The 72089-nt window shown below is 36.0% G+C and overlaps 1 protein-coding gene across 1 annotated transcript; it reads right to left on the bottom strand.

Annotated features, from left to right (window-relative positions):
• Positions 1-22931: 22931 nt before the first annotated feature.
• UFL1 (UFM1 specific ligase 1) lies at positions 22932-60635 on the bottom strand. The gene is given in 21 exon segments (XM_044002732.1): positions 22932-24130; positions 24132-24169; positions 24374-24554; positions 25896-25921; positions 25923-25982; positions 26340-26420; positions 26631-26761; positions 26840-27006; positions 29179-29296; positions 31348-31470; positions 33327-33447; positions 36562-36741; positions 38519-38694; positions 41572-41718; positions 43080-43138; positions 47191-47321; positions 48585-48699; positions 49548-49645; positions 51059-51087; positions 57804-57949; positions 60421-60635. Coding segments are annotated over 21 exon segments (2382 nt in total). The 5' UTR covers positions 60498-60635; the 3' UTR covers positions 22932-23952.
• Between the last annotated feature and the right edge of the window lie 11454 nt (positions 60636-72089).

Raw genomic sequence — 72089 nt, 5'->3', positions numbered from 1 at the left:
TGCACATACTTGGCATGGATAAATATAGCATGCACTGTACTAAACCTTGAGACTATTTCAGTCCAACATTCTTTAAAAAAAAAAAACTAACTAAAAAAACAAACAAACAAACAAAAACTCCTTTTTGGTTGTATGATAAAGATGGCTGACTGGAAGGCTCTAGTCATCAGATGGTCATACTAAAGTCATTAGCTCAGGGTAAGAATCCAGTCTGGGGCTGCCACTGAGGGAGTATGTCCCCACTGCTCTCTTCCTTCATTTTCTTCACCCTGAGGAAACTCTTGGCATTTGAGCCCAGAGATGATTCATCAAGGCAATTATCTGTTTTGGGGTCCCTACCACAGTGTTGGGAGTCCCTGGGCACATTCTCTGGGGACCCCCAAACTCCACAACTATAGAGTGACATGAGGCAGGGAATAAAGGGGGCAGTTGAAGGAGGAAACCAAATAAACTTGACTTGTCCAAATGTGATTTCATTGTTCTATAGAACTCCTAGGTGCGGAAACTCCCTCTACCAATACAGTTCAGCAGCACCTCTCCAGTTTAATAATCTTAGAGAGCTGACTTTAGCACTGAGAGATTTTGTGACTGGCCCAGGGTCACATGGCCAGCATACGTCAGGAAGAGAACTTGAGCATATGTCTTCCTGGTTTCAACATTATCTCAACTCACTACATGCCATGTCGATTCTGATAGATAAGACAGATATAGACAGACAGACATAGATATGTAGATACATACAGACATGTATGTATATATATATATATATATATATATGTGTGTGTGTGTGTGTGTGTGTATACATATATGTATATATTCTCATTCTAAGTCTAGGATTTTTCTATATAAAGAGATGTGTGTATGTGTATATATAAATATATACAGACATAAAAATATATAGATGTATATATTCTGATTCTAAGTCTAGGGTTTTTCTTATTTTGTTCCACTGTGTGATGCTGTCTGGATTCTAGTTCTATTTTTTTTAAATTATGTGACTACATGCCTGTGATTGTAGTAAAGGAGTGTGGACCCCACATGTGTAGAGAAACCCATGTGTTGTAAGGATATTGTCCTTGTGTGTGGCTTGAAGGGAAGCAGAACGGACATCTCTAGCTTCTGCTCCCTCCCCCTTCTCCAAGGGAGGTTTTTATTCCTAAGAGGAAGCAAGGAGGTTGGGGTTGAAGGCTACCACTCTGCTCAAATAGAAAGGGTACCAGTTTGAAGTCATATCTATCTGCTTCCTTAAACATATTTGTTAAGGGAATATGATTGGATTCCATCTAACTTTTTACTACTCTGTGATTTGGGGAGAAAGAGAACCCCAAGCTCTATAGGCAAGCTTGATCGTTTTCCCATCTAATGCCATTCCACAATGAACGCACATAGCTAATAGCAAACAACTCATTTAACCACATGGTAGCAAAACAGAAATCAGAGAAAGTATTACATAGGAGAATATATACTAGATAATACAGAATGAAGGAGCTCTCCCAATAGGAGTGAGAAAACTCAGTTCAAACAAAAGAAAGTATCCTAGATCTCATCCAAGGGGAAACTCCCCCAAGTTTCCAGAGTTGCAACAGGAATAGGGACACAATGGAGACTGCCTATTCCTCTCATGTCTCCCCAGAGTCTTTTCCTTCAGCAACCTGAAGTGGGGTTGTCCTCTTCCATTTTCTTTCTTATAGCTGGAAGCCGGAAATAACAGAATGAAGAGTCCCCAAAGGGGAACTGACTGAGAACTGAAGCTCTCACCTTTCACCAAATGTCTCACCCCTCTTCACACAGGGCAGGGATTTCATATACACCAAAATAAGGAGAGTCCCATAACACTGGGCTTTGGGATAGGGGTTACATGATATCACCACTTAGCCTCAGTTTTCTCATCTATTAAATTGTCATGACAACTCCTTCCTTCCACACAGTTATTGCAAGGAAAATGCATTATATGCCTCAAAGTAGTGTTCATTATTATGATCAAATAAGCTGTGGTGGTGATGCTTCACTGAGATGTAACTTTGGTGTATTGACAACTTTTAATTAAATGGAATTAAAATGGATTAGAAGCAGTTAGGAAAATTGAATGATTCAGCATGTGGGAATGAAGCAAGGTTTGAATAACAGATTAAATACAAGCAAGACCTCCTGGTGTTCAGTAGAGAAAAGCAATGAAATTTGCCCAGAGTATCTTCCTTTTTCCTCGGTCTGGGAAGTGAGGTGTTTTGTTTTCTTCATGGACTTGTCAGTTGCCTTTTTACCCTGTTTCTCTGTAAAAGTCCCATTGCTTCAATGGGATACGAAGATGACCTGGAGTTCTGGGTGGCTGTGCCCATTGAGCACAATTTCTAGCAGGTTACCAAACTGGAAAGGTTATGAATAAGGTCCCAGTGATAGAATATGTATTCTGTCTGAGGATCAGCCTATCTAAGACTGAAAACATAATCAATAAGCATTTATTAATTACCTACTATATGATGGGCACTGGGCTATGCTCTAGGGATTGAGACAAAAATGAAAGAGATGGGGTGGGGGGAGCCAAGATGGCGGAGAGGAAGCAGCAAACTGCCTGAGCTCTCCTTCTGTTCCCTCAAAAAGAACATTAAATCAAGCCTCTGGACGGATTCTGAAACTACAGAACCTGCAACAGGACAGAGAAACAAAATCCTCCAACCAGAGATAATTTAGAAGACTTCAGGAAAAGGTCGGTCTGACTCGGGCAAAAGGGAGGCCCAGAGCAGGGCAGCAACCCAGCGCCGAGGGGGTCAGGGCAAGTCAGCAGGAGCTGCGGGCCACAGCCGGACAACTGAGGCCCCTGGAACCTGGTTCAAAAATCTGGTGGCCAAGAAGGACAGTGGAAAAACCTACCTGCACCAGCCGGGAGGGAGACAAACAGGTCAGGCGGGAACGGATGCCAGGAGCAGGCACCTGGCTGGCCGAGCGCACATAGACAGGAAGTACAGGGCGGGGGATCTCCACACACCATAAAGGCCTCAGAGTAAAAAGCCGGTCACAGCACATATACCCCTGCACAAGAAGCCCAAAACAGGGACTCTGGTGCCCCGAGAGCAGACCTCAACTTAAAAAATAAATAAATAAGCTGCAATAATGAGTAAGAAGCAAAAAAGAGCCCTCTCCATTGAGAGCTTCTGTATCAATAGGGAAGAAGCCAACGCAAACTCAGATGAGGACAATACCCTCAAATTGCCTACACATGAAGCCTCACGAGGGAAGGTGAATTGGTCTCAGGAACAAAAAGCCTTCCTGGAGGAGCTCAAAAAGGATTTTAAAAATCAATTGAGAGAGGTAGAAGAAAAAATGGGGAGAGAAATGAAAGCAAAACAAGAAAACTATGAAAAAAGAATCAGCAGCTTGGAAAAGGAAGCACAAAGATTGACTGGCCAAATGGAAAAAAAAGTGCATAATTTCACTGAAGAAAACAACGCCTTAAAAAATTCAGTTGGCCAAATGGAAAAAAAGGTACCTAATCTCATTGCAGAAAACAATGCCTTAAAAAATTCATCTGGCCAAATGGAAAAAAAAGGTTCATAATCTCATTGAAGAAAACAGTGCCTTAAAAAATTCACTTGGCCAAATGGAAAAAAAGGTGCATAATCTTACTGAAGAAAACAATGCTTTAAAAATTAAAATTGGACAGTTGGAAGATAAGGAATCCATGAGACACCAGGAATTAGTCAAGCAAAATCAAAAGAATGAAAAAATAGAAGAAAATGTGAAATACCTCATTAGAAAGACAACTGATCTGGAAAATAGATTGAGGAGAGACAATTTGAGAAGCATTGGACTGCCTGAAAGCCATAACCAGAAAAAGAATCTAGACACCATATTCCAGGAAATTATTAAGGAGAACTGCCCTGATATCATAGAATCAGAGGATAAAATCATCATTGAAAGAATCCACCGATCACCTCCTGAAAGAGACCCCAAAAGGAAAACTCCAAGGAATATTGTAGCCAAATTCCAGAATTATCAGGTGAAGGAGAAAATACTCCAAGCAGCCAGAAAGAAGCAATTTAAATATCATGGAGCCACAGTCAGGATTGCTCAGGACCTGGCAGCTTCAACATTAAAAGACCACAAGGCTTGGAATATGATATTCCAGAAGGCAAAGGAGCTTGGATTGCAGCCAAGAATCTATTACCCAGCAAAAATGAGCATTCTCTTTCGGGGGAAAAGATGGACATTTAATGACATTGGGGACTTTCAATCTTTCCTGGTGAAAAGACCAGAACTGAATAGAAAATTTGATCTCAACATACAAGACTCAAGAGAAGTTTAAAAAGGTAAACAGAGGGGGAGAAAAAAAAAAAGGTTAACCTATTAGGTTAAACTGTTTATATCCCTACATGGGAAGATAATACTCATAACTCTTAAGAACTGTAAATGTATTTGGGCAGAGAGAAGGACTTTACACAGAGGGTATAAATATAAATTGTCTTTGATGTGATGATACAAAAAAAAAATTTTAAGGTGTTAAAAGGGAGTCTATGGGGAGGAGAGGAAAGGGGAGGTGGAAGGGGATGAATTATATCATATGAAGAGTGAAAAAAAAACCCTATTACAATAGAGGGAAAGAAAGGAGGGGTGAACATTGTTTCAACACTATTCTCATTAGATTTGATTCAAAGAGGGAATAACATATACGGTCATTGGGATAAAGAAACTTAACTCATTCTTTAGGGAATCAAAAGGGGAAGGGAAAGGGGGGACTGATAGAAGGGAGGACAAAAGCAAGGGAGAAAAGGGTAAAGAAAAGAGAGGGGGGTGATAAAAACAGAGGGCAGACTGGGGGAGGCAGGGGTAAGAAGTAAAACGTCGGTGAGGAGGAATAGGGTGAAAGAAGGGGGGGAAAGTACAAAGGGGGTAAACAGAATGGAGGGGAATAGACAGTCAGTAATAATAACTGTGAATGTGAATGGGATGAACTCCGCTATAAAACGGAAACAAATTGCAGAGTGGATTAAAAACCAGAATCCTACAATATGCTGTTTATAAGAAACACATTGAAGCAGAGAGATACACACAGAGTAAAGGTAAAATGCTGGAGTAGAATATATTATGCTTCAGCTAAAGTAAAAAAAGCAGGGGTAGCAATCCTTATCTCAGACAAAGTGCAGGCAAAAGTAGATCTCATTAAAAGAGATAAGGAAGGAAATTACATCTTGCTTAAAGGTACTATAGATAATGAAGTAATATCAATATTGAATATGTATGTGCCAAGTGGTATAGCATCCAAGTTCTTAAAGGAGAAGTTAAATGAGTTACAAGAGGAATTAGACAGTAATACTATACTAGTGGGGGATATGAATCTCCCCCTCTCAGAATTAGATAAATCTAGCCAAAAAATAAATAAGAAAGAAGTGAAAGAGGTGAATAGATTACTAGAAAAGTTAGACATGATAGATGTCTGGAGAAAATTGAATGGGGATATAAAGGGATATACCTTTTTCTCAGCAGTACATGGCACATTTTCAAAAATTGACCATGTATTAGGGCACAAAAACATCATAGTTAAATGTAGAAAGGCAGAAATAGTAAATGCATCCTTTTCAGATCATGATACAATAAAAATTACATGTAAGAAAGAGCCGGGGAAAAGTAGAATGAAAATCAATTGGAAACTAAATAATTTCATTCTAAAGAATGAATGGGCCAAACGAGAAATCATAGAAACAATCAATAACTATATCCAAGAGAATGACAATAATGAGACAACATACCAAAATCTATGGGATGCAGCCAAAGCAGTGCTTAGGGGAAAATTTATAGCTCTAAATGCTTACATGAATAAGAAAGAGAAAGAGGAGATTAATGAATTGGGCATGCAACGTAAAAAGCTAGAAAAAGAACAAATTAGAAATCCCCAATTAGATACTAAATTAGAGATCCTGAAAATCAAAGGAGAAATTAATAAGATTGAAAGCAAAAAAACTATAGAATTAATCAATAAAACTAAGAGCTGGTTTTATGAAAAAACCAATAAAATAGATAAAATATTGGTTAATTTGATAAAAAAAAGAAAGAAGAAAACCAAATTACCAGTATCAAAAATGAAAAAGGGGATGTTACCACCAATGAAGTGGAAATTAAATCAATAATTAGGAATTATTTTGCCCAACTGTATGCCAATAAATTTGACAATCTAAATGAAATGGATGAATATTTACAAAAATACAAACTGCCCAGGTTAACTGAAGAAATAAAATCCTTAAATAAACCCATATTAGAAAAAGAATTTGAACAAGCCATTAATGAACTCCCTAAGAAAAAATCCCCAGGGCCAGATGGGTTTATGGGTGAATTTTACCAAACAGTTAAAGAACAATTAATTCCAATATTATACAAATTATTTGGAAAAATAGGTGAAGGAGTTCTACCAAATTCATTTTATGACACAAATATGGTGGTGATACCAAAACCAGGCAAAGCAAAAACAGAGAAAGAAAATTATAGACCAATTTCCCTAATGAATATTGATGCTAAAATCTTAAATAAGATATTAGCAAGATTACAGCAAGTGATCACCAGGATAATACACTATGACCAGGTGGGATTTATACCAGGAATGCAGGGCTGGTTCAACATTAGGAAAACTATTAACATAATCAACCACATCAATAAGAAAACCAACCAAAATCATATGATTATCTCAATAGATGCAGAGAAAGCTTTTGACAAAATACAACATCCATTCCTAATAAAAACACTGGAGAGTTTAGGAATAGGGGGAGCTTTCCTTAAAATAATAAACAGTATCTACTTAAAGCCATCAGCAAGTATTATATGCAATGGAGATAAATTAGAGGCCTTCCCAATAAGATCAGGGGTGAAACAGGGATGTCCATTATCACCCCTATTATTTAATATTGTACTAGAAATGTTAGCTTTAGCAATCAGAGAAGAGAAAGGAATTAAAGGAATTAGAATAGGCAAGGAGGAAACAAAACTATCACTCTTTGCAGATGATATGATACGATATGGTATACTTAAGGAATTCTTGAGAATCAACTCAAAAATTACTTGAAACAATTAACAACTTTAGCAAAGTAGCAGGATATAAAATAAATCCACATAAATCATCAGCATTTCTATTCATGACCAACAAAGTCCAGCAGCAAGAGATAGAAAGAGAAATTCCATTTAAAGTAACAGTAGATAATATAAAATACTTGGGAGTCTACTTGCCAAGACAAACCCAGGAACTCTATGAACACAACTACCAAACACTCTTCACACAAATCAAATCAGATCTAAATAATTGGAAAGATATCAATTGCTCATGGATAGGCAGAGCTAATATAGTAAAAATGACAATACTGCCTAAATTAATTTACTTATTCAGTGCCATACCAATCAGACTACCTAAAAATCATTTTATAGAGCTAGAAAGAATAATAACAAAATTCATCTGGAAAAACAAAAAATCAAGAATATCCAGGGAAATAATGAAAAAAAATTCACAGGAAGGTGGGTTAGTGGTACCAAACCTGGAGCTCTACTATAAAGCGGCAGTCATCAAAAGTATCTGGTACTGGCTAAAAAATAGAGTGGTAGATCAATGGAATGGGCTAGGCTCAGGAAATACAGTAGTAAATGACACTAGTAATGTAGTGTTTGATAAACCCAAAGACTCCAGCTTCTGGGATAGGAACTCAGTATTTGACAAAAACTGCTGGGAAAACTGGAAGATAGTATGGCGGAAATTAGACATAGACCAACATCTTACACCTTATACTAAAATAAGGTCAAAATGGATACACGATTTAGACATAAGAGGTGATACCATAGGTAAATTAGGAGAGAAAGGAATGGTCTACCTATCAGATCTTTGGAAAGGAAAACAGTTTTTGACCAAACAAGAGATAGAGTATATTATAAAATGCAAAGTGGATGATTTTGATTACATTAAATTAAAAAATTTTTGTACAAACAGAAGCAATGCATACAAAATTAGAAGGGAGGCAGAAATCTGGGAAACAATTTTTGAGGCCAGTACTTCTGAAAAAGGCCTCATCTCTAAAATATATAGGGAATTAAATCAAATTTATAAGAACCCAAGTCATTCTCCAATTGAGAAATGGTCAAAGGATATGAACAGGCAGTTTTCTGATGAAGAAACCAAAGCTATCTATTCCCATATGAAAAAATGCTCTAAATCTCTAATGATTAGAGAGATGCAAATAAAAACAACTCTGAGGTACCACCTGACACCTATCAGATTGGCTAAAATGACAAAAAAGGAAAATAATAAATGTTGGAGAAGCTGTGGGAAAATTGGAACACTAATCCATTGTTGGTGGAGCTGTGAACTGATCCAACCATTCTGGAGAGCAATTTGGAATTATGCCCAAAGGGCAATAAAGCTGTGCATACCCTTTGACCCAGCAATACCATTTTTGGGTCTTATTCCCAAAGAGATCATGGAAGGGGGAAAGGGACCCACATGTACAAAAATATTTATAGCTGCTCTTTATGTGGTGGCAAAGAATTGGAAGTTGAGGGGGTGCCCATCAATTGGGGAATGGCTGGACAAGTTGTGGTATATGAATACAGTGGAATACTATTGTGCTATAAGAAATGATGAGCAGGAGGAGTTCAGAGAAACCTGGAGGGTCTTGTGTGGGCTGATGATGAGTGAGATGAGCAGAACTAGAAGAACATTGTACACAGTAACATCAACATTGAGTGTTGATCTACTGTGATGCACTACATTCTTCTCACCAATGCAATGGCACAGAAGAGTTCCAGGGAACTCCTGATGGAAGAGGATCTCCAAATCCAGGAAAAAAAAAAGAACTGCGGAGTATAGATGCTAAATGAACCATACTATTTCTTTTGTTTTTGATGCTGTTGGTTTTTTTCTATTTTGAGGTTTTCCATTATTGCTCTGATTTTTTTTTCCTCTTATAACATGACTAATGCAGAAATAGGATTAATGTTATTATGTGTGTGTATGTGTGTGTGTATATATATATATATAAAACCTATATCAGATTACCTGCTGTCTAGGGGAGGGGGGAGGGAGGTGAGGGAGGGAGAAAAATCTGAAATTGTAAAGCTTGTATAAACAAAGGTTGAGAACTATCTTTACATGTAACGGAAAAAAAATAAAATTCTTTATTAATTTAAAAAAAATGAAAGAGATCTTGCCCCTCGTGTCTTCTCAGGGGAGATAATAAGTACATACACAACTACAAAATAAATACAAGATAATTTGGTGGGGGAGGGTCCTAGCATCTGGGAGGAATCAGAAAAGGCTACATATAGGAGATAGCAGAAAGCTGAGCTTTGAAGGGAACTAAGGATTTTAAGAGGTAGAGATAAGAAAGAAGTGAATTCCAAGCATAGGCATAACTAAGGTAAAGGCACTCATTTGTCATTTGGTCTCAAGTTCATCATTTCTTTGATTATGGTAATCCATAAAACCAAGAAAAATATAAAATGGGAGTTGACCCTTGATTCAGGTAGGCAGAAAAAGTGGCAAAAGTTATGAAGAATCACATAGCTTTTAGACTATCTCCAAACATGAACTTAACTACTGGTACCCTAAATTTAAGATCCTCATCAACTCCTCATCAACTGATATAAAAGTTGATGTCCTTATGGAGGAACTGAACAACATCAGTATTGACATTCATGCTATAAAGGAAGCCAGAAGACAAATGGAAGCTACAACTAATTACCCCACCCTTTCCTGCTAGCTAACCTACTTTTGGACTTCTTTGGATTTCTCCATCATGCCTTCCTTCCCCAGGAAATTAATCACTGAGAAATCTCCTTATGCTGCTGGATTGAATCATCTTAATTACTCACATCTTATCAATATCCTCTGCCCCTCTGACTGGATGTTATGACTGGTGGACTGGACAATGGACTCCAGGGCCTCTAGTTAAAGAGGTGCTCAGCAGATTTTTCTTCCCATTTCCCACCATCTACAAAGCTTTAGGTCTTCTCTGGAATTCAACAATATCCCTGGAGTACCTTCTCATACCCTACACCCTTTTTAGCTTCCTTTAGCCTGTTGTCTCCTCCCTATGTGGTTGTAAATTCCTTGAGGTCAGGTCCTATCTTTGTTTTTATTTGTATTTTTGTCCTCAGTGTTTAGCACAATGCCATCACTAGAGTAAGCTTTTATGTATATATGTGTGTAAATATATATATATATATATATATATATATATATATATATATATATATAGAGAGAGAGAGAGAGGAGAGAGAGAGAGAGAGAGAGAGAAACAGACACACAGACAGACACACACACAGACAGACAGACAGACACTGACTGGCTAAATAGAAAGATGACTCACTGAAGAGACAAAAGGATTGATGAAGTTGGTCCCATCATGTGCTGAAAGGTAGCAAGAAAGCAGATTTCGTATGGCACATTTGAGCATTATTATTATGTTCATCATGAGCATATGCTAAAAAAGAACCCTGTGAAGATCAGCATATGTTCCAGAGTATGAAGAAGTAGAGAATTTTCACAAGACATTTAATGAGGTCCTTTAAACCAAACCAGTGTAAACCTTGATACTTGGTGATATCAACATAAAGTAAAAGCTTTTAACCTGGAGTATGCAAACTTTTTTTTAAAAAATCGTTTATTCTTGGGGGCAGCTAGGTGGCACAGTGGATAAAGCACCAGCCCTGGATTCAGGAGTACCTGAGTTCAAATCCAGCCTCAGACACTTGACACTTACTAGCTGTGTGGCTCTGGGCAAGTCACTTAACCCCCATTGCCCCCCCCCAAAAAACCAAACAAAACACTCACACACACACACACACACACACACACACACACACTCTCACACTCTGGGAGGTGGAGGAAGATGAGGACTGAGGAAAGGCCATTGGATCTAGCAGTTAAGAGGTTAGTGGCAACCTTGCAGAGAATAGCTTCGGTAGAAGAGTGGGATCAGGAGAAAGATTGAAAGAAGTTGAGGTAGTAAGGAAGTAGAGACAATCGCTATAAACACACAGATTCTAATTTCCTGGAGAGAAGCCTCTATTACCTCAAGGTACTCCCAGGGAACTTGTTATAGTTCCAGGAGCAGAAGGAACTACATGACCAAGAGATGGCATTGGATAAAAGTAGTCATGGAATGGTGAGTTTCTGGGCCAAACTGGGAATTATTGGAATTTAACTGGCATCGGTATTGTAACAGTGGCAGAATATTGAAGAAAATCCTGATCTAAGCTTCTTGAACCCAGAATAAGGGTTCCTGGACTATGGAGGAGCCAGAAATTTTTAAAAAATCAAAACAACAAAACAAAGAGAGGGCAGCTAGGTGGCCCTGGATTCAGGACATGTTCAGAATGAAGGAGGGGAAGAGTTCCTCTGTGCTGAGCCCTAGTCAGACCACACCTAGAGTATTGTGTTCTGTGGACCATATTTTAGGAAGAACATTGATAAGCTGAAGGGTATCCCCAGACAATACCTGATTGTGGCACACTATAATCTAAAGGTCTCAGTCAAACAAATTGTGGAAGTTAACCTGGAGAACAGAGAATGTAATAGCAGTCTTTAGTACTGCCCCAAGGCATGGATGGGGCCTCCAGACATGGAGTTTAATGTAAGTTTAATGGAAAGAAAAAATTTTCCTAACAAGGCTATCAAAGAAATGGGATGGGTTATCTCTAGAGGCTACACCTCTCTGGTAGTTTTCCAAACAAAGGTTGAATGACCACTTGTTAGGATGCTACAAAATGCTCTCCTTCCTTACCTGTCTCTTTCAAGTGCCACCTTCTTTTCGAGACCTGTCCTAATTCCCTTGTCATTTGATATTTATTCTATGTCTTGTATTTACTTATTTGTGACCCTGTTGTGTTCCATTTCCTAGTCATATAACACCTATAAAATATTGGCATTTTTAAAAATAGGCCTTTGTTTTGAGGAGTTTGGGGTATTAAAGGAGCTTGTCCATTTCCTGAAGATAATGTGGTATGTTTTTCTTCTTGTATTCAATTCTGGACACCAACTTTGTCATCCATTCATTCTGTATGTACCACATATAAAAGCCAATGGTATTTGAAAACATGCTATACCCATTAGAATCTTAGCTCCTGGGGTGCAAGTATTGGCTCATGTTTATCTTTATATCCTCAATGGCTAACACCTGATAGACACTAAGATGCTGTTGAATAGAAGGAATTTTTGTTGGACTCAATAGCGCAGCTTCGGATTCGATAAATTTGTGTTTGAAAAATGGAAAATACTTCCTTTACTTAGCCCAGTTCTCAGTAAGTGCTTTCTCATTCGTTCACTATTTACATCACAGAAATGTTATTAAGAAAGCACTTTGTAAACTACAGCATTGTATATTTTGACTTCTTGGCCTGTCAGTTTGCCTGCTTTATGTCTTTGTAAAGTTCTTAAGGGTAGTGAGCCCTTTTTGTTCTATAAGGTGCTAAATAGACGATAAAGATAACATTTCCGTACAATGCAGGCACATCACATTGTATAACAGCTAAGAAACTCCTGAGAGGGAACGAATCAGTGTTCTGCAGTCTCAGACACTGGCCTTTCTAGGTTTGGGCTTTATGTACCCTGTTTCCCCACATATTCCCAGGCTCACTCCCTCCAGATCATTTCTTTCCATTCCAGTTGAGACAAAGTTAATTTCTCAAAAGCATTTTAGGTGAAAGAAATGAAAAAGAAAAGAGTGGTTTAAGTCTACAGAGCACAAGATTTCCTGAACTAAATCAAATCTAACTTCAGAACAGCACAGTTCATTAGTAGCTTACCAGATATCAGTCCTCATTCCTCTTGATGGCTTCCATTCAGAGTGGTTTGAATGTTTCATAAGTGGATGATAACCAAGCGAACTTATATACCTGGCCTGAGACAGATGTATGTTGTTGCTGTTGCCAATCCTTTGTCCCACCCACCCAATTGTATTATGACAGTGGGACTTTGAGAGCATAATGTGTTTGAACCACTCTGGTCACATTTTCTCAAGAGGGAAAAAGGGAAGCAAGTGGTCAGATACAACTAGAACATATCAAAAAGTTTTTGGTTTTTTTTTTGGCCAACTGCTGTAAATTAAAATCCTTGTGAGTACATGCTGTCTTCCTTCCTTAGAGACAGACAGGTCAAGAGGGCCACACTGGGTAGTACAATTGACCAAGTGAATAATAATTATTATTGCTATGATTTATGGGTAAATGGAAAAAACCCACAATTTGGCCTTGAAGTAGATGACCTATAGAAATTTCCAATTCAAGACAAATTTTATTACAAGTGGTGATAGAGGGGGCAGCTAGGTGGCGCAGTGGATAAAGCACCAGCCCTGGATTCAGGAGGACCTGAGTTCAAATGTAGCCTCAGACACTTGACACTTACTAGCTGTGTGATCCTGGGCAAGTCATTTAACCCCCATTGCCCCACCAAAAACAAAATGAAAAAAACAAACAAACAAACAAACAAAACAAGTGGTGATAGAAAAAGCACCGAACTGAAGTCAGGGAACATGAGTGCTGCTTGTGGCTCCGCTGCTAACTTGCTGTGTAACCTTTGGCCAACTAACTTCATTTCTCTGGGTTTCATTCTCCTCATCTATAAAATGAAGAAATTGGACTAGATGATTTCTAAAGTTCTTTCATGTCCCCTTCTAGACCCTAATTTTGAATTAACAAAAATCCCTGGGTAATTTAATGTCTCCCACAATTTTAGGCGACAAGTTTCAAAGGTGAGGTCATTTTGGTGTCATTGGACATCAAACATGTCCCATCTTTCAGATCAAACACTTGAAGAGCAGTTAAGTGGCAATTAGAGAGCTATATTGAGTTTGCTCTAAGGAGAATATAAATTAGCAACGCTTTATTCTAATATTTCCATTACATGTTCATATGTAGGTTAGGAAAGATGTAAATGCAAACATATATAGTTTAGCAGGTTTCCCTCTATGAATGAATTATTAATGTTTCAGTGTCAAACTTAAACCCTAGGACTGTCCTTTTGGCATCTCAAACTCAACATATACAAAAGCAGAACTCATCTCCACAACCTTCGCTCCCTAAACTCTCCCCCTTTCTCCAAACTGTTGTTATATTCCTTTTTTCAATTATGTCTAACTCTTTGTGACTCCTTTTGCAGTTTTCTTGCAAAGATACTGGAGTGGTTTTCCATTTCCTTCTCCAACTCATTTTACAGATGAGCAAACTGAGGCAGACAGCCTTAAGTGACTTTCCCAGTCACAAAACTATTAAGTGTTTGAAGCCAGATTTGAACTGAGGAAGATGATAGTTCCTGAGGTCAGGCCTGGCATTCTATCCACTGTGCCACCTAGCTGCCCCTCCTCCAAACTACCCTAGTTCTTATTGAGGACAAAATGTGAACGTTTTGTCTGAATGGCTGTTCTCCTAAGAGAAGTACATTTTTTAATTGTAATCTTCAATCCAGACAGCTAAATGACTCTCTATGTCTATCATTATAACACTTATATCCCTTACAGCTGTTTGCAAACCACAAAAAGCTGATACAACTTTGCCTTTTATTTTTTTTTCTGCATGCTTTTATAATATTCTGGAACCTAAATCCAGGCATTCCAAGATCATGTCCTATTTTAAAGTTACTATGATGATGTTTATGCTGTTCAATTACATCAAATTTTCGATCTAACATAAGCAAGCCTCTTCTTTTTGGGGGCTGGCCATGTTTCCATATAAAGTGTACTTCCTCTTGTCCATTTTGTTATGGGATCTTTTAAAAAAAAATGAACACAATTGTTAGTAATATGGTATACAGCAGCATATCACATCCACACATAATAATAGACAAGTTCAGGCAGACAATTTAGAATCAAAACCCTCAAGATCACATTTATGTTAATTGAAATTTTAAACTCATATTAAATGTGACCTTATATTTTAAAATTCACATTAAGTGAAATTTCACATTATTCAAACTATAATTAAGATCTTTTGTTTTTTCAAATGAATTTTATTATTTTACCAAGTTTATAGGGTATCCTTCAGGTAATAGTATTAAATATACATTAATTTTGAGGGGTAGCTATGTGGCACAGTGGATAAAGCACCAGACCTGGATTCAGGAGGACCTGACTTCAAATCCGGCCTCAGACACTTGACACTTGCTAGCTGTGTGACCCTGGGCAAGTCACTTAACACTCATTGCCCCACAAAAAAAATTTTTTTTAAATATAATTTTAAAACCTCAAATGGGGATCACAAAGTATTGAACATGACTGAAACAACTGTTGGACAGTATTTTGTTTAAAATTTTAGAATCAATGTTCATTAATGATATAGGCCTATAGTGGTTTTTTTTTCTGTTTTATCTTTCCCTAGTTTAGGTAAAAGGATTTTATTTGTCTCATAAAAGGGTTTGGTGGGGTGCTTTCTCTATTTTTAGACTACTTTGGCTTTTTTACTGTTTTATTGTATTCTTATTTATGCTGTTATTTCCCCCATTACATTTTTAAAACTCTAAAGAAATAAAACAAGCAGTTCTATAACAAAGTGGATTGCACATGAAACTGAAAGTCTATTATGTATTCTTTCCTTTTGCTTTTAAATATATGACATTATCATGTAACTTCTCTCAAAAACCCCCCATCTGTACTATTAGATAAAATGCATACACACACACACACACACACACACACACACACACTTTACATACTTCTATTGATCTGTTCTTTCTCTGGATGCAGATGGCATCTTCCTTCATAGGTCCTTTGTAGTTAACTCAGGTATTTATAATATTCAAAATTACTTAGTTGCTCAAACTTGTTCTTAAAACAATATTGCTGTTATTGTATACAACATTCTCTTGGTTCTGCTTATTTCCCTCTTCATTATTTTGTGCAGGTCTTTACTTATTTTTCTAAAATCATCAAGCTTATCGTTTCTTATAGTCTAGTAGTATTCCATCACAGTCATATACCACAACTTGTTTAGCCATCCCCACTTGGCAGGCATCCTTGCAATTTCTAGCTCTTTGCCACTACAAAGAGAGTTGCTATATTTTAGAACATATAGGTTTGTTTCCTTTTTCCCTTATCATCTTGGGAAACAACTCTAATAGTGGTATTGCTGGGTCAAATGATATAGGCAATTTAATAACTCTTTGGGCATAATTTCAAACTGTTCTCCAAAATGGTTGGATTAGTTCACAGATCCAATAATAGTGAATTAGTGTCCCAAATTTTCCACATCCCTTCCAACATTTGTCATTTTCCCCTTCTATCATTTTAGCCAATCTGATAGGTATAAAATATGTCAAGGTTGTTTTAATTTGCATTTCTCTAATCAATAATGATTTAGAGCATTTTTCATAACTATCAATTGTTTTGATTTTTTCAACCGCCTTTTCATATCCTTTGATCATTTATCAGTTGGGGAATGACTTGTGTTCTTATATATTTGACAAAGTTCTTTACCTATTTGAGATGAGACCTTTATCTGAAAAACTTTCTATAAAATTCCCCTCCCCCCATTTTCTGCTTTCCTTCTGATTTTGACTACATTGGTTTTATTCAAAACCTTTTTAATGTAATAGAAATGATCAATTTTATACCTTCCAATACTCTCTATCTCTTGTTTATTTATAAATTATTCACCTATCCATAAGTCTTATAACTAATGTGTTCTATGTTCTTCCAATGTATTACCTCCCTTTATACCTAGGTTATATATCTATTTTGATCTTGGTATATTTTTCAGAGTAATTTGTGAAGTATGGGTACTGTTACCTAACTGATTTATAAAATTCTCCTGTGAATTTATCAGGACCAGTTGTTTGGTTTTTTTTTCCCCTTTGCTAATTCCTTTACATCTATATCTATTTCCTTTTCTAAATCTGGGTTATTTAAATTAACTCTCTAGTTTTCCGATAGGTTGGGTATTTAAATGTTTTTAAAGTATCCTTTTATTTCTTTTGTGTTCTCATATAACTGGGTTTTACTATGACTTGCTCATTTACTATTTTGATTTGAATTCCCACTCTTTTTTTTTTTTTTTTTTTAGTGAGGCAATTGGGGTTAAGTGACTTGCCCAGGGTCACACAGCTAGTAAGTGTTAAGCGTCGAAGGCTGGATTTGAACTCAGGTACTCCTGACTCCAGGGCCAGTGCTCTATACAGTGCGCCACCTAGCTGCCCCTTCACAATCTTCTTTTTAATTAGGTGCCTAGGGTTTTATTTTTATTTTGAAATTTTCCTTTCTTTTCAAAGAACTAGCTTTTATCCTTATCATTTCTATTTTTTATTTCCAATTTATTTACTCTCTGATTTTTACTATCTCTTTTTTTGCATATTTTAGGCTTATCTGTTGGTTTCCTAATTTTTCCTTTTTCTGTTAACGTATGTTTGTAAGGATATGATTTGACCCCTGGGGGGGACTGCTTTTCCTGCCTCCCAGAAATTTTGGTTGTTGAATCATTATTTTCATTTATGTAGTTATAGCTTCTATGGTTTATTCTTTGACCCACTCATTATTTAAGATTTTGTTAATTTTCCATTTGAGTCTATATCTTTTGTTTGTGGTTCCCTTAAGTTTTACTATTTTTAAATTGCATTATAGTCTGTAAAGGAGACATCTTTCCTGCCTTTTAGAATTTGTTTGCAATATGTGTCCTAGTACATGTTCAATTTTTGTAAAAATTCCCTTTCTTGCTGAGAAATATGTATACTTTTGCTTGTCCCATTTAGAAGATATCACGATTCTCTAACAACTTGTTCAGTTCCATATTCCTCCCCTCTCCCCCTCTTTTAAACTGTTAGAATTATCCAAAACTAAGAGGGATATTAAGTCTCTTGTCACTTTTGTGTTATTATAAATGTCATCTTGTAGTTCAAATAGTGTTTCCTTTATGAATTTGGATGCTAAGACATATGGAGCTTGGTTTCTTACTGATAATGCTTTATTGTCTTTTTCCTTTTCATCATTTTTGAATGTTTGTATTTTGTTATATAGCATGATTGCAATTCCTGCTTTGGGGATTAATAATAAATTGATGCATAGTAAATTTTTTCCATCAAGTGTTGTGTTTACCTTTGTTTCTTAAATGTTTTTGTAAGCAACAGATTGTAGGGTTTTGTTTTCTTGTCCATTATCTTACTTGTTTCATATTATTGTTTAATCCATTCAAATTGTTTTTTTTCTTGGTAAGGCAATTGGGGTTGTGACTTGCCCAGGCTCACACAGCTATTAAATGTCAAGTGTCTGAGACCAGATTTGAACTCGGGTGCTCTATCCACTGCTCCACCTAGCTGTCCCTAATCCATTCGCATTTAAAGTTATTAGATTTAGATTTTATTTCATCTTTCTCTAATATTTTTATGACTTTCCCTTCTGCTGTAAACATAATACTATAATCCTTCAGTTACTTTACCTTGTGTTTTTTTTAAAGGTGGCCCTATTCATACTGGGTCTCATCTCTCATCCCCTCACTTGTTACTACTTTTGCAGTTTTGCTTATTAGTTCCTTTTCTGCTCCTGTTATCCAGTTAGATTAACTCTTCTCCCCTTTTGTCCCCAGTTGCATTTTCCCTTCTTTCCTCCCCTTCAACTAGTCCTCTCTTCCTCTTTCATGTACCCTGCTCTCATGTTGTAATATAGTCTCACAAAAGATGCATTGATTCACCTGTAGCCAGGGTGTCACCAGGTTTTGTCTATAATGCCTCTATTGCCTCTTTGCTGTTACCTCCTTATGCTTTCACCCATATATCCTTATGTACATTAAGAACCTCTAATTTCTCTGTTGTTGCTGTCCTCCAATCCTGTGTTTCTGTTGTGCAGGGTGTTTGAGAAGCACTTTTTTCGTTTTCCTTCTAAAATGTTTCAAATGCTTCTTTATTATTATTGAGTACCATCTTTTCCCTTATATTGTTAGGTTCAGATTTGCGGGCTAGGTCACCTTGGGCTGCATCCTCAGCTTCACTGCTCTTTGGAACACATTGCCCATCTCTTCTTTGTTTTCTAGTGAGTGCAGAATAGTTTCTTATTTGAGATTTCCTTTCCTTTGTGTTTGAAGGTCTTTCTCCTGATTAGAGAACTTGTTTCTGAATTGAACTGTCAAATATAACCACTGTTTGAGTTTTAAGCCCCCCTTTTTTATTCTGAAGGCAAACTGTGAATTCTTTCAATTAGCATTTCATTTTCTATGTTCAGAAGTTGGGGGGCAGTTCTCTTTAATTCCTGCATTGTGGGGTTAAGATTTTTTGTCCAATCCTTAGATTGTCTCTACTTTTCTTGTCTTTGAGATCAGTATGTTTGCATTTTCAGCCTATTTTGTTTTAATGTTACTGATTTTTTGGCTTCTCTTCTTCTAGATTGTCCTTGACTTCTGTGTATTTGCATTTCTAAACTGTTGTTCTCATTTGTTTCTGTGGCGAGATTTGCCATTGTAGATTCCAGTAGTTCTATTCTACCCATGATTTTTGCTCTGCAGGCCATAAATTCTGCTCTCATAATTCTCATTTCTCTTTTGAACAGCTTGTGTTCTATATTTTCTTCAAATTCCACAGGGTCCTGTCTCATCAAAAGTTGGATCTTTTCCCTTTGTTTTGTAATACTTATTCATAGATGTCTGAACTAGGTGTGGAGTTCATATTTCCTTCTACTGTTAGTTTTCCCTGTTGATTAGTCTGCTTGTGCCAAGGTCTTTTTCTTCTTCCTGAAATCTTTACTAACTTCACTCAGTTTTCCTTATCTTTCCCTACCGCTTACTTTACTCCTCTCTGTGGTTTCCTTGGGGTTTTCGCCTTAGCCTCCTCCCATGCTGGGTAATTCATGGTTCTCCAACCTAGGTCTCTGCTCTATGGCTTCTGGGTGTCAGAACTGGCCCCAACTGGATGTTGTACTTTAGGCTTAGTGAATTGCTACACAGCCCCCCATACACAAAATGTCCTGTCTCGTTTCCTTTGTTCCTTAGCTCTTTGGGAAATTTGGAGCTTTGCAGCTCTAAAGCTGGTGTTATAGGGTTGAAGCCCTTGGAAAGTTCTAGTTCTTGAGGGGCTGGGGCTAGGGCTGAATTGGGTGTCTTTTGTGTTCAAGCAAATTCCTATAGCCCAGTGTCAGGGTCTCCAGCACATTGGAAAGAGGAAAAGAGGTCGGAGTACACTTACCAGGTGCTGCTTACACAAGCACTGGACTGTCTAAATCAGCTCTACAAAGAAATTATGGTAGTAGTTCAACTTGTCTGGTATACGCTTATTCCTCAGCATGTTCTACTGCTTCATCTAGGTTGGCTTGTCTCCATCTACGTTAAGAGTTGCTTTCTCACAAATGATGGCTAGGCTTGAAGCAGAACTAGGAACGTGCTGCTACTCTTAGGGCTCTTTTTCTTATCTACCTGGTGGCAGAAGTTGGTCAGTACTTATTGTTGAGGATAAAGAAGGTAGGCTGCTTCTCCATGTAACAACTGGAATGACGCCACCTGCTGGAGACTTACTATAGAAGAGTTCTACCCATGAAGTGAAGGTCTTTGAGGGCAAGACCAGGAGTCTTTTCTTTAGCATCAGGAAGTGACATTTGCTGGTGGGAGGAGGAAGGGGGAGCTGGGCGCTCTGTCTCACGCTCTTTCCTTTGGACTCTGGTGGAGAGCGGAGCTAGAAATGTGCTCTCCCTTTAATAGATAGATGAATGTAGGCCTTTCTCCCTCTCTTTACCAAATTCTTATTCTCCTTAATAAATGCTTAAAAGTCTAAACTCTTGCTAAAGCTTATAATTTATTTGCGACCACTCATTAGATATTTTAGACAGTTTAGCTAGAATTTTAGCCCCAATATCCACAAGGACAGCTTTGAGTGCATTATAATTCCTGAGGCTTTTGGCCTCAGGGTTCTGGACTGTTTTAATAAGGGCCAAGGGAAGACAGTGGTAAAGGTAAATAAGTGAGAGTTTGACTTGCTTGGTCCAGGCTGCCCCATTAAGGCCAATGCTATGTCTTATCTATATTTCAGGGTAATTGATGGAATCAATGGGAGTCACCTAAATAGTTGTCAGTTTATGGAAAGAAAAATTTCAGTTGCTTTGGTTTTAGTTAAGTATTTCAGTACTAATTTCTCCTGGGTAATTCTTTTTTCCTCAGTTTTGTTGATGTTTTGTTTTTATAGTAAAACATTTATAGACTACTCCATCATGAAGTTGCTTGTAACAAAGTAAAACTAATAAGAGTGATCAAATTTCTTTCAAATGGCTGTCTAATTTTCTAAATAGTTTTTGTCAAGTCCTCATCCCAATACAGTTTCTATGTTGTATACCAAATAATTTAATATGCTAATGCTGTGTAGTATAGTTTCAGATCTGGCATTGGGAACAAAACATAGAAAAAATTACATATCAGACCTCTGGATAGGATAAAAGTTCATAACCAGAGAAAGAATAAAGATGCTCACATAAAATTTAAAAAGGTTTTGCACAAAAGGAGGAGAATCCTTTGTAAGTTTATCTGAAAATCTCATTTCCTAACTCTATAAAGCCTAGCTTTTTAAACTGTGGATCATGACCTCCATATGGGGTCTGAAGGTAGGGGGTTGTGAAAAATTTGACAATAGTAAAAGGTTATATATATACCTATTTTATATCCTTATATCCCAGGGGTCAAGAGTGGGAAAAAGTTTAAGAAGCCCTATTATAAGGAACTGATTCAAATTTATAAGAAAAATAAATTCTACACTTCTACTTTACTTGAGTAGTCTCTTTTGCTTCTCTGAAATTATTCTTTTCCACAAATATGTAAAGTTGGTGTTCTCAAAGTTGCTTAAACTAGAATTGAGCATTAATAAATGAAAATCAATTTTAAGTTTTAACATAAAATTGAATTTTTAAAAAAGCAAATGGGTCAAAATCAAATCAAGAAAAAGTGGAGTATTTTTCTCTGTTAAACTATGACATTAAAAGGTAGCAATAAATCTTCATAACCATTTGGAATGTACTCTGGGTCTGAGTTATCTGGATGTGGTCTGCTAAGCTGAAAAGAACTATTATGACTTGTAAAAGTGTTTGTAAAATGGTCGTCATTGACAGAGGATTAGTTTCCTGTTAAACTCTTTAAAAATGATTTAATCATTTTCAGAATGTGAACATAATTTAAAAACTAATGTATTATTTATAACTAATAATCATTCTGACTCAGTGCTAAGTAAAATAATTCAAGCACTCAAAAGCAAAATAAGCAGAACCAAATAGAAATTACGGTTTAAAAACTGAAAGGCTATAAATTTCTAGTTCACAGCAGAAGACAAATTAGACACTTAATCCTTTCAATTTTATTAAAATAATTATTTTATACTTGCATACATAATGTCAGATTTTATTTACAAAAATCAGATCAATGTAATAAAAATGACAGTTTTATTTATTTGGGAGGAAATCAGAACTATTCTGATGCAAGTTGAGACCATGGTTTGAACATGAACAAAGTTTAGTCTGTAAAAATATTATTCTTACCTTTTGTTTCTTCTAACTTTTCACTTTGTCAGTAACAATCACATCATTTGATGCTCACAGATGCACTTTATTATGCTTATCTAGCAAGATTATTTTTCGTGACCACTATACAACTTAATATTTCTGAAGCTGAGTAAACCAAAATACAGAGTAGGTGGTATTTTTCTATCAGCCATGTGAAAATATCCCTTATCTTGAATTATATTTTCTACTCAATGTCTTTAATATAGATTGTAAGGCTGCAGGCTCTGTCGATAACTACCAACTGCCTTTTACCTCAAGAATAATTGAGCTAAGATGGAGTAAAAGAAAGCCTAGTTACTGTTTTTATAATATAACAGCTGCAATCAGGATGACTGGAAAACACTAAAGGACTTGAGGTGTGTGATTTAGTTTTATCATTAAACCCCATAAAGTAGTCAAAATGATTCCACTCCCTCGAGGGAAAAAAATACACACACACATTTATAATATGTGTGTGTGTGTGTGTGTGTGTGTGTGTGTGTGTGTGTGTGTGTGTGTGTATAAAAACACAGATCCCTCCCAATTCTATACCATGACAGAGCTGCTCAGCAAATTGTGGGGCTAATTTGAATGATACACACAACCATTAGACTTCAAAGTAAGCTCAGATATAAGAAAAGTTCTGCTTCTAAGTATTGACAATGGAATTTGTGGCTACAAACTACACCAATTTGTTGTTTTTTTAAAACCTGTATTGATTTGATACAGTAACAGTTTAAATGACATCAAGACTACAATGCAAACAAGTGAGACTGGTGACCAGAATCTACCAGCACTGACTGTGGTTCTTACTCCTCTCCACCCTGTTGGGCAGCAGCTTGACTCTGAGGACAGAACACAGCAAGCAGCCTTTACTACTCCTGCATATTCAACTTTTCAGTGTTGGGAGACACATAAGATCCTGCAATTGTCAGAAACAAATACATTGGCCTAAAAAAATGCTATCAAAATTTAGCAGAGTATTTTTGGCTTTCAGATCTAAGACATTATTAATTTTAAATCAAATAATGATAATACCAGAAAATCCCCCTGCTGACACCAAAAAGCTTAACCCTGCCCGCCATCAAAACAAAACAAATCACAAATAGAATTTAAAGTTTGCATATACTACTTACAATGACTGGAAACTGCAAATGTCACTTGTAATCTAGCATTATGACTTTAACAAGGAACAAAAGACAAAAGAAAAAGGGATTATTCAGTCAGAATTTGATGACACAATGATAAACCTGCAAATTATAACTGCTAGCTATAATGATAAAGTAATTTTTCTTTGGATAACACATTTCAAAAACAGGGACATCTCATAACCAAAAGACTGGAATAAAACATACACTATGTGGCTGGTAGGAGAGATTTCACACAGCTTCTCAAAAAAGAAGTGGTTGCAGAAGGCAATGCTAAAACACTCCACTGAGAAGTTTTTTGTAATCATTTCTTTAAAAAAAATAACTGACTATGCAAAAAATTTCAAATTAAATTAAAATCATTACTCCTCTGTTACAGATGGTTTTCTAGATTTGAAGACAAGGTCCTTGATAGATGTGGAAATTTCCTGAAGTTCCTTTCGCACAGCATTATTAGCATCTTCATGCTCTTTGTCTACTTGGTTAATCAACTGGTCATCTCCTTGTCCACTTTTCTTATTCTGATTAACCAGCTGTTCACAACCAGGCCTTGTATCTGACCAGAAGAGAATGTTGATCCTAAAGTGGGTAAGAGAAAGAGAAGTTAGCAAAATTATTTACAGAAAAAAAAGTAAGCAGCTAAATTTCATTTTAAAAATGAACTTGTAGAGTCACTAAAGACATTTTCAGAAATGTTTATGTGGGCAAATATACATTAATATCAATCAATTAGTTCAGATCTGAAAACTGGAATAAAATTTCAAATACAATAAAAATACCTACCTCTGGCATTTTATTGCTAAGAAAAGCAATAATTTGTGGTACACATCGTCCAGGTGCATGTAGCATACAATGAGTTGAGAATTGAAACAACAGAACTGAAGTAAGGTGTAGGATAAGAGCTGGGTCTTCTGTAACTTTCAGCTGTTCAATCAGTGCTTGTCTGTGTTGGAATAGTACCTGCCTAGGGAAAAAGATATTAGTTATACTACCATATTTTGTCATATGTAAAATAAAGCTTGGGGGCAGCTACATGGCACAGCGTATAGAGTATCAGGAGTCAGGAGGACCCGAGTTCAAACCTGACCTCAGACATTTACTAGCTATATAGGGATTAGGAAAGCAAGTGGTTAATTGTGCGAATTGAGTGAACCACACTAATTCCATCTTGTGATTCAATTGTGTAGTTAGCTCAGTTCCATTTCTATTCAATTATGGATCTAGTCCAAATTTTGTCTCAGGAGAAAACTTCATTGCAGTGTTTGAAGTTGGACCACCTCACCCAGCTACTTAGAGACCCTTAAGCAGCTAGGTTATGCTGATCAGAAATGTCAGATCCAAAGATTGATGAGAAAGAGTTTTCTCCAAAAAAAAAAAAAGTCTCAAGCAACCCCTACATTTTATCTGAAAACTAGTCCTATACTGATCAATAAGTTATTGTTTCCAGGTTCCCTTGATTATTTACACATACTTGGGGAGTAAGATGGTCCTTTTCTGAATTTGGGGAATTGTACCCTGTTCACTCTCCCCCCTACCAATTTGGAAGTTCTAAGTTTTTCATCCAATTAGAAATCAGATTACCCGATGTTGTATTGTTCCTTTTCATTAACTGACCCTTATTTAATTTTTTTAATGTATAAAAGTTTGGGGTATAGGCTTAAGTTGAGAAGCTCCCACTTGATTAGGCAATTAACTAGCATTGCTTAATAAAATGACATTCAGAAGACTGAACCTTGTTTTCTGGTCATTCAACTTTTCACTCGCAAAACTGTGGGACCTTGGTCAAGTCATTTAATCCTGTTTGCCTTGGTTTCCTCATCTGTAAAATGAACTGAAGAAGGAAATGGCAAACCACACCAGTATCTTTGCCAAGGTGGACCCCAAAGGGAGTCATGAAATGACTGACCAACAAAATAAAGCTCTATTTGCTTTGTACTGAAAGTTTGTTATTTGCTCCCCAATTAAAATGTGTGCTTTCCCTGGCTTTAATTTTTATAGTCCTTTAGCTGCCTAAACACTTAATTTTTGTAACATTGCACAAAAGAGGAAAAAACAATCTTCACGTGCTAAAGATGCTAAAAAACAATATAGATAGTAGAAAAAAAATTTCTGGGCTTTATCAACTATAGATTATTGTATTTTAATAAAGTGAGTGAAAAGAATATGGGCATCATAAAAACATTAGACTTTAAATGTGATGACAATCAAGTTAATGAGGGCAAATCAGGCTCTCTTAGGTCAAATTCTCATAATATGATGCATAGTTAGAAAAATGTTAACAATAGATGGATGAATTAGGTAATACCTTTCTTTTTTCTTGTCTCCCTTTTTTCACCATGATATCACAAGCATCTGCTGCAGAGTCCAGAAAAGAAAGAAAATCTTCTAAGCTCTAAAGAAAAGCACATAATACCACACATTATTCTATATGTACATTATGAGAGAAATAAATACATAGAAAAGACACAAAGAGATGGAAAGGCATGATTCCTCTAAAAAACCTGGGTTGGTTTCAACAGACATTGGCCTAAAGTTTACATTTAAAACTTATCACTATATACATCTGATTTTAACATATTAAAGTAGTTCAGTGTGTGGTTATGTAGAGTCTCACTAATATGTACAGTTCAGTGTGTGGTTATGTGGAGTCTCACTAATAATGATATTAACATTTGTAAAGCACCATCACACTAATCTAATGTCAAAGATTTTTAGGTCCAGAATACTAATAGCTTCGAACTTTACTTACTTTTTCATTCAGAGAGTTATGGAGCTTTGTGAGAGGACCTTTAGTCTCTTCTGACAGTTTACCTAAAATCTTTTTTCTTACCTAGAGGGAAAACAGAAGTTAGGATGTTTAAAGATGGAATATAAATTATGTAACCCCAAATTCATAGTTGTTATTTATTATTCTAATAGATGGAAGAAGTATGATGGTACTTTGGTTAATGTAAAAAAACCCAAACCCCCAACATGTATTACCCTCAAATAATTTCCTATATATTATGTTTTGTCTGAAGCAGCAGAAAGACTAATATACCTCACTTGTTATGGTAGTAGGATCTTCTACTGCCATCATTAAATCAGCAGCTAAGAAGTTGAAAATAAGATTAGTGATGTCCGTACAAACAGTCTTCAGCAAGTGCTTGGCAAGGTTGGTTTGTGCATCATCTGTAAAACATGATATTTACTGAACGTAGCTTCCAAAAGAAATAATGAGAATTAAATTAAAGATGATATTAAATGTACCTGTAAAGAACTTTGTTCCTTTTTCAAATAATCTAATATTGTTGTATAGATGTGACACCTCATCTTGTAAATCTTTGACAGTACGTTTCCTATTAGCTCCAGATACAGAAGAAGTTGAAGACATAAACACTGAACGTACCACTTCCAAATAACTTCTATTGAGATATCTGTGAATAAGAAAAATATATTTGCCTAGCACAATTAAATGTAGTTGAATTTACCCTAATAGGTTATTTTGGAAAATAGTTCAGCATGAGTGCATCTTACCTGACCTAAGTGTGGTATCCTTCCTACGCAATGGCTAAGGCAACCTACTGTATAGTCCTATAGGAGTGTTAAAAAAAAAGGGGTTGTTGTTTTCTTAAGCTGATGGGGAGGTCAAAAGAGGACAGAATCAGTCCTCAGGAGGACAGCACTGCTTAATTCTTACTTTGCTTCTGCTTTCTTTACTATGAAGAACGGCTTTTGGATTGGAAGAGAGAGAACAAGAATGACTGACCGAGTTGATAAGCAGACATAAGAAAGCACCAGCAAAATGAACAGCACCTGGGGCTGTAGAAAGGGCAGGCATTGCTGCTAAGCTGCTCAAGGTCAGTGATATCTGAAAGCCTACAGAGAATTGAACTGAACAAAACAAGACTGGGAAAAATCAAATGGTCAATCAACTTTATATTTTCCTTCCTTTAAAAAAAAAATCTATAGGACACTGAGCTTGGCTTTGATTCCTAGCAAAATTCCAATGTCCATATATTAAAGAAAATATTAGCAAACATTTAGAAAAGGAATTAGAGATCACAAGACGGTATGACTTCAGATGACAGACTAGTCTTACTGCCTTTTTGACAGGGTTACAAAATTGGTAAATGTTAATGGTAGTTTACCTAGATTTTAGCAGTGATAAAGTAGCTCATACTAACTTTTATCAAAGAAATGGTACCACATGTCCATTTGCAGGTTAGGCATTAGTAAAATTAAATGGACCCAACTGATTGAATGGTCAGGGTAAGAGTAATAATTAATGGTTTAATGTCAACACAGGTAGCCGGCGTTATGCCTCAGGGGCCTCTCATTTGCTCTATATTAGTTAACATTTTGATCAATGACTTGGACAAAATTTTCAGGTGACCCAAAGCTGGAAGTGATACTTAACATTTGGGGATGACAAATTCAGGATCCAAAAAGATTTTGATAAGCTAGAATGTTGGGCTGGATCTCATTAAATGAAATTTTACACTTGGGTTCAAAAAAGTAACTGCAAATATAAGATGGGGGAAGCATGATTAGACTGTCTGAAAACAAATCTTGAGGTTTTAGTGGACTTCAAATTCAAAATGAGAGTCAAGCCCTTACTAAGATTTTTTTACAGGAAGCCTTTCCCAACCCTTCCTTCTGTTAATTATTTCCTATTTATCCCGTGTATATAGCTTGCATGTTGTCTCCCCACATGAGACTGTAAATTCCTTGAGGGCAGGGACTGTCCTTTGCCTTTTCTTGAATCTCCAGAGCTTTATTAAGTAGGCACTTAATAAATGTTTAGTGATGGAGTACGGTGGTAGACAACAAGGCTCAATATAATTTTGGGCTGCACCAAGAGGCATGGCTTACAGAATATTTTAATAGCTCCACTGCAGTTTGCCCTAACCAGACTATAACTGGAGTGATATATTGAATTCTGAGTGCATGAATTTAGAAAGGACTTCATGAGTTGGAGGGTAACTAGAATAGTGAAGGGCTTTGAGTATATGACATGAAAATCAGCTGGAAAAAAAAAAACATGGGTATGTTTAGCCTGAAGAAAATAGAAGGGTAAATTTTAGCATGTGAGCTATCATACGAAAGTAAGATCAGACTTCTTCTGTTTGGCCGACAAGATACAACTAGGATCAATAAAGACAAGTTGCAAAGAGGCAAATATAAGCTTGAGGTAAGGAAAAATGTCCTTACAGTTAGAGCCATCCACAAGTGGAAGGGACAATTTTAGGAAGGCCTCATTACAAGTTTAAGCTGAAGTTGGATATCAGCTTGTTGCCTATGTGGGAACAATTCTTTTTGAGGTATGAGTTAATCTAAAGTGACTTGAAAGGTCCCTTCTACCTCTGAAATTCTGTGATCCTGTGGATCCAGTAAAGTACTGGGATATAAGAGAAAAGAAGGCCATTGAATCAGTGAAAAAACAAAACTTGGAAAACTGATTCATATTTTAAATTCTAAGCTCTCATTTCCAAACTTGATTCAATTCTCCTTTCTAACAATAATAATCAGCGAATTTCTATGCACCAATAGGAATGTTACTTTTGATAACTCAGAATTAAGAATCCAAAGTATATCTTTATACTCGCCTTAGTAAATGCTCAGCAAGTTCTGTAACAAATTCTTCAGGGCCATCCTGTATGTGCTTCTTTAAAACATCTTCAATTTCCTCCAGTGACATGAATGTAATTTCAGGCTTTTTCCTGCCTATGACAGACATTAATGGTTTTTAAATACTAACAACATAACCCAGTAAAATAGGAACATTCATTTTACCTGTCCAGAACAAAGACAACAATACAAAATCTTATGCCAACAAAATTTACTAATAGTCACTAATGAAAAATAGATATTAAAAATCATTTTAATGATTAACTCTCTTAAAAATCTTCCTTTACAAATTAGTGACGAGACAGCCATCAAAGTGGAGGGGATTGCATGTCCATACAGTTTTCTCTCTAACCAGATGTGAGTGGTACAATACACATTTATTTTGTCTGGTTGTGACATTTCTTAAGTGTTTTCAATTACTGGGGTGGGGGGGGTTCTAATATCGTCTACATTTTATGGTCTTAGGAAGTATCCCCAAATGCTGAGAGGTGAGGTGAGTGTGAGAGGTGGGTCTTAACCTAAAGTTATCCTAATTCCTAATCAAGTACTTATCTATTATTTTGGTTCTCATATTATTAGAAATAAAAATAATTCATACAATTAGATAATTTAATCAGAATCAAATCAGAAAATTCAAGAACAGTAATATAATAGCGAACATAGTAGCTACTATCATGTCCCTTTTAAATAGCTAAAATTACAACATTTTGATGTATAAAACCATTCACATTTTACTAAAAATGTGGGTGTTAGAACTATAATCTTTAAAGCCTTTTCTAAAATTTTATGTTCTATTACTTTTTTCTCTCCCATATAATGCTCTGTGATGAAGCTGGACCTTAAACCAAATTACGATTTTAAGGAACAGAGAGGCAGGATATCATAGCAGTTAGTTAGCTATTTCTGAGACATACCGGCTATGTGTCCCTGAGCTAATAATCACAATCACAGAGAGAAATGTTTCTCACTGGGCAGAGTTCCTTGTAACAATTAAATGAAATCATAGGTCCAAGTTCTAGTCAGTAATAGTTAATTTTTACTTCATTAACTAGCTTAGTAACAAATACAATAATGTTATTTTGAGGAAATACTATGTTAAGAGGTAGAAAATGGAGCTACTTAACCTTTTCTAGCCTAGTTTTCTTAACAGATAAGGCTGAGTCACATCAATACAACCTTGCCCGGTTTCCTTTAAAATGTAGTTCAAACACTACCTCCTACACTACTGCCTGTTCTGATCTTACCAGCTACTAGTGTCCCATCCCCACCCCCTCCAGATTATCTTGTACATGTTGTTTTTCCTGTACACAATGAAGCTCTTGTTGAGGACAGGGTCTATTTAATTTTTGGCTTTGTATTTCCAGTACCTTGGCCATAGTGGATACTTAATGCTTATTGACTGATTTATAATATAGTTTTCTATGTCTTAATTCCACTATTCTTAAAATATGAATCTAGTTAAGGGTTAAATATTGTTAACTAGTAGAGAAGGACATAATTTTTATGAATGCCATAGTTTCCTATCATTTATAAAAATTCTAAAGTTTTGTTGGTGAAACAAGAAATCATAGGTATCTTTCCTTGCTCCAATAAGAAAAAGGATGCAATACACCAAAGCTATTATGGATAAAAGCAGCTGGGGGGGATAAAAACCTATGGCAAATCCAAGGCTGGGATGACTTTATGTGTATTCCTTATTGTTTGTCACCAGTATCTCTTCAGTATGATCAGTCCCCAATATACTGAATTCACGTTTGAAATTTACATAGTATTCAGTTGAAATCCAAATTAAAATAATCAATTACCCTACATTATCTTCCATTAACAGGGGTCACCAAGTTTCAGTAGGTTGATTAACTTAATATTAGCTAAAACTCAAAAAGCAGAAAGTCTTAAAATTTGAATTTCAAAATGGTTCTTTTGTAGAGTTTGAAAGTGAGAACCAGTCCATAAAACAAATACTCATCTAATTATCACACTTAAATACAAAGTTCTCTTAAGTACTGCAATAAAAATCCTAAAGTATATTGCATTTCCCTTTTAGTTTTTGAAGAATCCAAATCTCATAAGTTTTATCATTTCATAGTACTTGACCAAAGAAAGCGTCTAAGTTAAAAATACCTTAATAAAATTAAAATGCCACAAACCAGTGTTTGCTGACTGAGTCTCATCATCACTCTCATCATCTTTCCTTCCTTTCTTCTTGGTCTTTTTAATTTTGAACTCTCTGGAATTCCCACCGCCACCTCCTCGAACACTTCCACTGCCCTCTGGTGGAAAATGGCATTATTTAGTACAGCCCATTAAAAGTACCTTACAGAGGAAAAAGTGATCATATACTGTTACATGCCCCAGCTTTATGTCAGACAGAATCAAAAGGGATTGTTTTACTTGGTCGTCTTCTTCACCTTTTTCAAGCTGCTTAGGATTTTCTTAAGACTATACACATGTAATCTCTCAACCAGAGGTGGGGAATTTGTTTCTTACAAAAAGTGATTTTAGCTCCCATCTCAGAAATAAACGAAACTTTATAAAAATGTGAAACAGAGGAAAATGTGAAAAAACAGACTGTGTAAAATAAGATTTCTCAGGTAGGCAGCAAATGCATCAACGTCAATCTTTCTGCCTAAACAAAAATTTGGCAAATATAGCTCACTAAACAACTTAGCATTTAGAGTACTTAAGGAAAAGCCACATAATGAAGAACTGATGACTTTATTTAATGTTACTTGGAAATGATGCTTAATTTGAAAAGTTTTTAGAAAAAGGTCCCTTAAAAACAAAATTAGAGTACTTTCCTAGAATCTATTACCTGATTATGGTTAACATATAGCCAACTCTATATCACAGTTTTTATTTGCCTTCTAAAACAAAATTTACATTAAAACTAAGTTCTCTATTTTCAAAGTTCTAAGTAGAATTCTTCATCCTTACCATATTTAAGATACTACTTTATTTTCTCTCTCCTGACTTTTAAGATGAGAAAGGACTTATCTTCCAAAAGCACAAAACTGAAAGGAATGTGATTTTAAATTTGTTAATAACTGGGCCATTATTTAGGATGGCTTTCATGCCTGAAGTCTTTTTCAATTTAGGGATATTAAGGATCATTTCAACTGCATAAAACAGTTCAACAGCATTGTCTTTGAAAGCCAATATATCCAAAGGATTCCTTTAACTACTGGAAAGGAAATATAATAGATTAGTTACACTGAAACACCCGGGGGGGACAAATTTATTAGTGAAATAATTCAGTTTACAACAGTATCATCCCTTTAAAATAGAACAGAAGAAAGGCATGACTTTTGAACAATATGATGCTTTACTACTGTGAGTAGTATATCCTTGGTGCAATTTCCCCAAAGGAGCAGAGAGAGAGATTTCAAAGTACTGTGATGTTTGACAGAACAAGGGAGAGAAATATAAACTGGACAGCAAAAACTGAAGTGGTATGCATACAACTTTAAAAAGAAGAAAAAAAAAAGATTTTTACATGTCTATGTTCAAATTCTATAGCTGTGAATGTCCTCCATTCCTGATTGTTGTAACTTGAGGCTATGTCTAAAGGTTTTGAATATTTTACTTTTAGCTACTGAGAAAATATTCACGGGTCTATTATTTCCCAATGATAATTAGTAGCATTACTAACAAAAGATAATTGTCACTAATTCTAAAGCAAGACTATCTTTTCAAAGAGGCCTGTTCTATCTTATTGGGAAACAACATGACAGGTGTTCTAAAATGAATAGAAGGCATTTACATATTAGCATTAAATATTAAAGTCATGCTGTTGGACAAGTTCACCAATTCACTCTGATTATAAACCACATCCTAGAAACATGAGTTCTTAATTCTCAACCTAAGTGCCTTAGTTTTCATGTTAACATGATCCTAGTATTTTCAGAGTATAAGATGACGATTTGAAAAATCAAGTGAAAAATGTATCAACACCTAAATTTGTTGATGTTGGCAGTCAAAATTAAAACTTAAGAAGTGCAAATCTTTAAACTTTTAAAAATTCCAGCAGGCATAATATTCAAGTTCAACCTTTAGAAAGTAGATTTTAACAATGTAAATATTTGGTTTAAAAATACCTCTCTCTGAGCTGTTAATACTAATAAACTACCTGTTGCTTTTCTTCGTCGTTCATCTTTTTTATCCTTTCTACTTGAACTAACACTTTCCACGATAGAAGACTCTTTCAAATCTTCTTCAGTGATTAAATGAACAGGATTATTCTTCATTTCCTGAAGAAAAAAAAGAGCTTACTTTGAGTACATCAATACATTCCTGCTACATCTACAAAACAAAATGATCTTTGGTTACATAATCAGGTTCTACTTATCTATAAATTTGAGATCTATTTTCCAATACCAGGAGAAATAGGAAATTGTTCTGGACTGCAGGTATGCTATCATTTTCTTCTCTGACTTGCTATTGGACACCCCCTACCCCTTGCTTCTAATGTGTAATACCATTCTATTCCTCCCTGTATCTATTTTTTACTTTTTCTTTTTGTTGCTGTTTTTAACTTTTCCTGTATTTTTGGCTTCTATGCCAATAAGCTTAGCTTTTCAGACAATATGAAAATTCTTTTGTACTGGGCACTGAAACAACCAATCATATCATGTTAGATGTAATTTGGGAGTTTCCTAACTATTTTCACCAGTGCTTTAAAGGTTGCTTATTCAGACTGAGTCATTCTTTTCCACTTATTCAGTATTGTGGATACTTGAGGTTTCCAGAAGGCTGACTCCAAATAACCACAGCACTAATGTATCTGTATTCATAAAGATAAGTAAAGTGGAAGCTGTATCCAATTTTAAATCTCACATTGTCATTAACCTTTTTTTTTTTTTTTTAGTGAGGCAATTGGAGTTAAGTGACTTGCTCAGGGTTGTAACGATTGGAATAACGCCACCTGCTGGATACTTACTGTAGAAGAGTTCTGCCCATGAAGGGAAGGTCTTTGAGGGCAAGACCAGGAGTCAGGAAGTGACGCGGGCTAGTGGGAGGAGGAAGGAAGAGACTGGCGCTCAGTCTCGCGCTTTTTCCTGAGGACGCTGGCGGAGAAGGGAGCTAGAAATGTGCTCTCCCTTTAGTAGATAGGAATCTAGGCCTTTCTCTCTCTCTTTACCAAATTCTTATTCTCCTTAATAAATGCTTAAAAATCTAACTCTTGCTAAAGCTTATAATTTATTGGCGACCACTCATTAGATATTTTAGACAGTTTAGCTAGAATTTTAGCCCTTAACAGGGTCACACAGCTAGTAAGTGTTAAGTGTCTGAGGCCAGATTTGAACCCAGGTACTCCTGACTCCAGGGCCGGTGCTCTATCCACTGCACCACCTAGCTGCCCCTGTCATTAACCTTTTTTGTTGTTGATCCGTTTTTTTGTGATTAATAGTTGTTGAGCATATTAAAAAGAATAGTTCCATAACAATTTCCCCCCTTATAGTAATTAAAATAATACAGGCAAGTTTTCTTCAAGGAATACGTGTGTCATTCATTTCCTTCTCATCCCTTGGTGCTTGTCTGGAATACTAAGACATAGCAAGTAAGTATAATCAACACCTGTTATTTTCTCATCTTACTACTAGAAAAGTCAATAGTTATGTTAAATGTACAGAACTATTATCTTAAGGTAAATCCAATTTAAAAAGATAATGAATCTCTAATCTCCTTGGCAGAAATGTTAAATTCACAATAAACAAAACGAAACGAAAAAACCACTTCATTTATGGTGCCTAGGATAAGTATGTAAGTATGAGTACTGTTCTTAAGAAAACAAACTTTTAAGGCCTCTACTAAACTTAACGCTGTCAAAATTTTTACTAGCAGACATTATCCAAGCATCCTAATGAAAAACAAATATTCCTTAAAACTCTAAGAGTCTAAGTTGCAGAAAGGATGCTAACCTGAAATAGCAAAGAGTTTCCTGATCTGGGAGTTCCCTATAGCAATGAAATCACAAATCCCATCATTATTTATTAAAGCAGAACTAGATGATGTTTACTAGAAAAAAAATATGATAGGAATATTTCAGTTATAATATTCAACAAAAAATATAAACAAAGGTACATAATGTATTAAAGGGTTTTGTTTATAGTTCATTAAAATATATATGTCCACATGTATAATCTGATTCATACAACAATTCTGTGAGGCGGTACTTCAGTTTAATCACCCTACAGATAAAGAAACTGAGGAACTGAGAAGTCATCTTGCCCATAGTTACAAGCTGAAGAAGAGGAGTACGACATCAGACCAGGTTTCTAGTCCAACATTTGTTCCCAGTATGCTCTTGATAATAATTAAAATGTATTTTAATGAATCAATAAACATTTATGAAATGCCTACTATGTGCCATATACTGTACTAAGCTATTGTTGCTGTTTGTCTTTCATTCTCAAAGAGAACCATGACACCAGGGTGATGTCATCACTTGCAGTGAACTGAATTTAAGTGAGGGAGGGCTGTGCAAAGTCACCAGCCTCACTCTCTCCTGCAGAGCCATCTGAGTCTAGTGGAAAGATCTTTATCAGGAGAACTGGAGATGGCCCTCGATGTTTAAGGCTCCCATCTTCAGGGCCAGTGCTCTATCCATTGCTCCTCCTAGCTGCCCCACTGTACTAAGCACTGGGGATACAAAAAGAAGCAAGCCAGTCCCTACCCTCACGGAACTGTTTTAAAAGACACTTTCATAATTCTGTTCTCTCGATAATTTAGAATTGCCACCCCCACACTTAAATTCAATTAATAAGACTTTACTGCTTAAAATATTTATGTATGGGGCAGCTAGGTGGCAGTGTATAAAGCACTGGCCCTGGATTCAGGAGGACCTGAGTTCAAATCCGGCCTCAGTCACTTGACACTTACTAGCTGTGTGACCCTAGGCAAGTCACTAAACCTCATTGCGCCCCCCCCCATACATACATACATATATATATATATATATATATATATATATATATTTATGTACACAGAATACAGAGACTACTTTTTACTTTTCAAATCCAAATTTCAAATTAAAATCCAAACTGCTTCAAATACATGGCATACCTTTCATGCATTTAAATTCTGAAAATTTATATTTTTACTTTAAGAGGAATCAGATGAGAAGACTATGATTTTCTAAACAGTGAAACACTGGGAGGGAGGGGGTAGATACTCAAAGAAAACATCTAGAGACAAAGTCCAAAGGAATAAACTAAAGGGAATGTGCATTTAAGTATAAACTAATCATGCAAATATTGTAATATTAATCTCTTTGGCTACACTGGCAGTTCTCTCAAAAAGAAAAACAGAATCAAATGTTTAAAATATTTCAACCTTTGTGTATGACAGGAAAATTGGCATACCTTTTCAGCTTTCTGGTGCATCAATTCACTGAACAACTCTGTACAGTTATGTATAAACTTTTCACTAACTACAACAGTATCATTAAAGACCATGGCTGAAGGCTGTTTGCTGAATGTTCTCATCACCTGCTGAAGCAACATTCCAGCATCTTCTACTGATAAAGAACTAGGCAGCAGTGGCTAAAATAATAAACAAAACATTATATATAGAGAGATATAGTTCCAATTCAAACATTTATTAAACACCTACTATTTGCAAATTGCTGTGCTTAGGGGAAAAGTAACAAAAAGCAAAATGTTTCTGCCCTCTAAGAGCTTCCTAATTTTACCTTGGGTGATGCAATTGGTATAATACATGTAATACAAAAACTTTCACAAAGGAAAGAGTACTAAAAACTATGAGTGAGGACTGCAAAGCTTTGAACTGGAGGTAGCACTAAGTGTTAAAAGAAGCTAGAGAATTCAGAAGAGAGTACATTCTAGGCAAGGGAGACAGACTAAATAGAAAAGTGTAAAGACAGAGATGGTATATAAGTCTGGGGAACAAGTCAGCCAACTGGACCAGAAAATAAACTGTATACAGAGGAATGATGTGAAATAAGCCTAGAAAGATACATCAGTACCAGGCCGGGAATGCTTTAAATGATGAATTTATATTTTATCTTGGGTGGCGCTGAAGGATTTTGAGTAAGGGAGTGACAACCTGTGTTTCAGGAATTACCGTAGTGATTACGTGGAAGATATATTCGAGACAGAACAGACAATTAGGTAGCTATTAGAGGAGTCCAAGCAAGAAGTGATGGGGGTCTGAAATAGAAACATGGCAGAGTGAGTGTAAAGAATAGAATGTATGGGAGACACATGAAGTAATCATGTGTAAATAAAATCAATAAGGTTTGTCAAGTGAACAAATATGAGGAAGAGGAGAATAGTTGAGGATTATTCGGAGATTAGAAATCTACATGATTGGAAGAATATTGCTACCTTCAATAGCAAAAGGAAGGTTAGGCAAAAGAGTAGGTTTCTGAGAAGCAGATAGGACATCTATATGACTATGTATAACAGGAGGTTGCCTGGAGTTTGAAACAGAAATGTATACATTCATGCATGAATATGTATGAAAGTAGATATAGAAATGAATATAGATGTAGCTATCGTCTGTATAGAGATAATCACTGAACCCATGGAAGCTGAGTTCACCAAGAGAATGTAGAAAGAAAGGAGGGCCCAGGAAAAAAGCTTTGGGGAACACCTATGCTTAACAAATGGGAGAGGATGAAAAGCAGCAGTCAGAACAGTAGAAGAATCAAAACAGGGTATCAGAAAAACCAATGGAGAAGAGAAAAATCCAGAAGGAAGGAATGGTTAGCTGTGCTTCAGAGATGTAAAGAAGAATAAGGTCTATGAAATGGTTTTAGCAATAGCTGTTGGCAACTGAGGAGAGAGATGGGAAGTGAGAAAATAGAGAAAGTGTGGGAGAGCCAAGAATGTGAAGAGAGAACAGGGTGACTGACTGGGAAAATAAGGAAGAGTGGAAAAACTAGGTTTCAAATAAATGAAACAGAAGGATAGACTCAAGGATCAAAACTCACCCAACATAATACTTCAAAAACTAAGACAGATAAAACTGTTTCTTAGAGCAATTACAGCAATCTTAGTAGAAAAAAACTCACATTGCCCAAGCATGCTTTTCTTCTCCATCTTTTCTCCCTTTTGTTTGCATCATTGATTCTATCAGTGTGGGAAATTCTCTGGTACATCAACTCTTGCTATTGATGCAGATCAGCAACTTGCTTATGACTTAGTTTTAAAGAGTTGCTTGGGACATTGGGAGGTTAAATGACTTCCTCAGACACATTGTCTTGCTTATGTGAATTAAATTATTAAGCATATAAAATGTTTAAACAATAAAGAGAAATAACAGACTGTTATTGGGTATAAATAATAGAAAACATACCAAAATATCCACCCAGGAACCAGAGTTGATGGCTTCTTCTACTGAAGCTTCGATCTGGTCTACAATTCCTTGACCAACACAGGCAGCTTTCAAAAACAAGAGCTGTGCAGTTTTGTATCTTTTCTTTATGTAGCTTACAGCATCTGGGATCCCAAGTCTGGATAAAGCATCAAATTCTAGAGATCCATCACAAAAAATTGTGAGAGTTCTATCTTCTTTGGATGCTCAAATCATTCAAATTTTCCAGCATAACATTTACTTTTCTTACTACTACCTACATTTAAAACATGTTCTTTTCATTCATTTTAATATGTGCACACTATATTTTAATCATTCATTCAACAAGAACTTATTAACCACCTATGTACCAGACACTGGGATGCAAATACAGAGGTCCAACTGTCCCCTATCTCAAGGGGCTTTCATTCTATTGAGTATCTCAGACTGACATTTTTCAGCAGTTTGATGGGCAATGAATCAATCGCAGATTTATAAACTGTTCAGGCGCTATGGGTGGAACAGAAAATAAGAATTATCAACTGAAGTCCTCAATATTTGAGACACTCTCAATACCAGAAGAACCAGAAGAAGGACTCCAACAAATGAGAGGAGTCCTCTATTGAAGACTGGGAAAAATACTGGTGATAGAATGAAAACGTGAGGAGAAGCTGCAATCTGTCATCAGTTGAAGGCATATCTATAACACTGAGAAGATCAAAATGAACTGTGAAAAATTAGAAAGAGTATTACAATTAGATTTGGAAAACCAAAATCCAAATTCTAGCTTGGTACTTACTGATTCTGTAACCTTGAACTAATTCCTTTCTCTCTCTAGGCCTCAGGTATAATACAAATGATTAGTCCTCTTTATGGGTATTATTATACGTAAGGTGTAAAATCATTTTTAGGCAACTTAAATGCTTTTGTAACCAAAGTAACAGAATATTCCTTAAGAGTATCTTTTTTTCCATTTAAATAATTCTTTATATTTGCAAAAGATGACAATCAAGTATTCCCCCATATTAAATTTGGCCCTTACACTAAATTAAAGCTTTGTGGTTTTAATCATTAACACTATCAATTCAAAGAAAAAAATGAGACTATAGAGAAGTAAATCAGACTTTTTATACTAAGGAGATATTTCAAATTTGTACAATGAAAACATTGAAATAAATCCTTAAAAGTCTAATCTTACGTGATGGTACTCAGTACCCACAAAAATTACTTACTGCACACAAAAAACCTTAGTTAAAAATAACATAATATACAACAAACATTTCATTAAGTGTCTACCATATACTAGAATAATAGGATTTCACATATTCAGAGCTAGAAAGAATCTTGGGTGAACTAATTCAATTCTCCTATTTTTCAGATGAGAAAAATGAGGTCCAGAACAGCTAAATTTTACATAGAGATCATGGCTACTAAGTAGTAAAGCTAGACTCAAATCCATGTTCTCTGACTCTAAATCCATCATTCTTTCTCTACACCAGGGCTTCTTAAACCTTTTCCACTCGTGACTCCAAGTCTACAGGTATATAAAATAGGTATACATAACTTTTTACTGTTGCCAAATTTTTTGCAACCCCCACATTCATTTATGCGACCCCATATGGGGTTGCAAACCACAGTTTAAGAAGCTTTGTTCTATACAACACTTCTCTCCAGTATAATTCTAATTTAAAGCTCATGGTTGTAGAACAAGAGACTACAAAGTGATTTGTTATCTTCATAACCCAAAGTCTAGGAAACAAAATTAAAGAGTAGTTTGTCAGGGGGAAGCTAGGTGGTGAAGTGGAAAAAGCACCGGCCCTGGATTCAGAAGGACCTGAGTTCAAATCCATCCTCGGACACTTGACATTTACTACCTGTGACTTGCCCGGGGTCACACAACTCTCACTGCCCCACAAAAAAAAAAAAAAAAAAAGGAAAAAAAAAAGAGTAGTTTGTCAGCTTTAGATAAGGCCAGAGGTTGTTAACCTATGGTCTATAATCTTGCTTTTAAAATATTCTGGTGACTATATTTCAATATAAGTGGTTTCCTTTGTAATATTGTATGCATTTAAAAACATTACTCTCAGAAGAGGTTCACGACATATAAAAGGTTAAAACCCTCCAGTTTAGGATATATTTTAAAACATGGTAGAGAATTATGATCAACTAACCAGCAAGCAATGAAATTGAGGTGACTTGTAGCAGGCACGTAATAAATGATTGTTGATTCAGAAACCAAAATAAATGGATCTCACTTTTTAAAATCTTAATAATAATAATAATAGCTAGCATTTTTATAGTCCCTTAAAATTTGCAAAGTGCTTTACATGTATTATTTGATTCTTACAACAACGGTTTAAGATTAATTCAAATGACAATGTCTCTCAGTTAGTGGAATCAATCAAGTACTATCTAAAAAACAAGATAACTATTTCAACAAGCATTATCTTAGTTTTATTGCTAAGATTTTGAAGCCTCTCTTTAGTAATAAAAATTAATAATGTAAAAAAAGGTTGAGACTAGCAAGTTTCTGGGACTTATACTATATATTGAAAATGATCTATTTATGAAAAATACAATTCTGTAAGAAGGAGAAAAAAAAGAGTACTTTCCCAATGCTCCCTTCAAAGAAAAAAAATTAGTTAGCAAAAAACCTATGCTGTGCATTTTAAACTTCTGATAAAGCACTATGGTAGTGATGGGATCAAGATGAAGATAAGCATGTGCGTTTATTTTGACTATTTTCAATTAATTTTTTTTCAAAATGAAGGTTAAGCGACTTGCCCAAGGTCACACAGCTAGTAAGTATCAAGTGTCTTAGGTGAGATTTGAATTCAGGTTCTCCTGAATATAGGGCCAGTGCTTTATCCACTGTACCACCTAGCTGTCCCTATTGTGACTATTTTCACACCAAAAGAGACACCAATGAAATCTGTACATCTAACAGCTCAGTTAATTTGTTTATGTGACTGGATCTGTTGAAATGTGTCATCAAGTTTTAGAAAGAAATTAAAAAGTCTAAGTTTAGAAAAAGCTAAAAATAAAAAAGTAGTTACCTAGATAGCCATTTTGCCTGAAAAAGGAATCCACCCAGTTGCTCTGTGTTCTTGAATATATATCAGGTACAAATATAGCTTTATCTTGTCTCCCTCCAACTACTGCACCTTTTAAACGTCCACTATTAACAAGTTCCTCAAGCACAGCTTTAGGGGAGAAAAAAAATACACAAAAATCAATAGGGGTATAAGATTACTAAGAGTAAAACAATTCTGATAGGCATATAATACTTTGCCATGCTTCTTTTTTAATAAAAAAATTTTTTAAAAAGTAAGTAGTTGCATGACATCAAATCATTAGTGCTATAAAGATCAATGTTCTGTTACTTAGAATGCCTATTAAAAGCTAAATTTTGCAAAATTAATATTAAATTCAGTTCTTTGCAATTAAGCCATAAACATTTAGGTAGTTCTCATATTTGCTATTTTTCAAAACAAAATGATAGATTTTAACATATATAATTTTCATGTCATCTTGACTAATTTACAAGTGGTGCTATTTACACTATTATGAGTCTAAGTTCAATGTTATCCACTATTCCCAGATCTTCCCATATAAATTCTGTTGCACATTCAAGTTGAATTTTTAAAAAGAAATTTGTTAGACCTAATATAGCCATGCCCTAAAACACTCTTAACACTTAATTATTTTTTAAAAAATTATAAGTTTCTAATAAGAAATCCAACAGGCTGCAAAAAATTCCAAGTAATCTTAGGCCTTACCATTTTTGATTCAACTGTAATATTCTGCTTTTAGGTGATTTTTCAGTTATATTAAGAATATTGGTAAAAACCAAAATGCGTCATAGACTCAGATTAAAAGTGACCAGAGTTATCAGTACTAGGACAACACTGTCGTTAACTGTAAAGTATACCATTCTGTGTTTCATACCCTGTTATTAGTAAAGCTGTATTTTACTTCATATTTTTTCACAATTTAAGTTTCATTTTTAAGTTGTGTGAAAGAGATAAAAGGCAAATATTAATTGAAATAAAGTTTCAACATTACAAAAATAAAATTAATGAAAATAAATCTTCTCTGCAAGGAATTCCTTTTTCTGTTGTAAATTTAATATGCAAATGCTCAATAAACTGGGTAAAAAGGTATTCAAATCCCCAAATTTACAGAGAAGACTTGTATCTCTGCTAATAATGACAAATGGAATAAAATCCAAGACTATGTGAAATGTATACTATCATGAAAAGCTCAATGATAAAACTCCTAGAGCAAGCACTAAATAAAACAGAGATCAAACTAAGATTTAAGTTTTCAGACAATATAATTTGAGTTCTAATAATGTAATTTCATTTTTGTGTATCTTCAGAAATAATTTTAGTGCTGGGAAAAATGCACCTTAAAAACTTTTTTTTCCTGAATTAGGCTAAAATATTGGCTAAAATGAGCTTTATAAATAAAAGCGAGAAAAATATTAAAATTTTAAATGTAAGAATCACAAATCTAGAGAGTAGCTATTTAACTAATGAAACACAATTTGAACCAAACTCACAATAAAGCAGTTGCTCCTGAAATCCATAGCGAGAAATCAAAGAAATTATTGGAGTAGGCCTATAAAAAAAGAGAAAAACATTATTACTGATAAGCATATTATGAAATAATTTATTTTAAAGTAGCTAGGCACAAGGAAATTTCAATAAATTCTCTATTAAAAATGAAAATGTGAAAAAACATTGGTAAATTCACAACAAAAAGTGACACTCAAAAATTTTTCCTACATTGGCATCCTTAGTCAGAATTACCTATCAAGACGCACGGGAACAACAATCACTGCTCTGCGTATCTGGCTTTTTCTGGTGAAATTTTAGATGCTTAACTGTTTTATTTTAACAATGAAATATATTTTGGCTTCTCACATAGGCTTGGTCCTGGGTCTTCTTTTTACTCTGTATTATCTGTATATAGATGATCCCCAGACCTATATCTAACCCTACCCTCTCTCCTGAGCTATAGTCATAAATCACCAACTGCCTTTTTTGAACCTCTTGAACTACATAAACCATAGGCATGCAGAATTCAACATATTCAATATAGAACTCATCTTTCTTCCCCAACCCTCTGCTCTTCCAAACTTCCTTTTTACTGTCAGGAACACCTCCATCCTCCTTGTTACCCTGGACTCCTTTTCTCGCTTACTCCCAAAATGAATGAACAATGAATAAAAAAGCATTTCTAAGTGTTATTATCCCACCACTGTACCAAGTTGGGGGGACAATACATAAAATAAAGTTCGGCTACAGAACAGATAAAGGCCCAGAATTCTTAGGAGTGTGACGGTGAACAAATGGTAATGGCTTTGTACCCTTTATCTCAGGGGTATCAAAACACACTGTCCACGGGCCATATGCAGCTCACAACACTCCCAAGTCTGATATGTGCCAGATTAAAATGTGATTCAGAAATATTTAACAAAATAAATAAAAATGCAATAAAGTACAGATGATATTAATATGTGGCTACCTAAGTGAACATGCAGTTCACAGGCTGCATTCCAGCCCTATGTACGGTTTAATGACCCCTATGTCTATTTGAATTTGATACTTTTACTCTATATTATCAGAAGGAATGGGGTTGCTTATTTCCATCTCATTCAAACCCTCTGAGCAATCAAGCAGACCAGCAAGATGGAAAGTTTGGGTAAAATACCACTGGTGGATGCATTCTCACTACTCTATCATTCTCAATAGGTCATATGACAGCCCAGGCTGAGGAGGGAAGAAGGCAAAAGGATAGGGCACCCCTGTATTGGCCATCCCAGATGGATGGACTGGAGCCAAAGCTTGTTATTTCTACATTTACAACAAATCTCTTTCCACTCACTCAGGTACAACTATAGTTCAGGCTGTTATCACCTGGGTTACCGCAATGGTCTTTTAACTAGTCACCCTGACTCAAGTCCCTCTCTACTCCAATCTATCCTCCACTCAGCTGGCAAGGAGATTTTACAAGTGTAGGTCTAACCATGTTAATTCTCTTGCTCAAAGAGCTAAAGCGGCTCCCTCTTATTTCCACGATCAAATATAAAGTACTCTCTTTGGAACTTAAAGTTCTTCATAAAAAAAAACCTCTACCTTTCTCATATTCTTATACTTGACTCTCCTTCACATATTCTCCAATCCAGTTACACTGACCAACTCCATAATGACAGAACTGGACACTCTTATTTCCCCTTTCCCTACCTTTGGACTGACTGTCCCCTATGCCCAGTGGAATACTCTGCCTTCTCATCTCAACTTCTTATTTTCCTGGACTTCTTTCAAGACAACTTAAATCCCACCTTTTTAAGGAGGCTTTTCCTGGTCTTCCCCAGTGGCTAATGCCTTCCCTTTTCTTAGCAAACCTTCAACTTATTCTGTATATATTTTGTTTTTGCTTATTTACCTCTTGTCTTCTCCATTAGAATGTAAACTTCTTGAGGTCAAGGACTGTTTTTACTTTTCTTTGTAACCAGAAGAACTAGCATAAGTCCTTGTCATATAGTAAGCCCATAATATAGTATTATATGCTTATTGACTGACTATACTCTTATCAATCATTCCTTGTAAGCTGTTTCAAAAGATTTAGTGTATGCTTTCAGGACATCCCAAATATATGGCTACCTGAGTTAGAAATATACAAATACCTCATGAGTAAGATATCTGCAACCAGACATTATCACTAGGTTGTATCAAATTACACTAGAGGCAATTTGCCACTGTGGAGATGGTTACACTCATGTTGCTTTTATGACAGCTATATATATATATATATATAAAAGCGGTCAGCTACAGAAATTGAAGGCCAGAATGGATCACTAAATCACTGTGGTTAATAGTGATGAAAAGAATATCCTTTGTAGCACCTAGCATGTATGGTTCCTTGCACATGGCATATGCTTAATAAATATTTCTTGACTAAGTGAAAAGTCAAATAGAAACATCTTAAGAGCTAGAGATGGGGGTGAGGAAGGTGTATCTGTAAAAACAAAGGATCATATAATACAGTCATCATTTAACCACTCATTATTAAAAAATAATAATTAAAAACTTTTAAAGCAATTTTGCCAAAACAGAAATAATCTATGATATAACACAATTTTATTTTTATAAAACTACATAGGATTAAAGTTTTTGTACAAACAGAAGCAATGCATCCAAAATTAGAAGGGAGAGAGAAAACTGGGAAACAATTTTTATAGCCAGTACTTCTGATAAAGGCCTCGTTTCTAGAATATATCAAGAACTAAGTCAAATTTATAAGAATTCAAGTCATTCCCCCATTGAGAAATGGTCAAAGGATATGAACAGGCAGTTTTCTGATGAAGAAATCAAAACTATCTATTGCCATATGAAAAAATGCTCTAAATCACTATTGATTAGAGAAATGCAAATTAAAACAACCCTGAGATACCACCTCATACCTATCAGATTGGCTAAAATGACAAAAAAGGAAAATAATAAATGTTGGAAAAGCTGTGGAAAAATTGGAACACTAATGCATTGTTGGTGGAGCTGTGAACTGATCCAACCAATTCTGGAGAGCAGTTTGGAACTCTGCCCAAAGGGTTATAAAGCTTTGCATACCCTTTGACCCAGCAATACCACTATTAGGACTTTTTCCCAAAGAGATCATAAAAAAGGGAAAAGGGCCCACACGTACAAAAATATTTATAGCTGCTCTTTTCGTGGTGGCAAGGAATTGGAAATTGAGGGAATGCCCATCAATTGGGGAATGGCTGAACAAATTGTGGTATATGAATGTAATGGAATACTATTGTGCTCTAAGAAATGACGAGCAGGCGATTTCAGAGAAACTTGAAAGGACTTGGATGAACTGATGATGAGTGAGATGAACAGAATTAGGAGAACATTGTACACAGTATCAGCAACATTGTGTGTTGATCAACTGTGATAGACTAGATTCTTCTCAGCAATACAATGGTCCAAGATAGTTCCAAAGGACTCATGATGGAAAATGCTCTCCAAATCCAGAAAAAAAACCAAACAACTTTTGAATCTGGATACAAATCGAACCATACTATTTTTATTGTTTTTGTTTTTTGAGATTTTTCCTTTTTGCTCCAATTCTTCTCTCATTACATGACTAATGCAGAAATATGTTTAATGTGATTGTACATATATAACCTATATCAGATTACTTGCTGTCTTGGGGAGGGGGGGAGGGACAGGAGGGAGGGAGAAAAATTTGAAACAAGAAATCTTATAAAAACAAATGTTGAAAACTATGTCAACATGTAACTGGAAAATAATAAAATATTTATATGGGGAAAAAACCTCACCAAACTACATAGGGGCTGACTCACTATAATAATCCATGCCATATGGGCACTGAGCTACTGTGTACTTAGATATAAGATGAGTGAATTTTGGAAGTAATCTTTTAGGGAAAAAAAGGAATTTTAAGGTATCAGGTCCTGGAACATTTGGCCTTAGTAAATGCCACTTTATACTACCTCCAAAGCATGAAATTGAAGCTTGTCAAAATAAACACAAAGGATTCTGAAATCCTATGACTAAAAAGAAAGCTCAGCTGGTTTAAAATGTGAGGGATTACATCTAATCTACAGAAAAATATATCTACACTTTTTATTGTAACATTCTTACCGGGTAATAGCACTAAAAAGGCCACGTATCCGTGCCTTATGTCGAGCCACAAATGCTTCAGTAAAAATCACTCCCCTGTTGTCAAGGTCTATTTGCCCATTGATAATTTTACCCAGACGCTGGGACAGTACCTAAACATGAACAAGATTTAAAGTTACAGTAAATGCAAGGACAGGCTACAATTACATACATAGATACACTAAAATCCATTTTATTTTGTATTTGTGATTAGAACCAGAAATGTCACAAATGAATAAACTGAAGGAGACCAATGATTAAGAGACTGAGTAGCTTAGTGATCTTGTGGCAGGACTGCAATAAGAATTATACTAAAATATCCATAATTGATTTTCAGACTACTGTTTTATATGTTGGATTTACTTTAACTGGACACACCAAAAATTCTACCTTTTCCCCTCATGTGACTAACTGCTTTTGGTAAGTAGAAAGTAAAGTGATGAAATGTCGATGCAACTAAAGACTAAGTTAAAACGCCCCCTTTTTTAAGTGAAATGCCTCCTGTGTACTATGTCACTCAAAATATATTTTTATTATTGTATTTGTTGAAAATACTAACAGATACTTGAAGAATAAAGTGTGTAAGAGTTCTCATTCTTTCAGTTATTAAGCTAAGAGTTGGTAGTTAAAGAATCAAACGTTCAAAATAAAATTATAATTTGAAATACAACAAATATCAGAATAAGAATACTAATTTGATATTTTTTTTATGAAATGTTTACTAAGTGATTAAGAGCATTAAATTAACTGCACCCACTTTACTGTGATGAAACATTTAGTCTCTGGTCATTAAATTTTAAAGTTTCCTTAAGTTTTATTCTATTTATATTACCAACAAAACACTCAAAATTAAGTCTGCCATCCCCCAGCCAGTGATTTACATGTAAAAGACAGCTTATAATACCTATTAATTGGGAAATGGCTGAAAAAAAATCATATATGAATTTATGGCAAATGAATTATTCTACCATAAGAAATGATAAATATAAGGAAATCAAAGAAACATGGAAAGATTTGTGTGAACTGATGAAGAGTGAAATAAGGAGGACCAAGACAACAATATATAAATGAATATAATAATTTAGACAAAAAGATCAATAAGAGGAAGTCTAAGTTTAATAATAGATTAAAACCCAATGAAGATGATAGGAAGAAAGAACAAAACATACCTCCTACCTTACAGTAGAGAGGTGGGAAGCTACAAGGACAAAATACAGTATTGTCTGACAAGGTATCTGAATCAGATGCTTTTGTTTAATTGTTTTCATTGTCACAAGAGAGGGTTCAGTAGGGAGAGGGGAGATAACTGTGAAAGACAAAAGATATAAAAATATTTTTTAAAAAGAAAAGACAATTTATATTAATGAGAAAATTACCTGTGTCAAAAAGTTTCCTGGAAGATCATAAGTTTTACAAAGTTCTGATATGGGCACTTGACCTGTTTCCTGTAGTTTATCATTTACTTCTTCAGCTAAGTGATCCAAATAGTTCCTAATATGAAATTAATAAAAATGAATGATCAAAAGTATTATTGACAAAGGGGACAAATATATTTCCCAAATCTCACAATATAAATCAAAGCTGTTTTGGAAAGCACAAATTTCTGCCAATAATCTAAAAAGTATTGCCATTTTTCTTACTACTACTTTCCTAACAATAAAGATATTCAAATAAGTCTTAGGCTGTTTTATTTTTTGGTCAGGTCAAGCAGATGGGGAAAATGTTGCAATATTTTTTCACTAGTAAATAACTCCCATTTCTCCCAAAGTGGAGGAAAACTGCATCACAACTGGGATCATATAAGATGGACTACTGAAGAACACCATGTTTTCCATTTCTTTGGTTAACAGCAATGAAAAATAATCCATGATCTATAAAATTTCACAATAGATGAAAACAGCACTTCATACCATTAGATATTTAACTTCTGAATTTCTAATATGTAGGGAATTATCAACATTTTAAAATCACCTTTTTAAATAAGATACTAAATTCCAATACTAAGTTACATACACCAATCTAAATGCAAATCATGATCATAAATTTAAAACTAGAAGGCAGCTTGGAAATCATCTAGTCCAACCCCTTCATTTTACAGATGAGGAAACTGAGGCCCAGGGAGGTTAAGTGACTTGCCCAAGGTCACATAGATAGCAATATAAGAGATGAGCTTTCATGTCATCAAGATGCTATTTAAATATCAGAATGAACAGAAAAAAGCTCACAGTAGATAACACAACAGTGTTAGATACCAAATGCCAAAGTAGCCACAAATCTCAGTATCAAATTTTAGTAAAAATTCTTATCATAAACACACTGCTCCAAAATGTTGTACTTACTCATCTATCAGTTGTCCTAAAACTACTTGAACATTTTTCTCTGACTTAATAATGTCACTAATTCTGTTTTCAATATGAGTCAGATCCACATTAATTACCTGGAAAAACAGACATTCCATTATTATTAAATTCACATTGTTTCTTAGGTTCTAAGATGCATGCTAAAATACAGTATATACAGACTTACATATTTAGACTATTCACATTTTAATCTCAAATTTCTCACTTGAAAGATTTCTTTTCTTTTTAAAAAATATATATATATATATATATATATATATATATATATATTTTGGGGGGGGGCCATTGGGGTTAAGTGACTTGCCCAGGGTCACACAGCTAATAAGTGTTAAGTGTCTGAGGCTGGATTTGAACTCAGGTCCTCCTGAATTCAGGGCCGGTGCTCTATCCAACTGCACCACCTAGCTGCCCCGAAATATTTCTTTAAAAGCCAGAGTTGAAAGGAAGCTTATCCCATTATTTTATTCATTCTGACTGCTAGGAAAAAAAAACACCACCTTTTTATTTCTAAATAAAAAGAATACTGTATAAATAAGCACTCACCAAGTCAAACTGAAAATCAACGGTCTCTGCATTTATGGTAGTACACCTTGGCTATCATATCCCCCACCTTTTATTTTGGCTTCTAGTTTACTGTTAGTATTATAGTGAAGGATAATGTGGGGACCAGACCAAAATAATTTGGAGATTACTGAATTTGATGAGTGAATTGATCTCTCAAATATGTATTTCTCTTTCCTGCTTTGGCCACCTTTCTATTATCTATTAATGAATACAATTTGATTTTTCAAAATAATACAAAATACTCAAATCATATTTTGTGATCTAGCTGAAAAAACACTGTCAGGAGATTTAAAAAAAAAACACCTAAGTTCTCATCTCAGGCCTCTCACTAATTTTATGACTGTGAGTTAAGTTACAAAACTCCTCTGTGCCTCATGCCAACTTCCCCATATGTTAAACAGAAATGGTATTATCACCAGAAAGAAATGGTGTGAAATCACTTATAAACAAAAGATTTACAAAAACAAACACTGACATTTTACAAAGACATAAGTTTAAGATAGTGTTAATTTTAATAGCATTTTTTCTCTAGTATAAAAAATAATTTCATACCACACACAATGAATTATTTCCAAAATGCTTCAAAAATAGATCTCATATCTATATTTACACTTTAACTATCCAACTTTTATGAAGGTAGAAATGAAAACCTGTTAACTTTGCAGCAGCAATTATATAAATTTATGGTGTCACAAAAATGAGCTAACAATATTATAAAATGTTCATAGAAAAAGGGAAACTAAATTTGCATGGAATAGTCAACTTAAATACAATTTACACAGATGTTTACTTAAATACATTATGCAAAATTATTTGCCCCTTGGTATCAAAGACCACTTTTAAAAATTAAGATAACAGCACCTTCATTATCTACAACAAAAAAGAATAACTGTCAAAATCAAATATTTTAGAAATTTTAAAGTTACCTGCTGTAGGTCAACAATGTTTACTCGACCTTTAAAAAAAAAAAAAGAAACCACAAAATTTAAATGTCACTTTTAAATCCATGTCCTAAAATACTAGAAAAAATTTGGTACTAAAATAGGAAACATTTTTTTCCAACGTGTAATTTTAGCACTATCTTATTTCCATACACAGAGACAGTACAATAATTACCTGCTTTAACTGTTAATCAAGTGTCTCAATAAATCCTCTTCCTCAAGGCACAGGTAAAATTAAATATATACACATATACACACATGTATATGTATACATATACATACACATATATATGTATACACATAATCACATATACATGCATATGTTTACTTTACTTTATGTTTATCTGTTCTGTTTTTTATAATCACATTTATTTCCCAATATATTTCTCCCCCATTAACTTCCCCCAGTAAGCCATCCCTTGTAACACAAATTTTAAAAGAGGGGGAAAAAACTCTTGAGTATAGAAAAATTAACCAAGATAACAATTATTTCAGACAATATTAAATATTCTACACTCATTGTCCCACACCTATGCAATGAAGTCAGGGAGATAAACAGTAATATTTTTTAAGACTTCAATTACACTATAAGACCAATTCATGAGATCAAATCATATATACTAGGTCATTTAGAAAGTAGCACATTCTAACTTTCCAAAATCTCCCTAGACGATTGGTAGTAACATATCAAGAAATTATTCAAAGTACTTAGATCAGAGAATCATAATCTCAGAGTTAAAAGGGAACTCAAAAATTATCTAATCCAAACTTAACCTTAAAAAAATATAAAACAACATCCTTTGCAAGCAATCATCTATCCTTTGCTTGAAGACCATTAAGGGAGAACCTACCACAGCTCCTAAGGGAATACATTCCACGTGTAGAGAGCTCTGTTAGACTGTCTTTCCCTACATGGCCCAATGGATAAAGTGTTCCTCCTGCAGTTAGAAGATCTGAATTGAACCACCTGAATGACCTCTGGGAAAGTCATTTTACCGGTTTGTCTCCATTTCAAGTATAAGAGGAATAATAATAGCAAGCACTTCTCTCCCAGGGTTGCTGTGATGATCAAATAAGATAATACTTGTAAAGTACTTAGCTCAGTACCTGGCACACTGGAACTGTTTGCCATTTCCTTCTCCACCTCATTTTATAGAGGTCCTAACTGAGGCAAAGAGGGTGAAGTGACTTGCCCACGGTCACACAGCTTCTAAGTGTCTGAGCCTGGATTTGAACTCAAGTTCTCCCGACTCTAGGCCCTATTGGTCTACCAACTGCACCACCTAGACACTTACTAGCTATGTGACCCTGGGCAAGTCACTTAAACATCTAGGGTGATCTACAGTTGTCCTGATGTATAACTTGCCCGTGGACCCAGATGGCTCCAGAGCAGAGATTGAGGCTGATGACTTTGCACAGCCCTCCTTCACTCATATTCAATTCAGTACAAGTTATGACAAAACCTCCTGGTGTTATGGTCCTCTTTGAGAACAAAGAACAAAGAACAACCACCACCACACCTGGCACACAGTGTTATGTAAATGCTATCATTATTAGTATTATATGGAGCCTAAATTTGCCTCTTTGAAACTTCTATCCATTTCTCCTAGTAATAGGTTGTTGATAATATGATGGTATATTTGGGAAATTCTCAGGAATTAGCAAAAATTATTTGGGACAATAGTTTCAGCAAAGCTGCATTCTACAAAATAAACTCTCAAATATTCAGTGCTCATGGTTGGGCCATACCAATATCATAAAAATAACAGTACTGCCAAAATTAATGTACATTTTAATACCGTGCCAATCAAATTACCAAGTTCTATAAAGTTCACAGAACTTGATAACAAAAATCATTTGGAAAGCAAAAGATCTTGGATATCATGGTAAATGATGAAAAGAAATTAGGGTGAAAGGGGAATAGCAATCCTAGATCTGAAACTATACTATGAAGCAGCAGCCATCAAAACCATCTAGTATTAAGGATAGAGAGGTAGATCAACGGGTTAGATTAGACATGGGAGAATCAGAAACAATGGAATGCAATCATCTAATGTTTGATGAAGCAGAAAAAAGTTATGTAGGAAAGAATTTCATATTTGATAAAAAACAAAAGGACAAAAAGAAAACATTTCTGGGAAAACTGCAGTGTTCTGCAAGAAATTAGGTTTAGACTGACACTTTGCACTATATTCCACAATACATTCTAAATGGATATGGAATCTTAATATTAAAGATCATAATATTTTTAAAAATTAGAAAAGCAGATTACCTACCCTTCCAAGTTCTGAGTAGGAGATGCATTCTTAAGCAAAATAGAGAAAGAGGCTATTAAGAAGGATAAAATAGACCAATGTTTCAGTCATCCCCAACCCTTTGTAACCCCTTTTGGGGGTTTTCTTGGCAAAGATACTGGATTGGTTTGCTATTTCCTTCTCCAATTCGTTTTTCGTATGAAGAAACTAAGGGTTAAGTGACTTGCCCATGTGATGTTTAAAATTTAATATGCGGTTGCCTTATTCCTGTCTCAAGTGTAGGGAAAACTAGCTACGGTTTACTTATAAATTAGAAGTTTTAGCACCAGTTTGGGGTATTAAGCATTTATTAGTGAAAAAGTGAACACCTGGGTCAGAAAGACAAGAAAAAAACCTATCTAGCCGTGTCCTCAATTCCTCCACCACCAGCCTGTTCAAGCTACCTTCCACACTGCTTCAAGCTAATTGGCTAGCATCACCCAACTCCACTGGTTCACTGGACTTGAGGGTGGTCCAGTGTTGAGGTCAGAGTTCAGTCTCTGAGAACCCTCTTCAGAGTCAGGTAGGTGTGGTTTCAATCAAGTCAACTTCAAGTGAGTCAATCAGCAGAGCTAGTCAATCCAATCAATTCAATCAATAGGGCCTTTGGACATTCCAAAACCCATTATTTTCTTACACCCAGGATCACAGAACTAGTAAGTGTCTAAGGCCAGATTTGAACTCAGATTTTCCTGATTCCGGGGCTGGTGCTCTACTCACTGCACCCCGTAGCTGCCCTTATAAAACAAATAATTGTGATTATATAAAACAGAAAAGTTTCTGCACTGAAAATATTAATGCACATAGGATACAAAGGGAAGTGGCTGGATGGAACTGATAAACAATGAAATCAGCATAAATTGCTTTTAGTCTGACATTCACAAAATCATAATGTTAGAAGCAAATGAACCTCAGAGCTCATCTAGGCCAGAGGTGTGAAATTTGTTTTTTAACATTTGGGAAATGTTACAAAATAAATAAAAATATAATATATGTAATATTAATTTGTGATTATCTAAGTTAATGTGCAGCCAGCAGTAGTGTTTATATGAGTTTGATGTCACTGATCTAGGCCAAATTCCTCATTTTATCAATTAATAAACTAAGGTCTAAATAAGCGAAATGACTGAACAGCAAGGAAGTGTCAGCTAGAATTTGATCTGTGTGAGTGAGATTTTCCCCATCCCTTAGTTATAAGAGATTCACCATAGTTATAAGTGATTGGATTAAGATAATAATCAATATATTAACTAAAAAATTGATTATATTTAGATATTATTATATTTAGATTACATAAGGTCAAAAGGTTAAGTCTTTCCTCATATTTCCTAATTTTCCAGTGTTAAGCATTAGGTAATATCACAAGATCTAGTAGTTAGCGATGCTATTTTTTAATAATCACGAGTGACATACTTTAAAGAGTTCATGCTGCTGACCAGTGGCCTGACAATGACCCACCCTATTGTCATCATAATGCTGACATATATGGTCATTTAGGTAGTTCCTCATATTTTCTAAGAATATGATTTAATTTTAGAAGCACAACTAATACTGTACAAGTGTAAATTTTGGAAGGGTTATATAAACCCATGGATTTTGTAATTCTGGGTCTTTCAGGTCCAACGCCTGGATGACCGGCTTTATTGGGAGACTAAAACTCTCTCAATAAACCTATTGGCTTTGTTGGGGGACTAACCCTCTCTCAATAAACCTATTTGCTTCAGCCTGGAAACTTTGTTGGTTTCGTTCTTCCATCTGCCTTAAAAATTTTCCCAACATCTGCCAGAACACTGCAGTTTTCCCAGAGATGTTTTCTTTTTGTCCTTTTGTTTTTTATCAAATATGAAATTCTTTCCTAGGGAATTTATGTTTGCTGCTTCATCAAACATTAGATGATTGCATTCCATTGTTTCTAATTCTCCCGTGTCTAATCTAACCCCTTGATCTACCTCTCTATCTTTAATACTAGATGGTTTTGATGACTGCTGCTTTATAGTTTCAGGTCTAAGATTGCTATTGCCCTTTCATCCTAATTTTTCCTATATTGGTGACAGAGGTGAAGAGAAGTAGTGAGAACAGTTAAGACTAAGCCAATTGTCCTGATGAGAAATGATTGAAGACCTAAATTAGTGAGGTGGTAGCAGGAGTAGAAAAGAGGAGAAGGATATGAAATATACTAACAGCAGCCAGGATGCTTAGTGCATAAAGCACTGGAACTAAAGTAAAGAACCGAGTTCAAACCCAGCCATAAATGCTTAACTAAAGTCACTTAACTTCCCCCTACCTCAGTTTCATGTATAAAATGGGGATGATAATAGCATCTACCTCTCAGGGTTGTTTTGAAGATAAAACAAAACATTTGTAAAGCGCTATGCAAACCTTAAAGTGCTATATAAATGATAGTTATTATTATTATTATTATATCGTGCAGAAAGAAGCAAAAGGATTTTTTCATAACTAATTTAATTTACTAAGAAGCTACTAATGAAGGAGAGGGAAAAGTCAATGATGACTGACTATGGGAAGAGAGGATGACTACTTTTAAATGAAATAGGGAAGTGGCAAATGGGGGAAAGAGTAAATTCAGTTTTCAGAATGTAGCAAGTAAGCCTCTAATTCTCTTCAAGAAGAAATAACAACTTACAAATAATATATATGACTACTGTTATGTTTATATAAAAATATTATTTTAACTTCAAGGGTGACAGTTGGAAATTCAGGTTTTGGGAAGGAGAGAAAGGCCTGGCTATTACTACTAATATAATAATAAAAGGGCAAAAGAACCCAGAAGGGCACACTTTGGCCATTTCTCAGAATTGTCACTTAAAAAGTATATGACCGGGGCAGCTAGGTGGTGCAGTGGATAAAGCACCGGCCCTGGATTCAGGAGTACCTGAGTTCAAATCTGGCCTCAGACAGTTAACACTTACTAGCTGTGCGACCCTGGGCAAGTCACTTAACTCTCATTGCCCCACTAAAATTAAAAAAAAAAAAAGTATATCTCCAAGGCTGGGAAGTAGCTGAGAAAAGGTTTTCTTTTTAAAATTTTTATCACTGTTTGGCTGAAATTAAAATGAAGAGCAAAAGGAAAAGGTAGCCTTTTTTTTTAATCCTTCGAATTTAAGTTTTAGTCACAGATATTGTGACATTCTTAGAATAAAATACTTTGCCACTGAACTTATAGAAAGATAAAGCTTGGAGATGCAAAGAACATTAGAGACCGTCTATTTTAACCTCCTTGTCTTCCAAATAAAGCTAAATGAGTTTCAGGGAGGTTGACTTGTCCAAACTCATAACAAAGCCAGGACGTGAACTTTGGACTCCAAAATTCAGTATTCTTTCCACTTTACTATTAATACCTTTCAGCCCCTTTATTTGCAGACATATAATAGGTGAAAAAAATACATATCATGTTCTTGACATGCTTACTAGTTGATTTTTCCAAATTTACTAGTCATTGGTTCTTTCACAATTATTAAGTAGCTTACAGATAAGATCTTACAGATCTTATCTTATATAGTGATACAATGCCTTTGAATGACTTACTTTCAGCTACAAAGCAATTTAGTGAATTAAGAAAAATATGCAAAGTAAATTAAAACTTAGTACTTAAAATACACAACTATATTTACAAAGTAGATGTCATTTTGCAGCTCTGTATTGATCATTTAAAATAATTTAAAATACATTTTCACATTTTTATTTCTACCAATAAGATGGGGGTTTTTTGTTTGCTTTTTTAAATCATGTAACTATTGTTAAGGACTGTTAAGGAGTGCCCTGAACTTGTATGAGTTTGCCATATTTTCCAAACACATTGGAAAAACATACAAGAGGCCCTTCGTATCAGACAAAGCAACATCATCCCCCACTCCCAAGCTGCTGAAATTTGTTGTTTGCATCCTAAACTAGATTCCCTGTCTCTTGGGAGTCAAGACAGATGCCAGTCTGCAATAGACTGGGAAATTGCTTCTTCAGTGGGACCCTTGGAGATAAGCAGACCATTCTATTTCATAGTCAAGCAGTTCACAAGGGAAAAGAATGCAGTTTTTGCCATCACCTTGCTCCTCCCTTCTTCTGGAGGGTTTTGCTCCTTTTTCCACCTTTACTTCACCTTTCCCACCTTTACTTCACTTTTCCCCTTTCCATGTCATGCCCCTTTAGGTGGAGATTTTGGTTTTCTCCTCCTTCCTTTGTTATACTGTCATCAATATGTATGAACTGTGAACTCTTTGGGTTCCACATACATGTTCATTTCTCTTATAATAAACCTAGTTTTCACATTAGTTTCATGAAGTTGTGATCACCTGTGGATACTATCATATTAGCAAATAATATTAAGGAAAATTTATTATAAACTCTAAATGACAATTTCATAATTATTGATTTGGAATAATTTTTCAAGAGTAAAGGAAGTAACATTTAAGGAGACTTACCACCACGAACATGAAGCTCATCCCTCATTTCTTTACTTATCTGAGCAGGAGTAATATATTCTTTACCATCAAGGGTGTGGACCACATCTAACTGCTTCTGAGCAATCAGTTTAGTTACAATTTCAATGCAGTTCCGTTCTGATAACCTGCGAAAAACAGGGAAAGATGTCCATTTTTAAAAGACATTTTATTTGGATGGACCCATGATCTCTCTGGTGTAGGTACTATCAGCAAATCACAGGCAATCTGTGCATTCTTATCCTATAGGACTCTTGTCCATGACTTGGGATCAATTTTCTTTAGAGGCTCTACACTGAACATATAAGGAAGCCTTCCTCTAAGTTGTTAATATTTCATGGATCAAGTGTAACATTTGGGCTTTTCATCAGTAAGATCTTACCCTATCTTAGTATTTACATACTTGTCCTCAATAATATCTTTGAAATCACTCCTTGAATATAAATTATTTTTGGCTGAAATGTACTTATTATAGTATATAAATAATAATCTTATTCTAGATAATAGTTATTGGTCTAACTTTGCAATGTGAATATCTTAAATCAATACAAAAATTTCTTTTTAAATTTAATTCTTTCCATTAAGTTAGTTGAAATGTTTTATCATTTACTTGGCCCATTTGTAATTGTGAATTCTACCATAAAACTCAAATTAATTCTCTCCAAAGCCTGACTTTGATTCCTTCCATTCAAAGCATAATGTTAAATAAAGATTAAACAATTCAAGAATATGTATATAATTGCTGGGAAAAAAAATTTCTGTTCAGGCTATCTGAAAATACAGGTGATTCCAAAAGTCAGAGTGTACATTTTAAGCTATTAAAGCTTAAAATTAAAGATGGACGTTATATATCATAAAGTTTTACTTCACCCAGTATGTAAAAAACTCAGTCTAATAGTACTGTTAATGTTTTAATTACCTAAGCAATTTCTGAGTCAGATATTTACAGCATTACTAAGTAGATTATCTTAGGACTATAGGCTTTCCCCACTTTCAATACTACCAGCTGGGGCAAATAATTTAATCATTTGCGATTCAATTTCTTAAATCCATAAAAAGCAGAGTATCTTGATGGTTCCCTCCCGACTCTAAAATTTGATTTTACTAGGTCAAAGGTTCTTAGTCTGGGAGTACTGAACTTGTTTTATAAAAATATTTGATAAATGCATCTCAATGAATCTATTTCCTTAGTAACTTTATATGTGTTGTTATATATCAATGTTTAGGTATCTATTTTATATTGTATATTCAGTAATATTAATTATATTTTAAAATATTCTGAGAATAGGCTCATACACTTCACCAGATGACCAAAGTAACCCAGGACACAACTCTCACAAGTGGTCATCAAATCTGTTTGAAGAGCTCCACTATGGCAGAGCCTTCTGAGACAGTCGACTTCAGTTCTGTACAGTTCTAACTTGTCAGCAATTTCCCCTTTAAATCGAAACTAAATTTATCTCAGCCACTTCCACGGGTATTGCTTCTACTTTTGCTATCTGGAGACAAGCACAACAAAAGTAATTCCTCTTCCCCTTAATGGCCTCTCTGGGCCTCAGTTTCCTTATCTGGAAAATTAAGGGAAGCCTACTAAATATCCCACAAGGCCATTTCTTTCGGTGCTATGATCCTCCTTTTTCAGGGCTATGACCCTCCTCTTTGAAGGGGCTTGGTTGGAGAGGACTGGTCTGGGCTTGGATACACAAGCCTTTCTGAGAGCTGGTCTCTTTAATTCTAAAATAAGGGCAAAAGCACTTAGAGTCACAGGGTTGCTTTAAGGAAAGCACTTTTTTCTTGTTGTCTGAGTCGTTTCAGTCACGTCGGAATCTTTGTGCCCCATTTGGGACTTTCTTGGCAAAGATACTAGAGGGGTTTGCTATTTTCTTCTCCAGCTCATTTGACAAATTAAGGAGACTTGTGGTAAACAGGGTGAAGTGCCTTGGCCAGGGTCACACAGCTCGTAGGCATCCGAGGCCAGACTGGAATTCAGGAAAATGAGTCTTCCTGACTCTAGGCCCTGCACTCTATCCACAGTGTCACCGAGTTGCCCCAATGCACATGAATTATAATAATAATAATTGTTGCTGTTGGTATTATTATTATGGCTGTTTGTTACTATCACTAGTGTGTTATTTCGTCCATTGCACAGGTCCATCATTGTAATTGTAGACCACTGGTCCATTACAAGGGTCCCTTATTATCACTATGGACCATTTTGTCCATTATTCACACAGGTCTGGGAGGAAACTTTTACAGCACACGTGCTTGCAGAGGCAACACTTAATGGTTCAACTAGACCCTCCCTTCCCTCACAGGTGAAATGACAGGTGTGAAGACGCCAGTGTAAGGAAGTGAAGAGGGGGAAGGGGCCCAAATGCGGCCTCCACATGCGGGAGCGTATGGCCCGAAGCCAGGGCCGTATTGAGGGCCAGCAGCCTCCAGTGGGGTCCCAGGGGCAGGACCTCGGGGTAGGGGGCACCCAGGCGGCCTGAGGCCGGCGCGAGCCTAAGTCCTAGGAGAGGCGATGGGGAGGGGGGGGGGGAAGAGAGGCTTCCTCTAATGTGAGAGCGGGGATGAGGGTCGGGGTCAGAGTGCGCACCTCTGTGTGGTCTCGGTAAACTGCGCCCGCTGGAAGTCGGCTGCTAACCGCCGGATCTCTTCCCAGGCATCCGCCATAGCGGCCGCGGAGCCAGCCCGGCCCGGTTCGGCTCTGCCCGGCCCGGTTCGGCTCTGCCCGACCCACGGCAACAACCGCTGACACGTCAGCCCAATTCCACCGTAGCCAAGCAGGACGGACAGCGCCGAGGGACAAACGCTTCCGCTTTAACAGGAACGAGTAGTCTTGGGGAGGGCGGGGAGAAGAGGAAGGGAGGGGCGATGGGGTGGGAGGAGAGGAGCGCACGTGTACACTGCTCCGCCCCTGCCCTGCTCTCCACGCCCCGCCCCGCCCCGCCCCGCCCCGCCCTTGGGAAGGAGGCCTGGCCCTTGATCTCTGTTTCTCTTTATTAAAATATGATGTTTTTGTTTTTGGATTCTCTTTATTAAAATATGATGTTTTTGTTTTTGGAAGGGGAAGCCCGTTTAATTCAATGGATTTGTATGCTGTGCCTTAGGCTTTCAAACTTAAAATGTTTGAAAACAAAATGTATCATCTTCCCCCATCCCGCCAAGCCGTAACTTCTTCCTTCCCAACTTTTTTATTTCTGTTGAGACCACCAGCCTCCTAAGTCACCCCCATGAGCAACCTAGGAGTCAACCTTAAACCATTTTTTCTTTTAATTTGTGGGTGTGCGTGCAAACTTATTTAAAAAAAAATCAAGAATGAAAAGCACTAATTTTTCCTAGATTTTTTGGATAATTATGGGGGAGGGGGGATTTGTTCAAGCTATCTGAAAATATAATAATAAGGAGCATATGGTGTTTACTATGTGTCAGGCGCTTTACAATTACCGTCTCATTTGATCTTCACAAACAACAGGGAGGTAGGTGCTATTATTTATCCCCATTTTATAGATCAGAAAACATAGGTTAAGTGACTTCCCTAGGGTCACACAGCTAGTAAATGTCAGAGGATGAGAATTTGAACTCAGATCTTACTGGTTCCAGGCCCAACTTTCTATCCACGGTACTACCTAGCTTTCGGTGCCCCCATTACAGTTATTATCTCATTTGAACCTTACAACAAACCAGAAAGGTAGGTGCCAGAAGCTTTCATTCCGAAACAAAGAACAAGAAGATCCTACAAGAAATTGCCAGCAGGAGGAGGAGGAGTAGGGAAGGGAATGGGGGAGGGGGAGGGGGAGGGGGAGGGGGAGGAGGAGGGAGGGCAAGAGAGAAAAGGAAGGAAAGAAGGAAGAAAAAGGAAGGAAGTACGGAAGGAAGGAGAAAGAGAAAGAAAGAAAAAAGAAAACATTCTCAACTCTTCACTTTCCCTCACACTGGTCCCATCCAATCAGTTAAGTCTTGTAAATTCCACCTCCCATCTGTCTGCCTTTTCTCAACTGACAAGACTACTAGCCTAGTTTAGGTTCGATTTGCTAGGATTATTGCAATAGCCTCCTAATTGGCTTCCATGCTTTAAGGTTCTACCACACTCCAATTATTCTTTTTTGGTTTTTTTTTGGTGGGGGCAATGAAGGTTAAGTGACTTGCCCAAGGTCACACAGCTAGTGAGTGTCAAGTGTCTGAGGCCAGATTTGAACTCGGGTCCTCCTGAATCCAGGGCTGGTGCTTTATCCCCTGCACCACCTAGCTGCCCCACTCCAATTATTCTTTTTTTTTTTTTTTTTTAGTGAGGCAATTGGGGTTAAGTGACTTGCCCAGGGTCACACAGCTAGTGAGTGTCAAGTGTCTGAGGCCAGATTTGAACTCAGGTACTCCTGACTCCAGGGCTGGTGCCATCTAGCTGCCCCTCCAATTATTCTTAATAGAGCTGCCAAATGGTACTCCTAAAGCACAGGACTGGCCATGGCTTCCCAGCTAGGTGGCACAGTGGATAAAGCATCAGTATTGGATTCAGAAAGACCCCAGTTCAAATCTGGCCTCAGACACTTGACACTCACTAGCTGTGTGACCCTGGGCAAGTCACTTAACCCTCATTACCCCACCAAAGTGCCCAGCACAGTGCCTGGAACATAATAGGCATTTAATAAAGGCTTTCTAGATTGATACCCTCAGTAATGAAAAGCTTCAAAAATTAATCAATAGCTATTTATTTAATGTCCCAGAATGTGCAAGGCGCACTGTATTAGAAGAATCTGAGGCACTGCCCCATTCCTAAAACATATGTGAAAATATAGGAAGTGTTCAGTTCAAAAACAGAAGAAATTTCATAAGTATATGAATAGTAGCCAAGTAAGTATGGAATATCCATCTTTCTGGACTGAAGCGGTCAGGAATAAGAAGCCATTCATATACGCAGCCTACAAAATAATGGTAGTATACCAATTTAGAGCGTTGAGCCTCAGTGAGTTAGTACAGCCTTTTGGTCAAATGCATCATTGTTAATGAATGTGGAAATCACTCTAAGACTGTCTTGCTGCTAAGTTATTTATACACGGTTGAATAATTTGGATACAAGTGCAAACTAGAATTCTTGGAAATGTTTTTTTCATGTTATCTACCATCTCCATTTTGATCTCTATGAAAAAAAATGGCCTTTTTCATTTCATGCTAATAATATTGAAGGTTTACACTGATCAGATTTGGTTAGCCTTTTTTTCCATCATGCTGAAAGGGAAAGGATAAAGACTGATGATTACACAGGAGGAGAAAGAAGTTTCTTGTGTGTGTTGCAAGAACAAAAGATGTATATCAACAAAATTCTAAAGGAAAAGGGGAAAATCATAATAAAAACAAATAATATAAACATAATAAAAACAAAAAAATTAGATAGCAGATGTGGTCCATGTAGACTGTGGGCCTATTCTCTGAACCTGAACATGGAATTATAGGTTAAGTGCCCAGAATTCAGCTGGTTACATTCTCTCCCTGGGCTTCTGGGGATATCCCTCAAGAGTGGAAGCATTCTTCTAATGCTTTTTGACTTGAGTCCCCATTCTAGTATTTTCCCTTTTAATATCAATCACCACTTAATATCTTCTCAATTTCATTGATAATAATGATTACATGCCACTACAAATTTAACCAATTTACATCTTTTCAGTGTCAAATAGCCAATGAATATCAATTATATTTTACAAAAGGGATATCTACCTAGAAGACAGAACAAGAACAGAAGCACAAATACACGGCCTTGAACTGGGGCAGGGACAAGTACATTCACCTCAAAACCTCAGTTGCTAGTGATTGGACTTAAATTGAAAACATTTGCTACAAATTATTTTCCCACAAATTTCACTTACAAGAATGGCATAGCTGATGGATAACACGTCCCTTTGCTTTCAGGACAAGGCATATTGGCTGCCAGATCTTTCTATTGCTGGGCTGGGTCAAGCAGGTTGCCCCTCAAGAAGGTGGTAGCTACAGCTTCTGGCAACCTATCTTAGCTCTTTCAGCCTTTTAAAGCTCCAGCTGAGAAGCCATCAAAGACTGTCATCATTTAAAAGAAATAAACAGAAAATAAAGAACACCTTATTACCTACTCTGAAGTGAAGAGCCAGGCCCCTCCATTTTATATTATCAAACATTTCTAGAAGGAAGCCACCTTTGTCCATATCCCCATAACTGAGACCTCTATGTCCAGTCTCCTGTTACGCAGGAAATAGTATGGGCAGGTATATGTTAATGGTTATAGAACTTAAAACAAATAGATGACTGACTAGAAAAAATTATAAATTTCTCAAAGAAACAAAATTAACAATTAAATAGATAAATCTTAGAGAAACAAATAAGAGAAGTCATCACGGAATAACATCACAAAACAAAACAACAAAAGCCAACAGCAAAAACAAAGCTGACCCAAATGCTGCCCAAAAGTGGAATGGGCTGCCTCAAGAGTTTATGAGTTCCCAGATCCTTGAAGATCTGAAAGAAGATGCTGTATGGCTACTTGACAGGTGTGTTACCATAGGGAAGTCTTTTCTGTTATGGATTTTATGAGAAGGCTGATTGAAGCTCTTTCCACCTCTCATGTTCTGTGATTCAGTGATTCTGTAACAAAGATTTAAAAAGAAAATAGTTCAACCAAAACCTCACCTCTGTATTCTACATTCATCATGCCCCACCTTTTCAAAGAGAGGAGGGTAGGTTATATTTCTAAATTCTCCTCTGGCAATACTCTGGTAATTTGCTCTTCTAATGTTTTACAATTTGCTTTTTTTCCTTATCAGATGCCTTTAGCTGCCATTGGCTTTTAATTTTTTTTTCCTTTGAGCTTGTGGTCATTTGATGTGTTTTGATCAGTCTTTTAATTTTAATCTTTTTTTTTTTACTATAACATATTAGTAAACTTTTTATTCATTCTGCAAATGTTTTCTATTAATTGGGGAGAAAGGAAGATCTATATGTAAGGTCACAAAAAGTTTCACCTGAATCAAATTGGGCTCCCTCCAATTTGGTTTATGTCTGAAGACCACTCAACTCACCATACCCTGCCCTGCTGACCAGGCATGTTTCCATTTGGTTTGGGAAGAAAGAAAGAGATTGTCTATAGGAGCTAAGGACTTCTATGCCCTTGTTACGCATCTGCTGTGTTAGGACCAACGTCCTAACTGTTCAATAACTTTTCAGTGTCTCATTTCATCCCCAAAATGGAACTAGGACTAGCAGAGGGCTATCATTAGGACTGCACCAAACAATAGTAACCCTTTCGTGAGGCTGCCCTGGGACATGACCTAGGCTTTTGTTCCAGGTAGGTAGAAGAAAGCAGAATACTATTACATCTCATTCAAACTATCACATAAACCTAGTCCTAGGAAAGTAAATTCAGAGGGATTTTTAACATCCACTAGGACACAGGGGGCATGATGGTCCACATATTTTTTCTAATGAGATTGGAAGGCACAATTCCATTAGTCACTTCTGTGAAGAGGTCCAACTTGTGTACTGCTCAGAGTTTCAGCTTTTTACACTGGCTTCCCACATCCAGTCTAAGATGTCTATCCCATAAATTTACCATCTTAAGAGCGTAGTAATCCAGAACCAGAACTGTTTCTTTTATTTTCCTCACTGATGAAGATTAATAGTGTCCTCCCAGGAAAAGTATGTAGTTGGATGAACCCCGTCAGCAGAATGTTGACCAAAAATTATCTGAGAATCCAGATTTCTGGTCTACCTTGCAGCATAGGTGGCAGGCTGGAATAGGAAGTCCCATCGACCATGTCTATTTAATTTTGGGAAGAAAACTCAGAACTCATTGTCTTTTCTGGAGAGTACTAGGCTGGTAACCAGTAACCCTCTGGTGTGGAGTGGTCCGAAGCATTTCTAGAAACAGTAGAGAAAACCTGATATAATTCTCCAAGTGCTCTAGGCAATTTGGGACCTTGAAATGCTAATCAATGAGATATTGGTACCAAAGAGAATGACAAAGAGCTAGTGTTCCTGGTTTCCTACCTGGATCTGTAATGACCATGCTTTCCTTATACTTAGCCTTATTGAGAAGGGATGTCATCAACAATTTTTGATATTGAGATAAACTTTTCTTCATAGGATGTTGCCAAAATGTTGATTGGACCTTATAGAAGAAACCTTCAAGGTGTAGCTGTAGGAGGCTGTTTTGTGTCATGTATGGGGGTAGCTTGTTGCCTTGATTGTCCAAAAAAACCCAAGAAAAAACAAATGCTCCTTTGAGCTGGTTACTGGGGTCCGAGTTCTAAGAAAAATTAGATCCAGGTTTGAAAGGTATTTGTTTCTGATTATGTGCTTCTGGACCTTCCATTCACTAACTTTTTGACATGCCTAGTGAATTTCTCAGATGATCTGATGAGACAGGCTGAGGAACAGGGAGTCTCTTCTCCTTGCTCCTGGAGCTAGATTTATTTGGGGGTTGCTAAGTGACTTTGCAGGGTTAGTCATGTTCTGTAGTGCAAAAAAGATGTGTGTAGTATTGAGTGCCCCCTCATGGAGTTTCTTGGAATCTGTTTCAACTTGCACAGCAAGTACCTAAAGCCACTGCATGCTGCTTAAGCATTGACTAAAGGATGTCCAGCCTAGAGGCAGGTTTATGCACTCAGGTTGAAGTCATTGTGCCAGAAATCAGCAAGAGGCATTCTGGGAAGTGTAGTTCTAAGGCAAGCTGAGAAGGAAATCAAGGACTCTGCACATGATGATGAAACAAAACAGTCTAATAGAAACAGATCAAAGAGCAGCATGAGTAAGCAAATTGTAGATCACTAGCTGTAATAACACAAGAAACATCTCATAATTTCCTTTTTTGAAACTATAATACTTTAAACAGAATAGTAACGCAAGCTTCATTCGAAAAAAGCATCACAACCACTCAACAGGATTTTTATGTAGTTGTGGTCATTTTAAATTCTAACCATAGTAAGAATAACAACAAATGATTCCTACTAAAAAAGAATACTTTCAAAATAATCTGGCTGAATCATTTGCAGAGTTTGGTATTTTTCTGTCTTGTTTTGTTTTAATAAAATTTCTTTTGCAAACATGGCCAGCAGAGTAGGATAATATTGGAAATGGCAAGGTCCTTGGTGCTATAAAAGCAATAGAAAACTAGGGCCAAATTCAAGGTAAGAAGTTTGGGGCATAGCTAGTCTAGATAGACAATTACTTTGCTCTATATTGTAGTGACTGAATGCAACTCTTTTTTTTTCTCTTTCACATACTAACTCCATCATCCCTAGGGAGTGTGTAATAAACTAGCTGGTTGAACTATTGCTCAGTGAATTCATCTTGCTGTACAATTCCTGAGCCCATGGTTTCCCCTCTTGTCCACAAGGATAACTATGTCCAATATCTTGCCAAATCAATTAAATAAAAATACCTATGGCATTCCTTGATTTACCCATAATCCTATAAAAATATACTAACCTATTTGAGCTCCTAATAATCCCTGCTTTCTTTTCCTGAGTGCTCACTGATCATCTGTTTGATAATTAGTTGTAGAATTTTGTCAGGGATCAATTCCAAATTAATTGATCTTTAATTTCTGGAATGTACCTTTCCTGACATTTTGAAAATCATGAGAATGTTTCCCTGTCTCCTTATATTCTGGTATTTCTCTCAAATGCCAGGATTCCTCAGAGATTAATGACATCTGGAAGTTCTTTCTATACCTTGGTATTGTGAGAAATTATTAATAATGGGTTTTTTGCCCCCTCCACCAGAAAGTTTAGCTCAGGAACTTTAGCTGGTCTCTTTCAGAGCCAGCCCAAAGGTACAATAGAGATGAGACTCTGACTAGCACAGTGAAGTAAGGAGGTTAAACCCACACTTATTTGAATGTGCCTTTGCTCTCAGAGGGTTTCTCCCATTAGACCTTGATGTCATCCCGCTAGAACTCATTTTAATATGGATCACCCTCAAGTCACATTAACCAATGGAATTGAATGATGCTAGCCAATTAGCTTTGATCAGTGTATAAGAGCCACCTCTATTGCAAGAGGAAAAGGACAGACCATGAGGCAAATGCCATGCTGGGCTCACACTCTAGGGGTGGAAGGCTGTCATTGGTGAGTGCTCTCCACTTAGTACAGTATAGGTAACGTAGAAACAAAATGGCACTGGGGGGTTTTCTGCTTGGGTTAAATGCCACTCAGTCAACTCTTTACTAACATTTAATATGATTTAATAAATGCTTAATGCCCCAAACTGGTGCAATGGCCATTAATTTATAAGTAGCAATATTTTAGAAAACACTGCCTAGTTCCCCAATAATTTAGCCATAAATGCCTAGTTCCACAACAATAATTTATAAAATACAGTATGAAATTCACTTGGTCTGAGGTTTAAATTAATTTTTAATTATATGGCAAGAGTGAGGAATAACCACCAGTAGATTGCCCATGTGCTCCACTGGAATTCTCTTTATCAAGGGAAAAGAAAGAAGATCCCTAGCATGTTGGTTGCTCTGTCCTTGCCCCCTGCCCTTCTCCCATCCCCCATGATGAACTTAACTACCCATCCTGGACAATTGCCCATGTCTTCCCATGTCTATAGGTTGTTTCTTGCATCATCAAATAAGGCTACAAATCCATTTGTACACTTGAATAAGTGTTCTCTTACTATCTCTACACCTAACCTGAGCTTCAATTCAATCTTTTTTTAAATTCAGTTTTACTTTATTTCAGTCTCATAATCTCTCCCTCTCATTTTCTTCTCCCCCATCCATCTCAATGGTGCTGGTTTTATTTACCTTTTCTATTTTGAAGATCTTGGGTCATGATGAAGAAGACTAAAACAGGAGTGGTTGTATATTTCTGCTTGGAATACTTTATCTGATGGCATTATATTATATACCCAAGGAATGACCTACCTTTCCTTGTTCTTCTTCCAACCTCTCTTTTCATTGTTTTTCACATGTGTTAGCTAATTCTAGGCTTGGGCATTTTTTCTGTTATTATTACAAGTTTAGAGCACTCTTTTGCTTTTGTTTCAGGTTACATGCCCCTGTTTCCATCTTTCATCCCTGTCTTTTTTTCAGTCATTTGAATTTCTTCAGCTAGCACCCTCTTTTCTATCACACCTATATCTCTTGTGATTTAGTTCTGTGTGTGTGTGTGTGTGTGTGTGTGTGTGTGTGTGTGTGTGTTAGCACCACAGTGTTTTAGGAATCGGGCTGCAAATAAATTTAGCATTCTTTGTTCCTGAAGCTTCCTAAGTATTCTTGTGTTTCCAAGGAAGCAAAATCCTCTGCCATTGGTTTTATTTTTTCCTCCAGCTCTTCACAGTGTTGCAACAAGAGCCAGACCTATTTAGCTTCAGGCACCACTTGTATTCCTCTGTATCCTTCTCCTCCTCCCAGGCAAAATGACAAAAATCAGTATCACAAAGGAACAAGTTAATGTTCTTAGTCAGTGCTGTGGGTCCTGTTCCCAACAGGACCTCAAGTTTTTCTATTTCATCAACCAAATGTGATTTAAAGGAACACACTGCCAAGTCTTATCATTGCAGAGGCAATGGTGTGTAGCAAAGTCCTCTTCATCACAGGAATACATTCTCAAGAAATATACTACCTGCCAAATCAAGGCAAAACAATAACACAATGGTCAGAATCTTTAAGAACCAGCTTGCATATTGCTTTCTTTACTAAATTTACTGTTAAACACACCAATGAGATTATTTGTCTTAAAGGAATGGAGAACTTGCCGCAGACATTATAATAAGAGTAACAGCCAGGATAGCATCTAGGAGTTGTCAAGTGCCACAACTGGCACCCCAAAATCCACTCTCCTGGATTTCATCCTGAGTAGAGTGTTTCTGAAGGGAATGCTTGGTTAACCTTTTGAAAATGTTAAAATTAAGGGTGGTTGGCATCTTCTCTAGTTTATCTGAAAGGCAGAAGTATCTTTGGAAGTTACAAATTTGTAAGTCAAGTCAACGAGCATTTTTAAGCACCTTTTATATTGCAGCCACATTGCTAATTGCTAGGGATACAAAGAAAGACAAAAACATTCTGTGCTCTCAGGGAGCTCAAAATCTAATGCAGGGTTTCTTGTACTTGTTAACAGCCATCCTTATAGTCTTATCTTTGCTTCAACACAGGACATTTCATTATATTCTAAAATGTATGTACAGATTTTTTACTTGACTGATTTATTTTACAGGCTATTTCAGATCTTCCTTATTCTTCCTGCCTGATAATTGTTTCTAAAGGCAAGAAGAAACAAGGGCCTAAGAGCTGTTTTGGGTGCTAGACTAGATGATCTAAAAAATTCTAAGATTCTATGACTGAAATTTCTAGTTAGAATGCATCAGTCAATCAATAAACATTTGTTAAATTGGTACTATGGGTTAGGCTTGGTGTTAAGCTCTGGGCATACAAAAAATGGTAAAAAGATAGTGCCTGTATCAAGTTGAATCCAGGAAGATGGGTTGCTTGTTTGAGCATGCAAAACTGTTCAGCTATCATTACTGTCATTATTAGTAATGACATAAAAAGAAGACACTGAGAATAGTATAGTTTGAGTTGATAAATGAGTTCTCCAGCATATTTTATCTTTGAAAAAGTTTTATTGATCCCCTTTGTCATTATATCATAGTAATTTGTGGATTTAATACCTCCTCCATTCCTCCTCCCCAATACTTGCTCTTATAGCAAAGAAATGTAATTTAACAAAAGTGACTGCCACCAAAACTGTTTTGGAAAATATATATATGATATTTCATACCTATAGCCCTCAATCTCTGTGCTGACTTGAGGGATATGCGTGTCATCATCTGTTTTCTAGGACCCAGATTAATTATGTGTTTAATCTGAATTCTCTTGCCTTTTAGTGTTTTCATTCACATTATTTTAAATATTGTGTTTATTGTTTTCCATTTTTGCTTTCTTTACTCTGCATCAGTTCATACAAGTTGCATCATGTCTCTCTGAATATTTCATGCTTGTTACTTGTGGTACAGTAATATTTGTTTACATCCTTATCCACATTTTATTCACCATTCCCCAACATGTTTAATTTCAGTTGTCACCAGGATATCTAGTTTGAAATATCTCACAGACATTTTTGTTCAGATCTAAAAATAGGGAAAAGTTCAGAGGATGAATAATTATGTGAGACCTACTATATCTCCACACCAGGAGTTCCCCACAAAAGAGGGTATATAACACCTAAGAAATCATTATTGTATAGTATTCTTATCCAAAAGAGAGAAACCTGATGAAATATTGGCATCTGGTATTAAAAGTGGTGGGTTATCCTGATGTCAAATACAGAAATATACTATGTATTTTGTCATAATAATCATTACTATAGATATAATAACCAGGATTTTTAGTTTTTCCATAGAATGAACCAGTAATTGCTTTTGATTTTTCAAAGCATTGTTGCATCTATTAGCTCATTTGATCACTACAACACTCTACTTCTCCTTTTGCCTCAATATATAGAACAGATATTATTGTCTACATTTTATAGAATAAAATTGGCACAGAGATATTAAGGAACTTGGTTTATGTGATTTAGCTAGTTAGTGGCAGAACCAGGAAACAGGGTGGCAATAACACGGATTTAGAGTCAAAGGCTTGAATTTTAGTTCTCCTACTTATTAGCTGTGTTGAGGGGACTTGAGACCTGGATCAGGGGGCTAGCTCACCCAAAGAATTAGAGGCTCATCATGAATCTTGTAAAATAAAAAGATTTATTAGGAGAGAGGAACATATGGCCAGGAGACAGAATCACTGTATCTCACTGGGTAAGAGAAGATCACTCCTCCTTTCTTTTCCTCTTCTCTTTTCTTACTATTCAGAGATGCCTTGTAGCTATGCCCTGAGCTTGGCATAACAACAGTTCTTTGTGCATACCCTTTGTATGACCTCTGTGGTAGCTAAATCATAGAATTGGCTCATACCAGCCCCGGGTAGTCCCTGAGCTTGGACAAACAACCATGTTCTGATCATAAAGCCCTGCTATGAATAGACTTATTGTCACTAGATAAACTTGCCTCATTGTTGCAGTTACCCCTCACTGCTTGGTTCTTTGTCTAGCCACAACTATTTGTATCATGGCTTAGCCTCACTGCCTTGAGTCTCCTTGTTCTTAGAGGAAACCCTGGTATGCATGTCCGGTTTCTCTCCTCCAACAGAAAGAAGAATGATTTTTGCCTATAACCTCCATGGCTTTTTGGTTATTTTTAGAGTTTCACAACCTCATAGAATCTCCTAATTTCTTTGAGACTTAACTT

The sequence above is a fragment of the Dromiciops gliroides genome, chromosome 4 (assembly GCF_019393635.1).
Source record: "Dromiciops gliroides isolate mDroGli1 chromosome 4, mDroGli1.pri, whole genome shotgun sequence".
Taxonomy (NCBI): domain Eukaryota; kingdom Metazoa; phylum Chordata; class Mammalia; order Microbiotheria; family Microbiotheriidae; genus Dromiciops; species Dromiciops gliroides.
The sequence above is the reverse complement of the archived record's forward strand: the minus strand, read 5'-3'. Positions and strand labels throughout refer to the sequence as shown.